At 39.4% G+C, this 71,689-nt stretch overlaps 3 protein-coding genes, 1 non-coding gene and 1 pseudogene across 8 annotated transcripts in view; 3 read left to right on the top strand and 2 right to left on the bottom strand.

The window, feature by feature from the left end:
• LOC112749826 (ASI1-immunoprecipitated protein 2) overlaps positions 1-492 on the top strand; it is an 8,879-nt gene extending 8,387 nt beyond the window's left edge. For all 3 annotated transcript variants that reach the window (XM_025798237.3, XM_025798239.3, XM_025798240.3), the window contains one exon: positions 1-492. This exon is cut by the window's left edge and continues 1,219 nt beyond it. In XM_025798237.3, coding sequence (XP_025654022.1) covers positions 1-155 — 155 coding nt within the window. In that variant the 3' untranslated portion in view covers positions 156-492.
• A 9,575-nt stretch (positions 493-10,067) lies between these two features.
• On the top strand, positions 10,068-11,045 carry LOC112746914 (serine acetyltransferase 3, mitochondrial-like; annotated as a pseudogene).
• A 26,035-nt stretch (positions 11,046-37,080) lies between these two features.
• Positions 37,081-39,604, top strand: LOC112749825 (uncharacterized). Of its 2 annotated transcripts, none has more exons than XM_025798236.3 (5): positions 37,081-37,251; positions 37,466-37,616; positions 38,211-38,304; positions 38,979-39,059; positions 39,148-39,604. In XM_025798236.3, the coding sequence occupies exons 1-5, from the start codon at positions 37,218-37,220 to the stop codon at positions 39,283-39,285; spliced, it is 498 nt and encodes a 165-aa protein (XP_025654021.1). In that variant the 5' UTR covers positions 37,081-37,217; the 3' UTR covers positions 39,286-39,604. The 2 variants fall into 2 exon arrangements, with proteins under 2 accessions (XP_025654021.1, XP_025654020.1); XM_025798235.3 differs by having other exon boundaries at positions 37,083-37,251; positions 39,145-39,604.
• A 699-nt stretch (positions 39,605-40,303) lies between these two features.
• On the bottom strand, positions 40,304-43,913 carry LOC112749824 (pentatricopeptide repeat-containing protein At5g13270, chloroplastic-like). Of its 2 annotated transcripts, none has more exons than XM_025798232.3 (2): positions 43,639-43,913; positions 40,304-43,081 (listed from the first exon to the last, which is right to left on the bottom strand). In XM_025798232.3, the coding sequence occupies exon 2, from the start codon at positions 42,930-42,932 to the stop codon at positions 40,635-40,637; it is 2,298 nt and encodes a 765-aa protein (XP_025654017.1). In that variant the 5' UTR covers positions 42,933-43,081; positions 43,639-43,913; the 3' UTR covers positions 40,304-40,634. The 2 variants fall into 2 exon arrangements, with proteins under 2 accessions (XP_025654017.1, XP_025654018.1); XM_025798233.3 differs by having other exon boundaries at positions 40,304-43,076; positions 43,639-43,764.
• An 18,374-nt stretch (positions 43,914-62,287) lies between these two features.
• LOC112752882 (small nucleolar RNA R71) lies at positions 62,288-62,396 on the bottom strand. The gene has a single exon (XR_003177291.1). It is a non-coding gene; the product is annotated as a small nucleolar RNA R71 (small nucleolar RNA).
• Between the last annotated feature and the right edge of the window lie 9,293 nt (positions 62,397-71,689).

The raw sequence follows: 71,689 nt of genomic DNA, 5'->3' as shown, positions 1-71,689 counted from the left end.
ATGATGGTGATGCTGCATCTCTTTCACTTTCTCTATCATTTCCAACTTCCAACAAGGACCCAAAAATACCTGCTACAAAAGCAGCAGAGGTCTTACCTGATGAGCATCGTGTGAATAGTTCGTTCCTCCTTTTTGGAAGATACACAGACAAATAATCTGCTGCTATTTGCTGATATAATCATGTACATTATCCTGTTCCAGATGGCTCATCATCCTGTATTAACAAAGGAGCCATTGTCCTCAGCAAGAGTCAATAAGTTTTTTTCTTTTTAACTTTGTCAAATACATGTTTTTATGTTTAGCCTTTTGGTTTTCAGAATAAATAGTTTACGGCTGTTTGTATGTATATAGAGAGAATTGAAGCCGGTCATAATTTCAGAAATTACTACTACTACTACTACTACTACTACTACTACTAGGAGAACTTGCATATGGAGTGGCAAATAGATGGAGAACTTGAAGCCGGTCATAATTGCAGTGGCTTTGCGACAATGCTACTTGTGCTTTGTTTTCGCCTTATTTTCATACTTGTTTTTCTTGGATGAAATTTTTAAGATTTGGAGTTGAAAAAATCTTTAAGTAATCAACATTTCATTCATCCAGCAATTTCTTTAACAAATCAGTCAATTTTATAACAAAAAGAAATATACTAAAATTTCAACATTTCATTCATCCAGCAATTTCTTTAACAAATCAGTCAATTTTATAACAAAAAGAAATATACTAAAATTATTGAAAAAGAACATTCAAAATCTAACAAAAAGAAACATTCAAAGTTATTCAAAAAAAAAAAAAAATCCAGATATGTGAGAAGTTGTTGCTGGAGGTGAGAACAGTGTATTCGACGACGAAGGATGTTTCTTGCATTGTGGCAGTGAAAAATCCAGATATGCGAGTTGTTGTTGCTGGAGGTGAGAACAGTGTATTCGATGACAAAGGATGTTTCTTGCATTGTGGCAGTGAGAAGCTACAGTTGGAGGTGAGAATAGCGTATTCGACAGTGAGGGATATTTCTTGTGTTGCAGCAACGACGTTCTGGCGTTCTAGCGATGAACGGTAATGTTGGACGAGGAACAATGACGGTTACCATTTGGACCTCCGCGAACTTGTGGCTGGAGGTGAAACACCATCGTAGACATGACAACGATGGCGAGAGATGGATGGCGGCTGCAGTAGAGGGAGAGGTTGGATCCTTGAGTGGGCTTCTATTTATTTTGGGTCTGGCTTTGTTTTTGAGCTAGGGTATGAATAGTGTCTTTGTCCGGGTTCGAACTTTTCAAGAGGTCGGACTCTAGTATTTGTAGATTCGCTTGATCTTTGGGACATAGCGCTACGTCGGGTATGCCACCTTTTCGGAATAAGTCAGGTATTTGACGTGCTTTTCAAAAATTCCAAACGTTGCGTCTTTTCATAGTACTGCACACGTTATTTTTACGGTTATCTTGGGAACTGTGCACGTCATAAATGAAGGAGCGTGAAATGCTTTTTTGTCCCTAGTGTGTTATAAATACCAAAAACCATTTTTTCTTTTTTCGTTTCTTCTTCTGAATAATTTCATCTTCATTTCCTCTTCAAGGCTCTTCGTAACCCTCTTTTCTTCTTCCACATTTCTTTATCTTGAATTTCTGTTTGGGAGTTTTTGTTCGTTTGTTGGAAGTTTTAGATCATACGTGATCTTGCTGTTGTTGTGCATTGACTCCGCTTCATATTTTCTCAAGGTTGGTTTCTTTGATCTTTTGAACTTCTCTTTACGTTCTGGATGATGCGCCTTTACTTTGTTTTTTATTTCTTTCGTCAATAATTCTTTTTATGCTTGACAATTCTGTGTTATGAAAATCGATTATGAAAGTTGCTTCTTTCTTTGTTGTTGCTGTGAATCTGAGTGTGAGGTTTTTATTTTGTGTTTTCCCCAAATGATGCCATTTTTCTTACTGAAGGTGATGCCATTTCCATATTTTGGAAATGTAGTCTATTTGTTGTGTGTATGAAGGGTTGTAAGAATTGTGACGTTCTTGGTTGATGACGACCCGACATCTTTTGACTGTGTAAATGCTTATGTTATTATCCTTGTCCTGCCGACTTGTAGTGATGATATTCTTTCATTGTATTGTAGGTATAGCTTTTATGTCTCAGTCAGTTATTCACAACATGTCCTCTAAAGTTCTGTCTAACTTGACCTGGATAGATATATCCGTTCTTACTCCTATTGATAAAGAGTATGCCGAGACTTTTCGTAGGCACCATAGGTTGTGTGAAAGTCGAGAGGATGAGCGTAGGTATGAGATCTCAATTGCCGATCCTGAGAAGAGAGTTTGTTTTTCCTGACTTTGTAACTCGGAACACCATTTCATATATGTGTATGAGTGTTTTTTCACGAAATTAGGGGTTAGCCTTTCTTTTACCGACTTTGAATCCGATGTCCTTAGGGTATGTAAGGTTGCTCCTTCCCAGCTTCATCTCAATTCTTGGGATTTCTTAAAGATTTATCCACTCCTCTGCCGTGAACACGACGTCCCTCCTTCTCTTAAAATTTTCTTTTACCTTTTTGTTCTCACTAAACCTTTTAGTTCCAAGAAACATAGTTGGATCTCCTTCCGAGCTATTCAGGTGAGGAAGATCTTCGCCCTTTTTTTATGATTCTTTTCATTATTTTAAAAATTACTTCTTTAAGATCCGGTCTGTTGAGGGTGTCCGACCTTTCTTTTTGAATGAAAGGGATGAGCCTATTTTTAGCTTGTATTGGGAGGAAAACCCTGTAGTTGTTAAGTACGACTTAGATGACTTGGATGAGGTCGAGGAGAGTGTAGTCGGCTTATTCCAGGAGTACTGGGGCCGAGCTTCTTATCTAGATACCAAGAAATATTTAGAAAATTCGAGCTAAATCCGACCCGAGTTAGGTAGCATTTTTTCCATTTTGTAGATATAATTTTCTTGATTGCTTTGTTAGCTAATGTAGTCCGACTTTGATGTCGTGCAGAAAAGATGGCTCCCAAGTTGGCTGCTATGAAAACTCTTCGTTCTGCTAGAAAGAATGTTATTGCCCGAACTATCCAGTTAAAAGAAATCGGCGAATCAGGCGATATCCCTTCTCCTTCCAAATCGGATTCAGGTGCATTGGCCTCCCTCAATGTTACTCCCAATGCAACTCCTCCTCCACTCACTCCTCCTTCTAACCCTGGTAATCAAGCAATTCCCTCTGCGCCTCCTCCTCCCGAGAACTGGTTTTGAAGGTATAGAGTTCTGTGAGAAACACATCCTTCTACACAGCTTTATTAGTATGAATGATGTTTCCATAAAGAACCATCTTCAAGTACTTGTCCGAGGTGGAATTTGGACGGCTGGAGTAGCTTCTGCTATGTTGAGAGAGTTGGAGAAGACTCCCCTTCGTGCCACTCGGCGCACTCTGGCTGACCTTCAAGCTGAAGTGGCGTCCTTGAGAGAGTCCAAGAAGGAGTTGGAGGGTAAAAAGGAGGCGCTTGATTCCGACCTTGCCAGGGCTTGGGAGAAGGTGAAACAATTTGAGGCTGCCTGTGCCATGGCGGAGGGCTTGAAAAATAAAGATGAAAAAAGCTATACTAGAGTCTTCGAAAAGAAGTTAGACTTAGTGGATGAGGTTGCCAAGTCAAGGGAGAAGTATGTAGATTTGGAGGAAACCATAGCTCAGGGAATGAACGAGTTGGTAAAAAATTTGAAGGCCCTGTTCCAAGTTGTAGCTCCTGAGGTGAACCTCTCCTTAATTAGTCCTGATAATATTGTGGTGAATGAGATGATTGTTCCTGTGTCAGAAGATGAGGAGGACACTCCTATGCCTGACCCGAAGGCTCCTGAAGTCTGAGCTGAGGGAGCTTCTCAGGTGGACGATGAGCCTACTCCTTCTCAGCCAGAAATTCTCTCGACCTCCTCCGGACAACCCAAAGACGTGAACATGACCTCCAGCGAACTCATCCCCCCTTCTTAGTTTTTTAGAGGTAATGACCAAATCAGTACCTGAAATATTCAAACGCTGACATTTTGGTACCTCACTATTGTTATTGACAAAATAGTCCTTAAAAGATTTTAAAATTTGACAAGCGTACCCACGAGTTCACTGGAGCACATTTCCGGCAAGCACAGTGCTGACATGGCCACTGCGTTTTGATGACATGGCAAATACCCTTCCCCACCCTAATTCTTCTCCTTCTCCTTCCCCCTCCCCAACGCACTCCCCCCTTCCCCTTCCTGAATGCATTCTCCCCCCTCCCCAACCCTAATCCTTCCCTCCCCCTCCCTAATCCTAATCCCCCATCTCCAACGCACTTCCCCCTCCTCAATCCAAAATCCCCCTTTCTGAACCCTAATCCCCTTCCTTTACCCCTTTGAATTCTAATCCCCTTCCCAACACAGTGTCTCACACTCTCAACTCTCTCTCCCCTTCGCCTTCACTACTTGTATGTGCTTGCTGCTAGCCCCCGTCCCCTTTCCCATTCTTCCGTGTATCGAAGACGAGGTCTCACTTCTGATACTGCTTCCTCTCTCGCAAGTAGCTCCCTCCCGTGGTTCCCGTCACTCTTTACACTGCCTCCTCCCTTGCCATTCGGAACCGCTTCATTCGCCATCCTGCTTCAGATTCTCTTCTCTCCTTCTCGCGAATTTGCTGGTTTTGTTCTATTTTAAAAAAATTGTTAAAATCATCTTGCATTCACCATTCCTTCTTCTTCCTTCTGCTAAATCGTGTGATTTTCTCCTTGATTAAATTGTTAACAACGTTGAGAATTGCATGAGGAAAAAGTGTTTGATTTTGGAATGTGAAATGCCAAATCACAAAATTATTCAATATATATGGTTTTAATCTGAAATGCTAAATGGAATCTGCAAATCATTTTGAAAGGTTAGCGGAAATTGATGAATTTATTAAAAGGGGTAAGGGAAGGGGATTAGGGTTCAGAAAGGGGGATTTTGGATTGAGGAGGGGGAAAGTGCGTTGGAGATGGGGGATTAGGATTAGGGAGGGGAGGGAAGGATTAGGGTTGGGGAGGGGGGAGAATGCATTCAGAAAGGGGAAGGGGGGGGGGAGTGCGTTGGGGAGGGGGAAGGAGAAGGAGAAGAATTAGGGTGGGGAAGGGTATTTGCCATGTCATCAAAATGCAGTGGCCATGTCAGCACTGTGCTTGCCGGAAATGTGCTCCGGTGAACTCGTGGGTACGCTTGTCAAATTTTAAAATCTTTTAAGGACCATTTTGTCAATAACAATAGTGAGGTACCAAAATGTCAGCGTTTGAATCTTTCGGGTACTAATTTGGTCATTACCTCTAGTTTTTTAATTTCAAAGTATTTGGATGGCCTGGCTTGTGGGTATTTATGAACAATTTGATTTTTGTAATAGTTGTAGTGGGAACGATTTTCCTTTTTATTTTTGTTGTTCTTAAAAATTTTTTCCCCACTTTTTTTGGTTTGGGGCAGTTTGGTATGGATGAATTTTTCTTTTGACATTGCTTGGCGTAGCTGTTTCTTTAGCTTTTTGTGACTAAAAACCTAAGTCACTTGATAACTTTTGATGATGTTAAGTTGCTAAAGATCTCGGTTGAAGTAAGTCGGTCCCTCATTGATCTTTTTCTTTTTTTGTAAGATTAAGATTATGTACTTCCTTTAGTTTTATTCTGACTTTAAGTAGTCGGTTTTAACAAGTTACTTTTGCGATTCGTCTTAGATCCAACTCTCTTTACTTTAAATTTCGAATGAGGTCGGACCACGATCTGCTTATAAAACTTCTTATACTAATTTGTACCTCGTTGCTTTATCTTGCCAACCATTTAGGTTGGGCATTGATTTTCACAATTTTCCGAGCTTAAATTAGTGTGTTTGAATGGAAAATTTTATGAGAAAATGAATTATCATTAATAAGAAAAATATTATTTACATAAGCTTTGTTACTAAGAGTTTTTTATTAATCCTTGGCTCTTGCTATGGTGCCTCATTAAAACCCTCTTCAGAAAAACCCTTCTCGGGAGAAAACCATGAAGTTGGAAAAAAGAGTATACCAGAGATCAAGGTGCACTTTCTAGCTGTAGTAGCGTTTTAAGTTACATGCGTGCCATGACCTTGGAAGCTCGTTCTCCTTCAAGTCGGACACTTTGTAGTAACCCTTTCCTAGGACTTCAATGATCTTATAAGGTCCTTTCTAATTTGTAGCCAGCTTTCCTTCACCTGACTTTTATGTTCCGATGTCGTTTCAGATCAATATGAGGTCGTTCATGCCAAAGCTTCTTTTGACAACCTTCTTGTTGTACCTTAACTCCATTCTTTACTTCAAGGCTTCTTCCTTTATTCAAGATTGTTCTCGGACTTCTGGAAAGAGGTCAAGTTCTTTCTTTTGAGTTTGAATGTTTCCTATCTTCTCGTAGAATCTAACCCTTGGAGATTCTTCATTTACTTCTATAGGTATAATGGCCTTTATGCCGTTAGCAAGTCGAAAAGGAGATTCCCTTGTAATTTAGTGGGGGTTGTCTGATATGCCCACAAGACTTGAGGAAGCTTGTCTGCCCATGCTCCCTTTGCGTCTTGTAGTCGGCGTTTTAACCCGGCCAACACGACTTTATTCACATCTTCTGCTTGTCCATTGGCTTGAAGGTGTTATACCGATGTAAACTGGTGCCTAATCTTGAAGTTTGCCACCAAGCTTTTGAAAGCTGAGTCGGTGAACTGAGTTCCATTATCCATGGTGATGGTGTGTGGAGCTCCAAACCAGGTGACAATGTTCTTGTAGAGGAACCTCCAATTTCTTTAAGATATGGTGGTTACCAAAAGTTCTGCCTCGATCCACTTAGTGAAATAATCAATACTCACTATGAGGTACTTTACCTATCCGGGGACCTGTGGGAATGGCCCGAGAAGGTCTAAGCCCCATTTTGCAAATGGTCACGGTAAAATGATGCTGATGAGCTCGTTGGGGGGTGCCACGTGGAAGTTAGCATACTTTTGGTAGGGCAGACACTTTTTAACGAAATTGGCTACCTCCCTTTGTAAGGTCGGCCAAAAGAAGCCACCTTGGATCACTTTTTTAGCTAGTGACCGTGCTCCTACGTGGTTTCCACACATGCCGCTGTGGACTTCCTCTAAAACTTTATTAGTCTTGGAGGTCGAGATGCATCTTAGTAGAGATGTAGATATTTCTCTTCTATAGAGAACGTTGTGAACCAAGGTGTAGTTTTCTGCTTCTCTTATGAGCCTCCTTGCTTCCCTTTCTTCTTTAGGGATGATATCGAATTTGAGATATTCGATGATGGGAGTCATCCAACCTAAACCAAGATTAGATATAGCCATTGTTTCTGAGCTATATGTCAGATTTTTGTTTTCGAAAATTGAGCTAATTATTCCCATGTTTCTTTTAAGTACTTCTTCATGTTGGGATCTTTAGCCTGATAAGTCTCATTAACTTGAGAGGTTATTACTTGAGAATCACTAAACACAATTAACTTTACTGTCCCGAGTTCTTTGGCTAGCCTCAAGCCACCAAGTAAGGCTTCGTACTCGACTTGATTTTTGGATGCTGGAAACTTGAATTTTAATAAAAGTTTTACCCAAGTTCCTTCTTTGTTCTCCAGAATAACTCCTGCTCCACTTCCAGCTTTATTGGATGATCTGTCTACATATAAATTCCAAGATGCAGGGTGGTGCACGAATCCCTACACTTCGTACAATGGTACCAGCAAGTACATTGGGTCGTCCAAGTAATACCTGAGCGAGTCAGGGTCGATCCCACGAGGATTGTGGTTTGAAGCAAGCTATGGTTATCTTGCAGGTCTTAGTCAGGCGGATAGAAGAGTTGTTGGATTGAGGTTTAATTGCATTAAAAGAAATAAAGAAAAATGTATAAAATACTTTTTAAATTCGAATGTAAACAGTGATAAGGAATTGGTTAAGGTTTGGAGATGCTTCGTCTTTCTAAATTAACTCTGGTATTACTGTCTTCTTCAAGTGTGAATGATTCCTTCAATGGCAGGCTGTATGTGATCAACGCCGTACAGCTGCAGTTGTCAATCTCCTCTAGATCTGAACACCAGGGTTAGTGCGCATCCAGTCTGATTGAGGGTGAAGCTCTTACAGTCCATTCTCCTTAATGATCCTACTCAAAGCACCACAGACGAGGTCGGATCTTCCATATCAGAGAATATTGCATCTTTGGGTTCTAGCCTCTACCACAGAGACCCTATTCTCCCCATAAATTGGCTGAACTGGTGTCTCGAGAAGTCCCTAACGAAGTCGTGGATTAGTCGTCTAAGAGATGTATAATCAAGCTGACGGTTCAATGCTTTCCTGGCTCGTATTCACACGAACCCAAGTAGACACGGGTGGTTGTCAGGCATGCGGTCTTAGTATGAAGAACGGAGCTGATTGTCACTGATAATCTCATTCATCATGTTGAAGAACAAATATACATCTTAGAATTGAATCAAACACGGATTGAAGAGAAACAATATTACTTTTATTAATTCATATAACTCAGCAGGGTTCCTCCCCTCAACCTAGGAGGTTTATAAACTCATACTGAAAGGAAAATACAATGTAAAACTCGAAATATGGTGTTAAGGTTCTAAAAGACGTAAATCTAATCCCTTAAATACTAAACAAATGACTAGTAAGGGTAAAATAGTCTTTTTAGTGCTAAAATCCACTTCTAGGGCCCATTTGGTGAGTGTTTGGGCTGAGCTTTGATGAGATCCATGTGCTTTGAGGTCTCTATGGTGTTGAACGCTGGCTAGGGGGTCCACTTTGGGCGTTTGGACGCTGGTCTCTGCTCCTTGGACGCTGGACGCCTGGAAGGGGGCAGGAGGCTGGCGTTGGACGCCAGTTTTCGGCCTTTTAATCTGAAGCAAAGTATAGACTATTATACATTGCTGAAAATTTCTATAAGTCAGCTTTCCATAGTCGTTGAGAACACTCTATTTGGACTTCTGTAGCTCCAGAAATGCTCTTCCGAGTGCAAAGAGGTCATATCTGGACACCATCTGCAGTGCTTTCTTTGTCTTTGAATCAGACTTTTGCTCTAGCTCCTCAATTTCAGCCAGAAATTACCTAAAATTGTACAAAAACATACAAACTCAAAGTAGAATAAAAAAATGTGAATTTAACACTAAAACCTATAAAAACTTAAAGGAAATTAAACAAAACGTGCTAAAAACTTTATGAAAACAATGCCAAAAAGCGTATAAAATATTCGCTCATCACAGGGCTTCCATGAGCTTCAGTGTATTCGGCCACAAAGTTGGCTAAATATTGGGATTTGATTGCTGCAAGGTTCTGAAAACCAGACCGGACCGGCCGGTTCAACCAGTTTAACCGCGAACCGACGATGCAAACGGTCCGGTCCTCCTCTAAAAACCGCAGTAGGAAGAACCGTTGAAAAACCGGTGAACCAGCCGAAAACCGGCAGGTTGGGCCGGTCCGGTGACCGGCCGGTTCTGCTAAACGATGCCGTTTTTATTGTTTTTTTTAAAAAAAATAAAAAATGTAACCCGACCCGACCCGCTCGTGGAGCACCCCACCCCCCATTCTTCCCCCGACCCCCATTCATTCATGATTCATCTCACTATCTCAGTCTCACAATGAGTGAACCCTAGCCGCCCTCTGAAGTCTGAACCCTAGCCGCCCAGTCGCCCTCCATCGTCGCCGCGGTCTCAGGTTGTCAGCGCCACCGCCGTCGCCTGGTCCTCAGTCCCAGTAGCCCTCCATCGTCGCCTGGTTCCCTACCCAGTAGCCCTCCATCTCCATCGTCTTCATATTCTCAACACCAGTAGCCCTCTCATCGTCTTCATCGTCGCGTGGTCCTCAACACTAGTAGCCCTCCATCGACCCTAGGTGAGTGACTCGTCATCTGCTCATCTTCTTTGTTCTTCGCCTCTGCTCATCTTCTTTAGTATAAGAAACATGAAGAAACATAAAGTTGATACTCTGTGAACTTCCTCTGTGAGCTTAGATTTCTGTTCTTTTTTCTGTGAACTTCGATTTCTGTTTAATTTCTGTGAACTTCCTCTGTGAACTTCCTCTGCTCATCTTCTTCGTTCTTCGTTCCTCTGCTTTAGGTTAAGAACATGGTTAATTTTCATGCTGTTAATTTTCATTGTTAATTTTCATTGTGTTGTGGCTGTTTTTAATTTCATTGTGTTGTGGGTGTTATTAATTTCAGTTATGGAAAATAGTATTAATCAAGAAGCAACTCATGGTGTCAAAAATAATTCAAGGGGTCAAAAATCTTCAGAAATAATCTCACTGATGGTGTTTGCAAGTACCAGGTGAAAACTCTTCAGACTACCCCTACTTTTGTTGAGGAAGTTCAAGAAAATGAAGCTGTGGATCTATAGCCGAAGATGAAGGAAGAGGCTGAACTTGATGTAAATGAGGAACCTATTTTGAATAGTTACTACCAATCCTCAATTCTGTCTCATGATTCATTGGAATCTACTTTGGCCAATTACCTTGCTAACAGATTAAGCAGTGCAAGCCTTCCAAGTAACACACTCTTTGATCTTTTTGTTGGGATCTTGAAATCTGACCAAGAAATCATGGATTCTGTGAAGGATGATCTCAAAACAGTTAAGGAAAGAGACCCTGCTTGCATAAGCCATGTGCATTGCTTCTTGAACTTCAAAGGCTTCTTAGCATGCCAATCTCATAGAGTTGCTCAAAAGCTATGGCTTCAAAGAGGAAAAGTCTTGGCAGTTATGATCCAGAACTGAGTTTCCGAGGTTTTCGCGGTTGGTATTCATCCCGGTGCTAAGATTGGAAGCGGGATTCTGCTTGATCATGTAACTGGATTTGTGGTTGGTGAAACTGTAGTGATTGGTAATAATGTGTCAATTTTTCATAGTGTGACTTTGGGTGGAACTGGTAAAGCTTCTGGTGATAGGTATCCAAAGATTGGTGATGCGGTTTTGATTGGTGCAGGGACTTGTATTTTGGGGAACATTAAGGTTGGTGAATGTGCTAAGATTGGTGCTGGTTCTGTGGTGATTACGGATGTTCCTCCTAGGACTACTGTTGTTAGTGATTTTGTTATGCTGCTATTTTGAATTAATTTAGGGGGTGATTATTTGTTATGCTACTGTTTTGAATTAATTTAGGAGTGATTAATGATTATTTCTAATTGTATTGTTGCTGTTTGCACCATTGCTCTTTTTACTATTTAACTTTATATTTTGATAAGATCATATGGATTTGGTTGACATTTTATATGTTTTAAATTTGGAAGATATTTAACATTTATATTAGACTATAATTATATTTTATGATGTTTATATATAATTTATTTATTTATTATTTTATTCTGAAACGGTTTTTTTGGTTGAACTACCGGTTGAACCGGTTGGACCAATAAACCAATAAACCAGTAGCTAGAGCGGTTTGATGACCGGTCCGGTTTTCCGAACCTTGGATTGCTGTCTGAGTTTCATATCTTAAATCGAACTCGGATAGCTCTATTGCCCATTGTAACATCCGACCTTCAATATCTATTTTTTGTAAGATGTGCTTCATAGGCTGATTAGTTCGAACCTTTATGGTATGAGCTTGAAAATAAGGTCAGAGCCTTTTGGAAGTGATAACAAGGGAATATGCAAACTTTTGTATCTTTTGATAGTTTAGCTTTGCCCTTGTAGAGCATTGCTGACAAAATAGATTGGTTACTATCTGTTCTCATCTTCTCGGACTAAAACTGAGGCTATAGCTCTATTTGCAATTGCTAAGTATAATACGAGCTGTTCTCTTAGAACACGTTGGGTGAGGATTGGTGGTTGACTCGGGAAATTTTTGAAGTCTTGAAAGGCTTGTTCACATTCTTGAGTCCATTCAAATCGGCTCCCTGTTCCGAGGGTTACCTGAAACTAAAGGTCGATCTCGGATGAGATCTGTTATGGTGACCGGAGCTGTCGTGTCCGACTTGTTGGATCTGGTGGTGCTGCTGATCCCTGATCGCCGGAGGGTGGTGGTACCTGCAAGAGACTCCGATGCTTAAGTTAGCATGGGATTTGAGCAGGTATTTTGTGTAGAATCAGAGTATGAATTATACTGGGTGCTCCAATGTATTTATAGTAGTGTGTAGTGGCCTCCCTTGGAGATAAGTTAGTTATCTTATCTTATCTTTTTTGGGGGTGGGTCCCCTTATCTTTAGCCAGCCGCCTTCAAGCGGGTTGTGATCTTCTGCTTTGGGCATAGTTAGGCCCTTATAGCAATTTGGCCGAGCTCTTTTGGGAAGAGATCGGTTGCGACCAACCTTTATAAGAGATTGGTCATCTCTGTCTTCATTCAGGTCGGCTCGCTTAGCTCGACCCATGGTATGAACAGTGCCCCTGCTCGAGTTCGATCTTTCCCTTGAGGTCGTGTCTTTAGACTTCGGCCCCTTTTAAGGAAGTCGTGCTCGAGCATTGAACTTTGGTTAGCCTTTGGTGTAACTTCTGGCGGGCTTGCTTTTGCTTGAATGCGAAACGTTTTTCTCTTTCTTTTTTAATTGTATCGCGCGTTGTGCTTTTTAGGGAACGTGCGATGGCTTTAAAGGCCCATTTACTTCTTGTCGTTTCCTCTTTTCTCTCGTCGTCCTTCATTTTGAAATTAAGTAAGGAAGCTTTTATTCTTACTTTCGGTTTTTTCTCCCATTTTCTTCTTTGCTCCTTTTTTGTTGACTTCTTATGTTTCCACGCTCCTCAAGCCTCCTTCCTATTCGAAAAGTGCTTTGTTGGTGCGTGTTTGCTGTCGCTTTCATCCGAGCCATTGTCGTTCTTTGCTTCTTCTTCTCTGCAGGTTGGTGTTTTTTTTCCTCTTTTATGCTTTGATAGTCGCTTTTACTGTTTACATGCTTGCAAAGTTTTGATTTTTATTGAGTTTGCCTTGAGAAACTTTGATTCTTTCTGTGAAAGATTGCATCCTTGTGCCTGATCGTCACTGTGATGTGCGCCTTTTTGTATCTCTGGTAGTTTTTGCTTCCTTAGGGCTTTTTGGTTTATCACTGTTCCTGTCTCTTTTCATCCTTACATGACCTCTTCTTATACAGAGTTTTTGTTTGAATTGTTGATAGGGAAAGGTTGTAGTTTTAGTGATGAACAAGTGGTAAAAAAAAAGGTTGTAGTTTTGATGATTTTTGTTGATGATGATGGCTTTCTTGCTGCTTGTATGGAGTGGTGTTACCAGGAAATGATTGATCTCTTTTTCTATTGAGAAGTGTTAGGGCATAGACTGTCGACTTTTCCTTTTTTCCTTATTGTTGCCTCCAAAGGGTGCCCCTGGACTTTTAGTGTGAGTCCTGGGGTCTCCCTTTTACTTCCGAATCTGATACTTGCTGTTTACTTTTATTTGTCCGAGTTGTTTCCTTATTTGCCCGAGTTATTTGGTAGTAATCCAATTTTTCTTTTTTCTTGCTGTAGGAATAATTGGCCTATGTCTTCCCACAAAAATATTGTTGAGATGTCTACTAAGATTCCTGACGGCATGTTGATGAGTCCATATTTGATGGTATATTTTGACTTAATCTAGATGGATTCTAGCATATGAACTCACACTTAAGCACCAAAATAGCATACTTTTGTGTTTTGTCCCTAATTTGATCCTAAATATGAAAACATGCAATTTTGTGCTTTAATAGAGCAATTTAATCTCACTTTTATGTCATTCGATGCCGTGATATAGTTTGTGAGTGATTTCAGGTCTTGGTGGCAAGAATGGATGGGCAAAAGTGGAAGAAAGCATGTATAAGTGAGAAAACATGAAGAAAACAAGGAAAAGCACACACAGCGAAGTGTGCGTGCGCACAAGCAAGAATTTCTGTGCATACGCACAGGTCAATTTTCAGTCGCGTGTGCGGACGCACACGTCTGTGCGTCCGCACAGGTCCCTGCACGTGATTTCATTAAAGAAACACATGCTGCGTGAATTTGGAGGCCCTTGGCTCATTTTTGGGAGGCTGAAATGCTGAAATGAAGTGCTATATAAGGGAGGAATCAACACATATGAAGGCATTAGGACTTAGATTTTATTTTTCATAGTTTCATATAGTAGGAGTAGGAGTAGGAGTAGAGTAGAATTAGCTCTCTTAGTAGGGTTTATGAATTTTTCATGTAGCATTTTAATAGCAAGCTTAACTTTGGATTTCTGATCATCTTTAATTGTAAGTACTCTTTAATTCCTCTTTAATTACATTGTCTTTACTTTCAATGTCCTTTGGTTCAAGCACTTTGTTTATAATTGCAATTTTGAGTCCTTGAAGTTTTGATTGATGAATTTAATGTTTCATGCTTTCTTTATGCTTGTTTGCTTGTTTATGTTTGGTTTTGTTGATAGTTGGTTATAGTTTATTATTTTACTTTGCAATTTCCCATGTTTTACTTTTATGCACACAAGGTGTTTGTGAAAATGCCAACTTTAGAATTTGAGTAGATTTTCCCACCTTGGCTTGTGGTTTGAGTTCCTAGGATACTAGAGTCATAATGTCCGACATTTAGTGATAATTATTGGGTAGTTATTAGTTGACTCTTGTTTTCATTGACGCTAGCTTTTTATCAACTAGTTTGGTAAGTTAGCTAGGACTTATGGATTAAGGTCAATTATGCTTGCTTGACTTACTCCTCGATGGTTGAGGTTGACTAGGCGAGATTGACTCATCATAATTACCATAGTTGTGGTTATGGCGATGATAGGATTCCTTGGATCCTCATTCCCAAGTCAAGGTCCTTTTATTGCATTTCTAGCATTTTCACTAGTTTCGACCTTACTTTCTCTTTACTTGCATCAATTCCAATTTTGATCATCTCTTAGTTCTTTTATTGCTTAGTTCTTTTAATCTTTCATCTCTTGCTTGAACCCCTTTTTTTCCTCACAACCGAAAGAGAAACACTTACAATTGTGTCCTAAGGAGAACGACCCGAGGTTGAATTACTCTCGGTTATATTTTGTATTGAATTTATTATTTGATTTGAGCATTACTTGTTGGCTAGGAACTATACTTACAATGCCAATCTTATTTTGAGATTAAATTCCTAGTCGACGGAAATGTTTACTATCACATGTCTGACTAGCTAGACTCCATAGTTTTAATGTGTGTTACTGTGGCTGACCCTGAGTATTGTGTGCGACTTAGGAGGTTTCATAAAATTTGTAGTCATAGGGATGAGGAGAAGAATTATGAGTTGGTGTCGCCTGACCCTGAGGAGAGGATTAGTTTTCCTCCCTTGACTCAGGGGGAACGGCCCTTCTTTTATGCTTATGACTACTTTTTTAGTCAATTGAATATCACCATCCCTTTTACCGCTTTCGAGACTGACCTGTTGTGATCTTGCAATGTAGCCCCTTCCCAGCTCCATCCGAACTCATGGGGTTTCATTAAAATTTTTCAATTGTTGTGCCAAGAATTGGGAGTCCAACCTACCCAAACTCTTTTCCTATATCTTTTTGTTTTGACAAAGCCTGGGGTAGCTAAGAAGAAAGCCTCTTGAATTTCTTTCCGAGCTTCTCAAGGGAAGAAAGTGTTTTCCATGTATGATGAGTCTTTTCGCGACTTCAAGAACTACTGCTTCAAAGTCCAAGCTGTTGAGGGAGCTCAGCCCTTCTTTTTAGATGAAAATAATGAACCCACCTTTCCTTTATCGTGGCAAAAGAATCCAGTAGTAACTAAGTACTCTTGGGAGAGCCTAAGCGAGTTAGAACAAGCCTTTGTGGGTGTGTTAGAGGAGAACTAGGGGGAGCCTCCTCACCTGGATACAAAGAGATTTTTGGGAGATCCTTCCCTTTTTCGAGCTGAACTGGGTAGTGACCGGCTTCTTTTTAGCTTTTTATTTTCTTTGTTTATTTGCCGATTTATCCCTTTCTTACTTGGTTTTACTGGCTTCTTTTTCAGAAATGGTGAAGTCTTCAGATTCCATGAAGGCCTTTCATAGGGCAAAGAAGGCGACAGCTGCAGAGAATCTGTCCACAAAAACTCTTGCTGAAGGGTCTTCCCAACTGCCTCCAAAGAAGCCGAACTCGGGTGCTTCTGGGCCGAGGAAGGTCATTCCGAACCCTCAGGTCCGGATGGTTCCTTCTGACCCGGTTCAACCATCTTCCGGTGCTACCTCTTCTCCTACTGCTGGTCCTCCTTCGAAAAAGCAAAAGACTGTTGGTCCTTATAACCTGGATGCCCAGGATTTTGACGCTGTGGGGTTTGTTGATGAACAGATTGCTCCTTATGGACAACTTCCAATGGATGACGTATCCATCCTTCGTCACTTGGATTTCATCACCAGCAATAGTGTTCGGATGGCCTATATGGGTGCGACTTTATCGCAAATTATTAGAGAGTCTCCCATTCGTGCCACTAAGGCTTTTATGGAAGATGCCAAGTCTGAATTTGACAGAATCAAAGGTTTGAAGGATGAGCTTGATGCTAAGGTAATTAAGCTGGAGTTGGATCTGGAGAAGGAAAAGTACCAAGCTACCAGGGCTGAGGCAGCTGCAAACTTGACTGAGGAAACGACGAAGAAACATAAGGAGAGCTACACCCGCACATATGGCGAGCTGCTGGAGATCAGGGAAAGGCTTCAATCTGTGCATGCTAATTATGCCGAGCTTCAGGGTCACATGGTGGGTTGTGTGACTGATGCCTATGAGAATTTGAAGGCCCAAGTCCGGGTTCTTGCCCCTGAGCTCGACCTGACTCTTTTTAGCCTGGATAATGTGGTAGAGGACGGCAAGATAGTGCCTGCCCCTGATGATGAAGATGAGGGTCCTCCTCCTGCGCCACCAGCCAAAGCTTCAGCCTCTTCAACTTCTTCAGCCGAGGTGGCTCCCCCTGGGTCCGATCCTCATGTGGAGATACTGAATGGCCCAGACGGGGTTGTCAATGTCGTCCCTCTTGCAACCAGACCTCCCTCTCCTAAGGATGCTACTATTGGGGAGAATTTGAACCCCTTATGATCTCTGTGTATTTGTATAGTCTGGCTTGTGGACTTTTGAACTTTAGTTTTTTGTAATCTTTTTATATGGTTGACTTTGGTGACATTTGGTTGCTTCTTAGCAATTTCATTTTGAACAGAAAACACTTTAGACTCTGAGGCTGCCTTTTTGGATGGCCCTTTGAGTCTTTAATGCTTGATTATGTTTTTACTGATATGTTCATCATCACTTTGCAACTCTTGTGGATGTTTATAGAGGTGTGGTATTTTTCCTGTCCGACCTCTTTTGCAGTGTGGGTTTTTGGCCTTTTTGGATCATGCCTTGCTTTCTATTTGGGCGAGGTAATCCTTCGGTGTCCGGGCTGACTTGTCCGATGACTTTTTAGTGTTCTTATAGAACCTTTTTAGTCATCGGCTTCCTTGTAGCCTTGTTCCTTTGTTTGAGGAGAGCTGTTCCCCTTTTGAGCCTTAAGTTGTTTCTCAACCTTCTGGCTTGTTCTTTGAGATTGTGCTTTGCGCCTTTTTTTTTTTGCTGACGTTGACCTGTAGGACTTCGTTATCCGGGTTTTTTAGTCGTATTCCAACAAATTTTTAGGTAGTGTTCCGATTAGGAACCTTTTCTTTATAGTTTGTTTGGATGACTTTTTAGCGTCGTCTTCGACTTGTGCTTTTGCTTTTTAGGTAGTGTCATTTTTTGCAAGACTTGTGCCTTTATAGCGAAGCAGCTCAGACATTTTGGAGGTGTCTTTGTCCCTTTTTAGTGATCCTTTCTTTGGTCCAACTTCTCTGTCGGGCCTTCTTAAATTATTTTTAGTAATTCATTTTTAGTCAGACCTCGTCAAGTCGCTTTTTATGGGTTACTTTTTATAACTTCTTGCATTAATCTGCTTCTATCGCTTTCACCTTGCCAACTTCTTTGTAATCGAACGATGAATTTGGTTTTCACCTTGCCGACCTCTTCGTAATCGGACGATGAATTTGATTTTCACCTTGCCGACCTCTTCGTAATCGGACAATGAATTTGGTTTTCACCTTGCCGACCTCTTCGTAATCGGACGATGAATTTTTGTGTTTTATGAGCTTAGATTAATGCGTCTTGGTAGGAAACTTTTTAGGGAATCTGAAAACTTTATTCAAATGATAATAAAAGATAGAAATATGAACAAGAGTGTATACATATGAGTGCTTACCCTTCAAGATCTCGGCCTGGCGCCTCATTAAAAAACCTTTTCAGGAAAAGGAGTGCACCTTGACCCAAGATATTTTATTATTTTCTAACTATAATACCTTCTTAGATTACAGACCTGGGTAGCTCTCGCCCCTCGAGGTCGGACACCTTGTACCTCTGTTACTCGGTATGGTCCTTTCCAGTTAGCTGCTAGCTTCCTTTCTCCTGACCGACCTGCTCTGATATCATTTCGGATTAAGATGAGATCATTGGTGGTAAAGCTTTGCTGGACTACCTTTCGATTATATCTCAGAGTCATTCGACGCTTTAGGGCTTCCTCTTTAATCCGAACTCTTTCTCGGATTTCTGGAAGTAGGTCGAGCTCTTCTCTTTGAGCCTGGGAGTTGGTATCTTCATTATAGAGGATCATTCTGGGAGATCCTTCTTCTATCTCTACGGGGATCATTGCCTCCATTCCGTAAGCAAGTCGGAATAGCGATTCCCCAGTAGTTGAGTGTGGTATTGTCTGATATGCCCATAGGACTTATGGGAGCTCTTCAGCCCAAGCTCCCTTAGCATCCTGTAACCTCCATTTCAACCCGGCCAGTATGACCTTGTTGGCGGCTTTCGTTTGTCCATTGGCTTGTGGGTGCTCTACAGAGGTGAACTGGTGCTTGATTTTTAGATCAGCTATCAGATTTTTAAAGCTTGTGTCAGTGAATTGAGTACCATTATCTGTGGTGATGGAGCATGGGACCCCAAACCTTGTGATAATGTTTATGTATAGAAATTTATGACTTCTTTGGGCTGTGGCATTAGATAATGGCTCTGCTTCAATCCACTTTGTAAAGTAGTCTATACCTACAATGAGGATCTTGACTTGTCCGGACCCTTGTGGGAAGGGTCCAAGGAGGTCGAGCCCCCACTTTGCGAATGGCCAGGGTGAAGTAACGCAGATGAGTTCCTCAGGTGGAGCTATGTGGAAGTTGGCATGCTTCTGGCATGGTGGGCATGTCTTAACAAACTCTGTTGCTTCCCTTTGCAAGGTCGGCCAGTAAAAACCAACTCGAAGTACCTTTTTGGCAAGGGCTTGTGCCCCAAGGTGATTGCCGCACATGCTACTGTGGACTTCTTCGAGAACTTCCTTTGTAGAGGAGGTTGGGACGCATTTTAGGAGAGGTGTAGAGATTCCTCTCTTATATAGGACGTCTTGTATTATGGTGTAGTACTGAGCTTCTCGTACTAGCCTCTTTGCCTCCTTTTTGTCTGCTGGGAGTGTTTCTGACTTGAGGTAGTTGATTATGAGAGTCATCCATCCTTGATCCTGTCCTGATATGGCTAGGATCTTTTCTTCCTCCAAGGTTGATGGACTTTGAAGTGTTTCTTGGATGAGACTTCTATTGTTGCCCGCTGGTTTAGTGCTGGCTAGTTTTGAGAGTGCATCAGCTCGGGCATTCTGCTCTCGGGGTATGTGTCGGACCTCATATTCCTTGAATTGTCCGAGCTGTTCTTTAGTTTTGTCAAGGTATTTTTTCATAGTGGGATCCTTAGCTTGATAGCTCCTTTCTATTTGCGAAATGACTATTCGGGAGTCGCTAAAGATGGTCAGTCTTTGAGCTCCTACTTCCCTAGCTAGCCCCAAACCAGCCAGTAGTGTTTCATATTCATCTTGATTATTTGAGGCAGGAAACTCAAATTTTAAGGAGAGCTCGATTTGAGTTCCCTGATCACTTTCTAAAATGACACCTGCGCCACTCCCGGCTTTGTTTGAGGAGCCATCTACATAAAGGCTCCACTTTGTGGGGGTGCCCGAGGTGTCAGTATATTCTGCGATGAAGTCGGCCAGGTACTGGGATTTGATAGCTGTCAGAGCTTCATATTTGATATCGAATTCGGATAACTCGACAGCCCATTGTAGGATTCTTCCTGCTAAGTCCGTTTTCTGCAAGATTCTTTTTATGGGTTAGTTGGTCCGTACTCTGATGGTGTGAGCTTGAAAGTATGGTCGGAGTCGTTGGGAAGTAAGTATGAGGGCGTAGGCAAACTTTTCTATCTAGCGATAGTTTAATTCAGCCCCTTGTAAAGCCTTACCGATGAAGTAGATGGGTTGTTGCCCATTTTCGTCTTCTCTGACTAGTGCTGATGCTATTGCCCGACTTCCTATGGCGAAGTATAGTATGAGCTCTTCACCTTCCCGAGGTCGAGTAAGGACAGGTAGTTGCCCCAGAAATTTCTTGAAATCTTGGAAGGCTTGTTCGCATTCTGGGGTCCACTCAAACCTCTTTCCCTTCCTTAACGTTGCATAGAAGGGGAGAGATCTTAAGGCTGATCCAGCTAGGAACCTAGACAGAGCCGCTAGTCTTCCATTGAGCTGCTGGACCTCTTTTACACAGGTCGGACTCTTCATGTAAAGTATGGCCTGGCACTTATCGGGGTTTGCTTTGATTCCTCTTTGGGTGAGCATAAAGCCCAGGAATTTGCCAGCTTCTACCGCAAAAGTGCACTTTGCGGGGTTAAGTCGCATGCCATGTTTTCTTATGGTGTCAAACACTTTAGTGAGGTCGGACAACAGCGATTCCTCACTTTGTGTTTTTACCAGCATGTCATCTACATAAATCTCCATTAGCTTTCCAATATGATCGGCGAAGACTTTGTTCATCAGTCTTTGGTAGGTAGCCCCTACGTTCTTAAGTTCGAAGGGCATAACTATATAGCAATAGTTTGCTTTTGGGGTTAAGAATGATGTCTTCTCTTGGTCGGGTTGATACATTGGGATTTGGTTGTATCCTGAGTAAGCGTCCATGAAGGAGAGGTATTGATAGCCTGACGAAGCGTCAACTAGTGTGTCGATGTTCGGGAGTGGGTAGGGATCCTTTGGGCAGGCTTTATTGAGGTCAGTGTAATCGGTGCATATCCGCCACTTCCCATTTGACTTTTAACCAACACCACATTGGCTAGCCATAGTAGGTATTTTACTTCCCTTATGAATCCTGCCTCCAGAAAGGCATGTACCTGCTCTTCTACAGCCTGCGACCTTTCCGGGCCGAGCTTCCTACGCTTTTGCTGTACTGCCGAGATCCTGGGTATACGGCTAACTTGTGGCACATTAGTCTGGGATTGATACCAGGCATGTCAGCGGCCTTCCATGCAAAGAGGTCGGAATTGTCTTTTAAGAGCTTTATTAGCAGCTCCTTTAAGTATTCTCTCATATTTGCTCCTATATTTGTTGCTTTGCTTGGATCGTCTCCAATTTGAACTTCTTGAGTTTCACCTTCTGGCTGAGGACGGAGTTCTTTGCGAGCTCGGATTCCTCCGAGTTCTATGGCATTGGTTTCTTTCCCTCCGAGGTCTCCTTTAAGGTTTAGACTTTGTTGTAACAACCTCGCGCGAGTTTCTGGTCTCCTTTTATGGTAGCGATCCCTTCTTGAGTGGGGAACTTTATGCATAAGTGTGAAGTGATGACCACTGCGGCGAGCTGGTTTAACGTTGTCCCACCTATTAATGCGTTGTAGGTCGAGCTCACGACGACTACAATATAGTCTATACTCAATGTCCTAGATCGAGTTCCTTTCCCAAAGGTTGTACGCAGGGAGATGTATCCTAGTGGTTGAATCGGGGTGTCTCCCAGTCTGAACAAGTTATTCGGATACGCTCTGAGCTCTTTTTCTTGTAGGCTGAGCTTGTCAAAGGCAGATTTGAACAAGATGTCCGCGGAACTCCCCTGGTCGATTAGTGTTCTGTGGAGGTTGGCGTTGGCCAGTATTATGGTAATGACCATGGGGTCATCATGCCCTAGGATGATGCCCACGGCGTCTTCTTGGGTGAAGGTGATATTGGGGAGGTCGACCGACCTGTCTCCTCCTCCAACATGGTACATGTTCCAAGGGTTACCTGAAACTGTAGGTCGATCTCGGATGAGATCTTCTGTATGGGTCGGAGATGACGTGTCCGGCTGATGGGTGGTGACCGGAGTTGTCGTGTCCGACTTGTTGGACTGACTGCACTGCTGATCCTTGATCACCGGAAGGTGGGGGGTACCTGCAAGAGACTCCGATGCTTAAGTTAGCATGCGTATTAAACAGGTTTTTTGTAGAATCAGAGTATGAGTTATACCTGGGTGCTCCAGTGTATTTATAATAGTGTGGGCTGACCTTTCTGATAAGATAAGTTAGTTATCTTATCTTATCTTATCTTATTTTGGGTGAAGTCAGCTTATCTTCAAGGGAACCGCCTTTATCTCTATAGGCTTGGATTGCCTTTGGATTTGGGTCGTGTTCCTCTATTTGGGCCCTTTATTGGGCTTTCCTGTTGATTTGGCCGATCTCTTTAAGAAGAGATCGGATAGTCGGACCTGAAGAGGTCGGTCGCCATGTCGCTAAACATCCCGGGTCGGACAGCTCGACCCAGGGTATGAACAGTGCCCCTGCTTGAGTTCGGTCTTCTGCTTTGAGGTCGAGTTTTTTGACTTCGAACTTTTTATAGCAAAGCCGAACTCGAGCACTTTTGTCGATTCCTTTCTTTGTAGAGCTTTTTGAATGTAGAACGTTTTCCTCTAAAAACGCGCGCTTTTGTATTAGCGATTCGTTCTAGGGAATGTGCGAGGGTTTAATACCTTCATTAATTGGTATTAATTGCCCCGTTTCTCTTGGCTTTATTTTGAATTTTGCTTCCTTAGAAAAACGGTTTCTCTTCTTTCTTTTTCTTTATAACTCCTTCATTCTCTCTATCTCTGTCTTTTCTTGCGTTGCGGTATCTTCCAGTGATCCAGCGATTCCTTCCTTTCTACTTCTTCCGAAACTTCTCATTTCTCTAGGTTAGTTCCATTTTGCAATTACTTTTCTCTTTCGTTGCTTTGGCTTTGGTTTTGTGGTGAAGTTTTGATTTTGCTTGGAGAAAGTTTGGATCTTTCTGTTTTTGTTGCACCTAATTGCTGTTGTATTGTGTGTTCTGGGAGTTTCTTCATCTTTCGTATGAAATTTTTCGCTTTTCCTGTTGCTTGATGCTTTTAGGGCTTTTGCATGTTATCACCGTTTCTGCTTGTGCTTTCGATGATGGTTTTTGTTTGATTCTGAAAAAGGTTGTGTCTTTGATGATTTTCTGCTTGGCCTTTTTGATGTTGACAATGCTTTTTGTTGATAGACTTTAGAAAGATAGTGGCTTAGATGACTTTTGTGTTTTTACTTCCCTTTTTCAAAACGTTTGTCTACTTGAAATCTTCTTTTCTTGTTTGGGAAATGCCGGGATGTAAGCTATAGATTTTTCCTGAAATCTTGCTTTGCCACTGCCTCCAAACGATGCCCCAGGACTTTGGTTTGAGTCTTGGGGTTTTTCTTTTCTGTCTGTATCATATTAGTCGAGTTGCTTTGCCCCTCCTCCGAGATGTTTTTTAGTGATCCAATCTTCTTTTCTTTTTGTAGGATTAGTTGGCCTCATGTCTTCTCGCAATAACGTTGTAGAGATGTCTTCCAAAGTTTCCGAGGGGATGTCCGATTGGCTGGACTCCCTTGTCCTAATGTGTGTCTCTGTTGTGGACGCTGAATTTTGTGTAGAGCTGAGGAAACGTCATAGGATTTGTGGTAATAGTGCTTGGGAGAGGGATTATGAGCTTGTAGCTCCTGACTCTGATGAGAGGGCTTGTTTTCCTACTTCGATCGAGGGGGAGCGTCCCTTCTTTTATGCCTATGAATATTTCTTCAGCCAGTTGGACGTTACTTTTCCTTTTACTACTTTCGAAACCGACTTGTTGTGGTCATGTAACATTGCTCCATCCCAGCTTCATCCAAATTCCTGGGGTTTTATCAAGATATTTTAACTGCTTTGCCAAGAGTTAGGCATAACACATTCTCAAACTCTTTTCCTCTATCTTTTTGTCTCGGCCAAGCCTGGAGGTTCTTCCAAAAAGAAAGCTTCCTGGGTTTCTTTCAGATCGGCCCAGGGGCATAAAGTTTTTGCCATGTATGATGAGTCTTTTAAAGATTTTAAGAATTATTTCTTCCGAGTCCGTGCTGTTGAGGGGGTCCGCCCCTTTTTTTCTTGATGAGAATGACGAGCCTGCTTTTCCTCTAGAGTGGCAAAAGAATGTGAGAGTGCCTCGTTATACATGGGAAATGCTTAATGAGGTTGAGCGGGCTTTTGTAGTTGTTCTTGAAGATTTGTGGGGGGAACCACCCCATCTGGATATAAAAAGATTTTTGAGTGATCCATCTTTGGTTCGAACTGCTTTGGGTACTTGTCTGACTTGTTTCTTATACTTGTTCCATGAAGGCCTACAAGAAGGCGAAGAAGGCTGCTGCTGCTCAAAACATCTCGGCCAAGGCGGTCGGAGAGGGATCTTCTCAAGTTCCAGTGAAGCCGCCCGTGCCGAGTTCTCCCGGGCCGAGGAAGGTGATCCCCACTCCTCAAGTTCGTCTGACTGATCCTCCACAGACTTCTGCCACTACTTCTGGTGCTCCTCCCAACAAGAAGCAAAAAACAATTGAGGCCTTTAACCTTGACGCCCCTGATTTTAATGCAATCGAGTTCGTAGATCAGCAAATCGGTCCCTACGGTGCCCTCCCCATGGATGATGTATCAATCCTTTGCCATCTGGATTTTATGACCCGAAACAGTGTTAAAATGGCTTATATGGGGGCTGCCCTGTACCGAACTGCTCAGAATCTTCTTCTCCATGCCACCAAAGAATTTATGGAGGAGGCTAAACAGGAGTTCGACCAGATGAAGGGCCTGAAAGAAGAGCTTGAGGTAAAGGTAGCCAAGTTGGAGAAGGATCTGGAGAACGAAAAGGCGAGTTCCCTTGCTCTGGCGGCTTCTGTGCGGTTAGCCGAGGACACGGCATTGAGACATAAGGACAGTTACGTTACATCTTATCGGGAGGTGGTGCGTCTGAGGGAGGAGCTGGAGTCTGCCCGAGTAGACTATTCCGAGCTCCAAGGTCACCTCGTCGGCAGTGTGAACGCTGCCTATGATAATTTAAAAGAGCAAGTTCAAGTTCTTGCTTCTGAGGTTGACCTTACTCTCTTTAGCTTGGACAATGTTGTGAGAGATGGTAAGATTGTCCCCGACGACCAAGATGATGATGATGTTGATCCTCCCCCTGTGCTTTCTGCCAAGATATCCGCTTCTACAATTCCTCCGGTTGAGGTTGGTCATTCTGTTTCTAATCCGGACTGTCAGATCTTGAACTGGGATGATGATACCGTGGATGCTGTGCCTCTCCAGGCTCGTCCTCCTTCACCCCAGACTGATGCTGCTAAAAAGTCTTCTAATCTTTAGCTGAGTTTTCTTTGGATATTTGCGTAGTTGGCCCGGCTTGTGGGCTTTAAAACTCTTTATTTTGTATAGTTGAGTATTTTGCTGACTGCTGGTACTCCTTTTGGTTGCTTGTTTAGCAACTTTTGTTTTAAAAAACAAGTAACTTTCGAGCTTTTGGGCTTGACCCTAAAGCTTTATAATATTGTATTCTATAGCATGCTTGTTTACACTTGTCTTGGCACCTTTCTAGGTTTTTAGAATACTGGAGCCTTGCTACTTGGCCTCTTTGAACTGCTTTGTACTTGGAGGTCGTAGATGCGTAGATCCAATTCGTATTTCGGTTTGCTTGCTTGTATTTATCCATAACCGATTTCTTTACGTCGTCCTTTTCCAAGTTATTTTTGTAGTGGACCGACTTCGTCATGTCGATCTCTTCTAAGTTATTTCGTAATCCTCTTTCTTGGACCTTTGTTAGGTCTCTTTCAGGGACTACTTTTATAACTTTTCGTAGGAGGTCGACTTCTTTATGTCGTCCTCTTTGTAAGTTATTTTTGTAATCCTCTTTCTTGGACCCTTATCAGGTCTCTTTCAGGGATTACTTCTATAACTTTTCGTAGGAGGTCGACTTCTTTACGTCATCCTCTTTCTAAGTTATTTTGGTAATCCTCTTTCTTAGACTATTGTCAGGTTTCTTTCAGGGATTACTTCTATAACTTTTCGTAGGAGGTCGACTTCTTTACGTCGTCCTCTCGAACTAGTGCTGAGGCTACTGCCTGACTTCCTACTGCAAGGTATAATACGAGTGGTTCTTCCTCTCGTGGTCGAGTTAGGATAGGTGGTCGTCCCAGGATATTTTTGAAATCCTGGAAGGCTTGCTCGCATTCCGTTGTACATTTGAACTTCTTTCCTTTCCTTAAAGTGGCATATAAGGGGAGAGATCTTATCGTTGATCCTGCTAAGAATCTGGATAAGGCTGCCAATCTCCCGTTGAGTTGTTGTACCTCTCTGACACAAGTCGGGCTCTTCATGTTGAGTATAGCCTGGCATTTGTCTGGATTTGCTTCAATTCCTCTTTGTGTGAGCATGAAACCTAAGAATTTTCCCGCTTCTACTGCAAAGGTGCATTTTGTGGGATTGAGTTGCATGTCATGCTTCCTTATAGTGTCGAACACTTAGGCCAGGTCGGACAATAATGTCTCTTCGCTTTGTGTCTTTATTAACATGTCATCCACGTAGACTTCCATGATTTTTCCGATATGATCTGAAAAGACTTTATTCATTAGCCTTTGATAAGTAGCTCCCGCATTCTTGAGACCAAAAGGCATCACAATATAGCAGTAATTTGCTTTTGGCATAAAAAACGAGGTCTTTTCTTGATCTGGTGGATACATGAAAATTTGGTTGTATCCGGAATATGCATCCATAAACGAGAGGTATCTATATCCGGAGGAAGCATCTACCAGAGCGTCGATACTTGGGAGTAGGTAAGGATCTTTTGGGTAGGCTTTGTTGAGGTCGGTGTAGTCGGTGCACATTCGCCACTTCCCATTTGATTTTTTCACCAAGACGACGTTAGCTAGCCATAATAGGTACTTGACTTCTCTTATGAATCCTGCCTCCAGTAGTGCTTGCACCTGTTCTTCCACAGCTTGGGATCGTTCTGGCCCAAGTTTTCTTCGTCTCTGCTGTAACGGCCGAGATCATGGATAAACCGCCAACTTGTGACACATTAGCTTAGGGTCTATGCCTGGCATGTCTGCGGCTTTCCATGCGAAGAGATCGACATTATCTCGTAAGAGCTGTACTAGTAACTCTTTTGTGTTTCCTTTCAGGATCGTGCCAATATTAGTTGTTTTGTCCGAGGTATCTCCGATCTGAACTTTCTCCACTTCACCTTCGGGCTGTGGACGGAGTTCTTCTCGTCTCTGAACTCCACCAAGATCAATTGTATGGAACTCTTCTCCTCTTCCTCTGAGGTTTAGACTTTCGTTATAACAGTGACGTGCCATCTTTTGATCTGCTTTTATCGTAGCTATCCCTTCTGTAGTTGGGAATTTCATGCATAGATGTGGAGTCGAGACTATTGCGCCGAGTTGATTTAGTGTTGTCCGACCTATTAGGGCATTGTAGGCTGAGCTCACGTCGACCACAATGTAGTCTATCTTGAGTATTCTGGATTGGTTCCCTTTTTCGAAGGTTGTGTGTAGTGACACGTATCTCAGTGGTTGTACTGGGGTATCTCCCAGTCCGAACAGGCTGTTCGGGTATGCTCTAAGCTCCTTTTCTTCTAAGCCGAGTTTGTCGAAGGCAGTTTTGAATAAGATATCGGCAGAACTACCTTGGTCTATTAATGTGCGGTGGAGATTGGCGTTTGCCAGTATGATGGTGATGACCATGGGATCGTCGTGTCCTGAGATGATACCGGATGCGTCTTCTTTGGTGAACGTAATTGCAGGGATGTCGGGTGCTTCCTCCTTCCCTTCGACATGATATACTTCTTTGAGGTATCTTTTGCGGGATGATTTGGAGATTCCACCTCTTGCAAATCCTCCGTGTATCATATGGACATGTCTTTCTGGCGTACGAGGTGATCGCTCAGCTTGTCCGACATCTTCATCTCTTCGTCTTTTTCTTTGTTCATCATCTCGGGTGGCTAGATACCGATTTAGTTTTCCTTCCCTTACTAACTTTTCTATGATGTTTTTTAAGTCGAAGCACTTGTTGGTGGAATGTCCTTGGACCCGATGATATTCGCAGTATTCATTCCGATTTCCTCCTCCTCTTTTGCCTTTGAGTGGTCGAGCTGGGGGTATTTTTTCTGTGTTACAGACTTCTTTGTAAATATCCACAAGAGACACCCAAAGAGGGGTGTAATTATAATACTTTTTGATTTTTTCGCCCGTTCGATCTTCCTTCTTCTTGGATTCTTTATCTTTATCTCGGTAGGTGAAACCGGATTTCGAGGCTTCTCCAAGTCGGGAATTTTCTTCCATGTTGATGTACTTCTCTGCCCGCTCTTGTACCTCATCTAGGGATGTGGGATATTTCTTTGATATAGATTGGCTGAAAGGTCCTTCTCGTAGGCCGTTGATGAGGCCCATGACGGCAGCCTCTGTTGGTAAGCTTTGTATGTCTAGGCACATTTTATTGAATCTTTCCATGTAGTTGCGAAGACTTTCCCGATCTCCTTGCTTGATACGTAGTAGACTGGGGGCGTGCTTAGCCTTGTCTTTTTGGATGGAGAATCTGGCCAGGAATTTTTTGGCCAGGTCGTCAAAGTTGGAGATGGACTTTGGAGGTAGGTTGTCGAACCATCTAATTGCTGTCTTCGTGAGAGTCGTTGGAAAAGCTCTGCAGCGAACGGCGTCTGGGGCGTCGATGAGGTACATTCTGCTTCTGAAGTTGCTGAGGTGATGGTTGGGATCTGTAGTGCCATCATACAAAGTCATATCCGGAAGCTTGAAGTCTTTAGGGATTTTAGTCTTCATGATTTCCCTAGTGAATGGATCTTGATCCTTGCGAGAGTTGTCCTCAGGGGTGGTCCGGGTAGTCTTTGCTTTGAGATCGGCTTCAAGTTGTAGAAGTTTATCTTCTAATTCTCGACGTCGCCTTACCTCTCTTTGTAGATCCTTGCCGACTTCTTGCTGGTACTGGCTTTCTTTTTCGAGTTGCTTTATGCGATCTTGAAGTGCTTCTATTACTCCCGGATGTGATGAGTTTTTGTCTTCGTTAGATTATGAAGTGTCCTTTGGTGTGGCACCCGTGTTTTTGTGCGGCGTTCTGTCCTCTAAATCTGAGTTGTGATCGTTATCCTGTTCGTCCACCATGGTGATGGAATGACTTCCAGGTTCCCCGGCAACGGCGCCAATGTTCCGAGGGTTACCTGAAACTGTAGGTCGATCTCGGACGAGATCTTCTGTATGGGTCGGAGATGACGTGTCCGGCTGATGGGTGGCGACCGGAGCTGTCGTGTCCGACTTGTTGGACTGACTGCACTGCTGATCCTTGATCACCGGAAGGTGGAGGGTACCTGCAAGAGACTCCGATGCTTAAGTTAGCATGGGTATTAAACAGGTTTTTTGTAGAATCAGAGTATGAGTTATACCTGGGTGCTCCAGTGTATTTATAATAGTGTGGGCTGACCTTTCTGATAAGATAAGTTAGTTATCTTATCTTATTTTAGGTGAAGTCAGCTTATCTTCAAGGAAACCGCCTTTATCTCTATAGGCTTGGATTACCTTTGGATTTGGGTCGTGTTCCTCTATTTGAGCCCTTTATTGGGCTTTTCTGTTGATTTGGCCGATCTCTTTAAGAAGAGATCGGATAGTCGGACCTGAAGAGGTCCGTCGCCATGTCGCTAAACATCCCGGGTCGGACAGCTCGACCCAGGGTATGAACAGTACACCTCTTTGAGGTGTCTTTTGCATGACGACTTAGAGATCCCACCTCCTGCGAATCCCCCATTTATCATATTAACATGTCTTTTCGGAGTGTGAGTTGGGCATTCGACTCGTCCGACCTCTTCATCCCTTCTTCTTTTTCTTGGCTCGTCTATTTTATTAGCTAGAAACCGATCTAGTCTCCCTTCTCTTGCAAGTTTTTCAATGACATTCTTTAGATCAAAGCAGTCGTTGGTAAAATGTCCATAGATTGAATGATATTCACAATACTCCGTCCAATTTCCTCCTCCTCTTTTATGTTTGATTGTTCAAGGGGGCGAGATCTTTTCAGTGTTGCATATCTCTCTGTGTACATCCTCAAGTGACACTCTGAGCTGAGTGTAGTTGTGGTACTTTCGAGGTTTTTCAGCAGGCTGATCCTTCTTTTTCCTAGACTCTTTATCCTTATCTCGAGGTGGGTAGGAGAATCCAGATTTTGAGGTTTCTCCTAATCGAGAATTTTCCTCCATATTGATATACTTTTCTACCCGTTCTTGTATCTCGTTCAGATATGTTGGATGTTTTTTTGGATATTGAGTGGCTAAAAGGTCCCTCTCTCAGGCCGTTGATGAGCCCATGATGGCTGCTTCTGTCAGGAGATTTTTTATGTCGAGACATGCTTTATTGAACCTTTCCATGTAGCTGCGAAGGCTTTCCCGATCCCCTTGTTTAACTCCCAGTAAGCTCGGAGCGTGTCTAGTCTTGTCCTTTTGGATGGAGAACCTAGCGAGAAACTTTTTGGCTAGGTCGTCAAAACTTGTGATTGATCTTGGAGGCAAACTGTTGAATCACTTTATTGCTATTTTTGTCAGTGTAGTCGGGAAAGCTTTGCATCGAATTGCATCTGAGGCGTCTGTGAGGTACATCCTGCTTCTGAAATTGCTGAGATGATGGCTTGGATCACAGGTACCATCATATGGGGTCATGTCAGGAGCTTTGAAGTCCTTTGGGACTTTTGTTTTCATGATCTCTTTAGTGAATGGATCTTGATCCTTACGAGAGTTATCTTCATGGTTGGAATGAGCAGTTTTGGTTTTGAGATCGGCCTCGAGCTTTGCGAGTTTGTCCTCTAGCTCTCGGCATTGTCTTGTTTCCCTCCAAAGGACTCTTTCGACTTCCTGTTGATGTTCGGCCTCCTGTTCTAGCTGTTTGAGGCGATTCTGCTGTTCACGAAGGGCATCTAAAATTTTGGTGTTTGGAGATTGCTTGTCCCCGTTGGTTTAAGGCACATCCTTTGATGTGGCATCCGTATTTTTAAGTGGGGTTCTTTCTTCTAAACCAGAGTTGTGATCGTTGTCAAGGTTGTCCGCCATGATGATAGGATGACTTCCAGGTTCCTCGGCAACGACGTCAATGTTCCGAGGGTTACCTGAAACTGAAGGTCGATCTCGGATGAGATCTGTTATGGTGGCCGGAGCTGTCGTGTCCGACTTGTTGGATCTGGTGGTGCTGCTGATCCCTGATCACCAGAGGGTGGTGGTACCTGCAAAAGACTCTAATGCTTAAGTTAGTATGGGCTTTGAGCAGGTATTTTGTGCAGAATCAGAGTATGAATTATACCTGGGTGCTCCAGTGTATTTATAGTAGTGTGGAGTGGCCTTCCTTGGAGATAAGTCAGTTATCTTATCTTATCTTTTTGGGGGTGGGTCCCTTATCTTTAGCCAGCCGCCTTCAAGCGGGCTGTGATCTTCTGCTTTGGGCCTAGTTAGGCCCTTATAGCAATTTGGCCGAGCTCTTTTGGGAAAAGATCGGTTGCGACCAACCTTTATAAGAGGTCGGTCATCTCTGTCTTCATTCAGGTCGGCTCGCCTAGCTCGACCCATGGTATGAACACTCCCTTGAGTATTGAGAACAGGGGTAGAGACTTCAAAGCTGATCCTACTAAGAATCTAAATAAAGCTGCCAACCTTCTATTTAATTGTTGGACTTCTTTGAGACAAGTCGGGATTTTCATCTCCAATATTGTCTTGCATTTGTCCGGGTTGGCTTCAATACCCCTTTGAGTGAGCATAAAGCCTAAGAACTTCCCGGCTTCCACTGCGAAAGTGCATTTTGAGGGATTTAGTCTCATCCCGTGCTTCCTGATTATGTTAAATACTTCAGTTAAGTCAGACAAGAGGTTGACGTCTTCTTAATCTTGACAAGCATGTCATCCACATATACTTCCATTAATTTTTCAAGGTGAGGTGAGAACACCTTATTCATTAATTGTTGAGCATTTTTCAATCCAAAAGGTATTACTAAGTAACAATAGTTAGCTTTTAGAGTGATAAAAGAGGTCTTCTCTTGGTCCGGCTTGTACAACAGGATTTGGTTGTAACCCGAGTATGCATCCATAAAGGACATGTACCTATATCCTGAAGTTGAGTCTACCAAGGCATCAATGCTAGGAAGATGGTACGGATCTTTAGGACAAGCTTTATTGAGGTTAGTATAATCAATACACATTCTCTATTTTCCGTTCTGTTTCTTCACCAAGACTACATTAGCTAGCCACAAAGCATATTTTACCTCCTATATGAACCTAACTTCTAATAAGGCTTGCATTTGTTCTTCTACGACTTGCGCTCTTTCAGGGCCGAGCTTCCATCACTTCTATTGAACAGGTCGTGAGCCCGAGTAGACAACGAGCTTATGACACACAAGGTCAGGGTTTATCTCGGGCATATCGAAGGCTCTCCATGCGAAGAGGTCGGAATTTTATTGTAAGAGCTTAATGAGGTATGCTTTTAATTCTTCCTCGATGTTGGCTCCTATACTTGTTGTTTTTTCTGCTTGGTCTCCGATTTGTATTTCTTTAATTTTTTCACCAGGTTGTGGTCGCAGCTCTTCTCGTGCTCGGACACCGCTGAGCTTAATAGTGTTGACTTCTTTACCCTTTATGCTTCCCTGTAAATTCAAGCTCTCATTATAGCATTTTTGTGCCAATCTTTGGTCTCCTCTTATGGTGGCAATTCCATTTAAAGTCGAGAATTTTATGCATATATGAGGGGTGAAAACAACTACAGCTAGTTGGTTCAACATTATCTGACCTATCAATGCATTGTAGGTTGATGCTATGTCGGCCACAATGTATTCTATGCTCAAAGTTCTAGACTTCAACCCTTACCAAAAGTGGCATGCAAGGAGATGAAGCTGAGGGGTTGGATGGGCGTGTCTCCTAACCCAAAAAGATTGTTGGGATAGGCTCTTAGTTCTTTCTCTTCTAACCCGAGCTTATCAAAAGCAGGCTTGAATAAAATGTTGGCTGAGCTCCCCTGATCTACCAGAGTTCTGTGGAGATTTGCATTGGCAAGTATCATTGTAATCACAATAGGATCGTCATGCTTTGGGGTTACTCCTTGAGCATCTTCTTTGGTGAATGAGATTGTGGGTAAGTCAAAAACTTCGCATTTTTCACCGACTTGGTAGACTTCTTTTAGATGTCTTTTGCGAGAAGACTTGGTTACCCTCCTCCTGCAAATCCTCCAACTGTCATATGGATGTGCCTATCAGGGGTTTGTATTGGCCGATCTCGTCAACCTCTATCTTCTTACCCTATCTTTCTTTTTCCTGGATTGTCCGACCTTTTGGCGAGGTACCTCTCTAACCGACCTTCTCTACCCAGTTTCTCTATCACATTTTTTAGATCATAGCAATTATTGGTAGAATGACCATATAGTTTATGATACTTACAATATTTCGTCTGACTTCCAGCTTTTTTGTGCTTAATAGGATGAGAAGGTGGAAGTTTTCTAGTGTGGCAGATTTTTCTGTAGAAGTCGACAAGAGAAACTTGGAGTGGGGTGTAGTTATGATATCTTCGGGACTTATCCGAGTTGTATTCCTCTTTTTTCTTCGCTTTCTTATCTTTGTCCCGAGCTGGGTAGGGAGGGTTTTGCCTTGGAACTGGCTCTCTAAGTCAGAAATTCTCCTCCATGTTAATATACTTCTCCGCCTATTCTTGTACTTCATACAAAGAGGTCGGATGTCGCTTGGATATAGATTGAGAAAACGACCCTTCTCTAAGGCCGTTAAATAACCCATTATCAGTGCTTCTGTGGGTAAATTTTGGATCTTCAAACAGGCTTTGTTGAATCGCTCCATGTAAACTCAGAGAGTTTCTCCGACTTCTTGTTTGACCCCGAGTAGACTAAGAGCATGTTTGACTTTATCTTTCTGGATTGAAAAGCGGGTGAGAAACTTTCTTACTAGGTCGTCAAAATAAGTTACCGACCTAGATGGTAGACTATCAAACCACTTCATCGCTGTTTTGGTTAGCGTAGTTGGGAAAGCTTTGCAGTGAGTTGCATCAGACGCATCAGCCAGATACATCCGACTTTTAAAATTGCTGAGGTGGTGTCTCAGGTCAATCGTTCCATTGTAAAGGTCCATGACGGGGCTTTTGAAGTTCTTAGGAAGTAGGAACCCTAGCCTGCATGATCTCTTTAATGAACAGATCTTCTTTTCCAAGACGACTTTCCTCCCAATCCACCCGATGACTCCGACTTCGAAGGTCGGCTTCTAGTTTTGAGAGCTTTTCTTCCAGCTCTCTTCATCGTCGTACCTCTTTTCGCAAATCTCTTTCCGTTTTTCTTTGTCGCTCAATCTCTTGCTCAAGTTACTCCAATTGGTCATGGTGTCTGTGTACGAGTTCCATAATCTCGGTTAGATGTGAGGTCTCTTCATTCTGTGGTGGATGTACCTCTTAATGGATTTGCCAATGTGGTGAATTTCTTGATGTACCTTCTCCGTGGGGACCACCCATTTTATCATGCCGTGGGGGATCATGAGTGCTCGGTCATCGTTATGAGGTTCTGGTTCTAACTCCGATGCCGTGTGTCCGTCCTCAAACTGATTGTCCACCATGATTGGGTATAAACTTCTAGGTCCCCGACAACGGCGCCAATGTTCTAAGGGTTACCTGGAACTGGGTTGCTTTTGGCCTGAACGTGAGGTTTAGATTCCTTTTAGGGCAACGTTCGACTTCACTAGTGCCGAGGTGTCACTATCCGAGTTCCTCGTGAGGAAGTGGGGTTGGTACTTGCAAAAGACTCTGATGTTTAAGTTAGCAAGGGTTTAAGCAGATTTTTTTTTAGTATATTGGGTTCTGAATATACTTGAGGATGTTAGTATATTTATAGTAGAGAAGATAACCACCCTTTGGAGTAGTTCCACCTTTAATGGTGGATAATCGTTCCTTTTTTCTAGGGACGTTGTTGAGAACTCCCTTCTAGATAAGTGAGAGATATCTTAAAAATTAGTTACTTATTTACCTAAGTAGAGCTAAACTTTCTTCGTCGCGTTCGACCTCATAGAGATCGGGTAGAGGGAGAGGTTGGATCCCTTGAGTGGGCTTCTATTTATTTTGGGTTTGGCTTTATTTTTGGGTCAGTGTATGAACAATGGAATTATAAGAGCACCCTCTTGAGATATATTAACTAAATTGAGTCATTTAGAAAAAAAAAAATTGTTTCTAATAGAATATTTTTGAAAAATAAAAAACAGTGATGTTACAAATATAAGCGTTTTTTGTAATTAAGTTTAATCAAGTAGGCACAAGCTTAGTAAAAAAAAACGCATGCATCCGTCACCGGTTTTCCATCACCATGCTTCTTTAGTACAAAAATTTTTGTTAAAGAACACAAATTTTTGCACAAAACAAACTTATCGATATAACATAGAAATTGTTGTACATAGCATATATCACAGAAATCTTTGCTGCGAATATATTTTGTTAATTGAGTAAGTTAATGTTCTGGACGTGTAGTCCTTTAAAATTTTTTTGTTGTGCACCAAAATTTATGTATTATGCATCAAAATTTCTATGTTGTACACTAAAAATTATGTGCTCTGTGTATTTTGTTGGTAGGGTATCAATATTTTGGGTATGTGGTTCTTCAAAATTTTCATGCTGTACACCAAAATTTCTGTGCTTTACGTATTTTGCTGATTGAGTATCAATATTTTGGACATATGGTCCTTTAAAAAATCATTTTATATACTAACATTTATGTGCTTTAATTTTCTAAATATATACAGGAGAAGAAGATGTAGATGACGGAAATAATAACGATGATGATAAAGAAGGAGGATGAAAAAAAAGAGAAAAATAAATTAAGAAACAACAATAAGAAGAAGAAGATATTGGTTGCAATAGAAACGACAACAACAACATTGAGTAAGAAGAACGCAAAAGAAGAAGAAGATAATGATAATAATAACAAAAAAAAATTATCGAATGGCTAAAAACTTGGTTTTAAAAAAAGTTTGAACGCCTAATTTTATTGAATTAAAAAAAAGAAGGAATTATATTTATTTATCCATCCTTTTGAAAATGAAATTAATTCATGTTAGGACTTAACTTGATGAATTTTTTTTTTTGATAAATTATTTTACATGTTAGAAAATGTATACAATTATAATTCATCTTGCAACCAAGTTGGGTTGGTCTAGTGGTTAGCTCACTAGTCCGCTTAAGTAAGTGTCGGGGGTTCGAATCCCGCCTTGTGCATGCAGCAACCCATTGGCCAGCGGCAAACCCTTAAATGGAGCTCAGTACCGCGACGGATTAGTCTTTGACCTGTCGGGTTGGGGGATACCGTGGGAAACCAAAAAAAAAAAAAAAAAATTATAATTCATCTTGCAACCAACAATTCCGGTTAGCAAAATAAAGAAAATATTCATTTATACCGTTGAAATTTATTATTAGGTGAGAATATTTTTAACTTTTTGTCACCGAAACTAATTGTTTGATGAGTTTTAATTATACAGAATATTTTTCATTCATGGACAATTCAGATTATTATTATTAGATATTTTTAAGTGAGACTATAAAGAATATATAAAAATATATTATATGATAATATTATATTTTACGATATCAATAGATACAAAAAAAAATTAAAAAAATTATTTGATAAATGATTCATTGTTAAAAGTGTTTGACTTTTGTAAAGATTACATCAACAGTCACTTATATTAGGTGATTAGATTAGGAAATAGGTTTTAAATTTTTTTTATCAATTCTTAATATAGTGTGATCTTTTATTTTAATTTTTTAAAAGTTTAATTTTAATGTATTGATATTATAAAATATTTTACACAGTCATATAATTATAATTATTTTTTTAGATAAAATTAATATAAAAATAATTATTTTTATTAATATAAAGTTATAAGATTAAATACATATGTAAAATAATTTTACACTACAGTATATTAAAATGAAATTTATTTTTTAAATAAAAAACATATAAAAATATTAAATAATAAAAATTATTATTTTATTAAATAAATAAAAAATAAGAGAATCCACCGTGTTTATTAACACTTCACTTCCGGCCATTTTTTTAAAAAAATGGAAAATATTCAGATAAATATAATTGTGGTGATTATTTTACAAAGACAAAAATACCGTCTTGACTCTTGTCTGCTTCAGTTGAGTCCCCCCCCCCCCCCCTCCCCCGCAAAATCTCTCTCTCTCTCTCACTCATGGCTGCTTCTTTCGCGCCATTCTTGATTTCAGGTAAACTTTTCCTTCCTAACACATTCTAATTTTTCAAACATCGTGTAATGATCTTCACTCATTTAGTCCATTAATTTTAGGGTTTTTCTTATGGTTTTACTGCTTTCTGTTTCTTGCGCTTATGTCCGATTGATTTCCATCACCAAGTTGAAAGCTTCTTTGGAGTGTAATAATTAAGATATTTTAAGAGGTTTTAGATTTAATTTGGGAATAGGTGGATCTCATGTTAAGTCACCTGAGTTGTGGTCGACAAAGAAAAATTCTTATGGTGTTGGAGTCCACCTTGGACCTAAGCTTGTAGTTCAAAGAAAATCAAACCTTGTGAGCAGGAGGAACCGCACTTCATCAATTTGTGCTGAATACCGGTATGTTCATCAATTTGACTTTATTAGGAATTCAACATCACTTTGTCTTTCAACTGTGTTTTACTTAATTTAATGGAATTTACGTAGTGGTTAATTATTTTTGGCTGTATGCATTCAATTCTATGGTAATGTGCTTATTTCTCATATAAATATCACTTGCTTGGGGCAATTTTATAGGTCTATTAAAATAATACTGATGGAATCCTTTTTATTTGTGATATGTGCACAAATTGTTTTTGTTTCTTTTCAACCTTCTCTTTGACATTAAATAATCATGTAATAATATTCAAGACCGGTTGTTCTGGTTGAACTTGTCAAAGAAAAAGATCAGAGATGAAAAATGGATATTGATGTTGAAAGTTTCTTTCCACAGTTAACTGTTCTTTCTTGTATGATTGAATTTCATGGTTTTCTATGCTATGAATTTAAAAACAATATGAGTGGCCTTTTCTGGAGCTGCATTCTCTGATGAATTAGAAAAAATAAAATAAAAATAAGGACCGGTAACTTGTGGTGATTGGGTGCATGGTATCTGAGAATATTTTGGAGGATCACGTGTAGATTTTCTTTTCATGTTCAGTTTCCCTTTTGCAGTGACAGTAGTGGAGGTGGAGGTGGGGACTTTCTTGCTGGCTTTATTCTAGGTGGTGCGATTTTTGGAACTCTGGCATATGTCTTTGCTCCCCAGGTGATTTCTTGCTTCTTTAATTTTAAAGTTTGGCTAGTTTAACTGAAAAGATGTATGATGAATGTGTTTGAGCTTGAGCTTGAGCTTGAGCTGAGCCTGAGCCTGAGCCTGATATAAGGAAGAGAAAAGGTAGAGATAGATTAATCATGCAGTAGATGACCACTTTTCATTTTCCTTTTCTTCCTTTTTGCAATGAGATGCAACCACATCAGGATGAACTAAGCAATGGACTGTTAATTATTAACTAGCCTGTTGTTTCTTTTCCTAGTGAAACATTGTGCCATGCTTTAAGGGATAAATTTACTTTTCTAAGGACTGAAAAATTAATGTATGAATTTTCTCTGCTATTTGTAATATCATGAATGATTTAGATGTGATGACTTTGAGTTCTAAAACTATGCTGCAAACTTTTCCTTCTTAGTCTTGTTTTATTGTCATGACTTAAAGTAGGTGACTTAAAGTAGGTATATGTGCACTACTTTGAATGGCTTTGAAACGTGTTTATTCCATGTCTATACTGAAGCTTTTCCATCGGGGAAAGAGATTATTCTGCATTATCTATTTTGTTGTATTGCTATTATCTCAATTATTACTGTTTTCTTGCACATATCATTGTTGGCATTTTGCAGTCTTAGTGTTAAGCCCAGATGTTGACTTCATTTTGTGTGATGCAGATCAGAAGATCTCTGCTAAATGAAGATGAATATGGGTTTCGGAAGGCCAAAAGACCAATATATTACGACGAAGGGTTAGAGGTAATTAGGGTTCCCCTGTCCTTTTGATTTAACTCTTCTGTGTCATTGGAATGTGCTGAGTTTGTTATGATTATGTTCCTGAAAGCAGAGGACCCGTATGACCTTGAACGAAAAGATAAGCCAACTAAACTCTGCTATTGACAATGTATCTTCGCGTTTGAGAGGTGGCAATAATGTGCCTGCTGCAAAGATAGAAAGTGATCCTGAAGTGGAGGCTAACATCTGAGGCGCTTCCAGTTTTATACTCTTGTCCCTGATGCTTTGTAGTAGTGGAAATATTACAACCTGAAAATCACATTCCTCGTTATCCGTGATAATTTTTCCTTTCTTTTTTGATGATGGTTCGAAGGGAAAAGACTAGGTGATGAACTCACCGTTAAGCTATCACAATCTTACTCTTGTTTTGAGGATGATTTGGTTATTGGGGAACACTTATGTAACTTGTTGCATATAGAACTCCAGTTACTACTTGCCACTAAACCTTGTTGGATATTGAAATGAATTTAAATCATCCTTTTCATCAAGACCCAAAAAAAAAAGAAAAACGTCAACAATTTACAGTATATATCGTTTGTATGGTTAGGTAAAATTTATTCAACAGTGTAGGTAGTGTAGCTACTAGGGAAAAAACATTGAAACTTGTAAGATGAGCAGCCATAGCTAGTTTCTCAAAGAATTGAGTATAAATCACCAATAATCATATCAGGAACATTCCCCCTACTTTAAATGACGGAATGGCATAAATTTGTTCACCGAAAATTACAAGTGACACAGCAGAGCATACTTGAAAAACGCTGGTATTTATTAGTTGAATGAATTCACTAACACCTCTTTAATTGGTATTTTATAAATCTTTTTCTGAGTGTCAAATCTATCCTTTGGATAATATCCATTGATTATAGCGCTCAGGTCCGAGAAATCATATACAAACGAAAGATAATGAACTCAATTTATTTCGAGCAGATTGAACTATTGAAGACCATATATTTCAACTTCCACCCAACAATCCATCAAAATTGTGTTTTGCAACTGTACGTGTGACCCATATTTAATGGATGTAATGTTACTTCGCCTACCAGTTTATGCCGTTCACAGTCACAGATACACTAATAAAGCATTTGAAAAATCTTTCCACTATAATATTTCACTTTTACTTATTTCTGCTGAAAATAAATCTTTTTTTTACTTGTGACATATATGTCAATTATTTAACTGAAAAGAATGAATGTTGACTGAGCTTGAGCTTGATAGAAGAGTGAGAAAGGTAAACAAATGAATAATGCAGTACATCCATGTTGTTTCATTGCCTATTGAAACGTTTTATACCATGATTTAACGACTAAAGAAGAAAAAGTTCTGAACTTTCTCTTTTATCTGTAATACCATGAATGGTGTGAATTCGTTCCAATAGATACATTCTCTTAATCATGGTAAAACACCGTTTACAAATTTACATGATACATTGTTTGCTTGATCTTGATTGAGTAAAATTGTATTAAATATTGTAGGTAGCTCCTGCAACAAAAAAGAAATTCCTAAATCAAAGCTAGTTTCTCTTCAAGATTTGTGCAGAAATCACCAATAATCATGGCAAGAACATTCCCCAGCCTTTATATGATGGAACCTATTGGCATCTCTCACAATTAATTCACGATCAGTTACCATGGAGACCCTTTTTGCAAATTCATGGCAATCTCTGCATGATCGAGTATTCTTGAAGACCATAATTGGGGTGTCACCTTTGATGCATATGAGACCATAAGCTATAGCTAGTCTCTCACTATGATCAAGTAACTGCTCTTTCCTTTCACTGAAGTCACAGAGTGCGTCCTCTTCATTAAGAAGACACTCCTCACCCTTTTTGACAGCAAAATCAAGCTGTTTTAATTTTGAGTATATCTCCTCTGTTTGAGGGTGGTGTCTATCACCTACCACAAAACGATGGACTTTATGCTTCACAATAATCCAGCTGCAACTTACTTCTTTTCTCAAGTTCCTTTCAGCCATCATCTTTCTAAATTTAGCTGCTTCATCCCACTTCCCAAGCAAAGCATTTAAGTTGAACATGATCACATAAGTAGCAGTGTCTAATGGATCCAGCTGAAGCACCCTTTCGGCTGCAATCATCGCAATCTCGAGATTCCTATGGCTCCAACAACCTCCTAATAAGCTTTTCCAACTCAACACATCAGGTTCAAATGGCAGACTCTTTATCATCTCAAGAGCCTCCTGCAGTAATCCAGCACGAGAGTATATATCAATCATGCAGTTGTAATGATCAATTGTTGGATCCACATTGTACTTGTCACTCATTGAATCCAAAAACTTCTTTCCCTGTCTAACTAGACCTGAATGACTACAAGATGTTAACAAACCAATGAATGTGATAGCATTTGGCCTTACACCCGACTCCTGCATCTCGTTGAAAAGCCTCAGAGCTTCAGAAGCTCTGCCATGATAAGCATGTGCACAAATTATAGCAGTCCATGCAATGTTGTCAGGTTTATCAATAGCCAAAAATGTTTGATGGGCATAGTCTATTTTGCCGCATTTTGAGTACATAGTGATCATAGCACTCTCTCCAGAGAGGCATGCAACTAGCCCCTTTTTTATTGCATCTGCATGAACTTGCGAACCGAAAATCAAATCTGAGACAGAAGAGCATGCTTGAAAGATGCTGGTATACATGAATGAATTCAATAACACTCCCTTACTTCTGAGTGTTCTAAAAATCTCAAGTGCCTTGTCAAACTTACCATTTTGGCAATATCCAGTAATTAGAGCACTCCATGAAAAATCATTTGGTTCACGTATGCTCTCAAAAGCTTGATATGCAGCTTCAAACCTGGCGCATTTAAAATAAAAATCCAGTAGTGGAGTTCCAACCGAGACCTCAGACTCCAATCCAAGTTTCACACTGTAGCTATGAATTTGCCTTCCCATGTTTAAGTCTCCTAAAGCAGCACACGCCTTAAGCACTATTGAAAAGACAAACTCATCCAGTTCTACATCTTCACTTATCATTTTTGCAAACAATAAAACAGCATCTTTGTTCCTTGCAGCTTGAGTATAGCCCAACATCAACCCAGTGCAAGCCACAGCATTTTTTCTAGCCATCTTATTGGTAGCGACTTCAGCACCATCCAACCAGCCACACTTGATGTACATGTTGGAGATAGAGGTCTCGATCAAATCATTGGCAATAACTCCAATCTTTATCAGCTGAGAATGAATCTGCTTGCCAAGACCTAACGATGAAGGATATGTGAAGGACCCTATAAGAGTACTGATGATCGATGTGGGTGGCATAATTCCGAAATCTAGCATACGCAAGAGCAATTTAATAGCTTCATCTATGCGCCCTTCCTCAACATAAGCAGACATGAGGGTGTGCCAAGAAGACATATCTCGATGAATCATTTCATCAAAGAATCTCTCTGCAGCTGCAAAACTCCTGCAATCACAATACATTTGAAGGATGCAATTGTCAATGAACTTATTGGTATTACCCGTTCTCTGAAGTCTATTGTGAAATAATTTTCCATCTGATGAAGCATTCAGTGTTCCACACATTTTAAAGAGGTATTCATATGACCGGGGATTTATCGAGATGCCTGCTGCATCCATGCTTCTGACAAAGTCATGTACTTCTTGAAGCATCCCTTGTTTGGCTAAAGAAATCAAATGCAAGTTTTCAACTTGGCCCTGTTGAACTTTAGGGGTCCTCAAGGATGAATTATTGCATTTCAAAGAGATCCACGAAGGGATTTGAACGAAACTAGCAGGTCTCGGATCCTTACTTTTAGCATTAGCTACCACTACTGTTGAAGAATTGGACATTAGCCCAGAGCACCAGCAAGTTATTGAAGACATGTACTCTATTTGCAATGGTATACCCCTTGATTGGAGCAATCTATCCTTGTACAACTTTTGTGAGATAGAACAAGAGAATCCAATCTGAAAATTAACAAGTTGGATCCCACCCAGCAACAGTTATATATGAGCAATCTGCCAAATCTGCTCTGAAAACAGAAATATAGAGACAGACAGAGTCAAGGGCTGATAAAAAGCATAGGAAGGTTCCAGATTAGATGAAGCATTACATGTTCTCAAGATAGAGAGACAATCAATCAATCAATTCCAGCTCTAAAGCATCACCAACCCTTAATTCTATTTATTAACAACTCATGAATCAAAGAAACTAAAACAAACTGCACCAAAGTCTTAGCAAGACAAAACCAATTCATGTATAAAAATTGTAATGCAGGTGATCAAGCCGGTTTCTTCACAATATTCATTGTATTTTAACAGCATTGCCAATTTCAAAAATACTTAATTTATCTTATGTAGTTGCCACAAACAATTACTGAATTATCATTGAGACATTTTATCAAGCACATGGTGTGCGTCATTTGTATATGAAGTGTGCATGAACAGGCAAAATGAACTGAACTATCAAAAATCAATTCACTAACAATTCATTGAGACGAGTGGAACAAAAATTGTAGCAAGACATAGGCAGTTCATAAATGAAAATCATAATAAAATTTCTTTAAAAAAATGAAAAAGTTGAATGTACCCAAAACCAACACAAGCTTTAATTATTGGCTGCCCATGTTTATAGGATTTGTATGCATCTGATTCGCTTTATTCATTTTTTTCCCCCTACCAAATCCAAATATATTTCCTGCTAAACTTCCTATTTAATTTAATTTAATGACAGTAGTAATATCCATACTTCAACTACCACTTTGATATGTTGACTTTTATTAACACTATATTCTTTCATATTTAACTTAGACACTTAGATTACCATTTATCTATTTATAATATACAAAAGTTATTACGTATGGCACTGTACCACACTAGAATATCATATTCTTGGTACGATCCGGTTTGCAGTTTTTTTATTAAAAAAATTAAGATACAGTTAATTTTATATAAAATTAATAAATAAAAAATATTAAATAATTTAATAAATTTAATTAAATTATTATCTAATAATTTTAATTATCAATTTCACGTTTGCTGCACCTAAATGTTTAATAAATAAAACAGGAAATGACAAAGATAACACTATAAATACTCTTTGGAGAGTTGGTAGCCAAGCCAAGCCGAAAGGGGTAGTTAGACAGTAGTTATTTCTTGATTAGTTTTTGCTGCTGGCCATGTCAATTCCTTTTACTTTTAGTCTTTTATGGCTTCTTTCATTAATTATCTAAAATTTGTAAAAACAAAAGATTAATTTTATTATTCTAAAATATGATAATCTGTCAAAATTCTTTTGTTTAGAGATTAGTTTATCCAAAATAAAATTATTAAAGATTAATTTAGAATATATTACTAAAATAGTATTTATTTAAAAACATTCGAAATAGTTGCATTCCGAAATTCCAAATAATAAGATAATATTTAAAGATTACACGAGGAAATACCCGAAGAAAAGTTGTATTCTATTTAAGGTTTATTTGATAAAGAATAAACTATTAAATCGAAAGTTTATATCGTTAATAAAAATAATTAGATATTAAATATATATTCTTAAAAAAAATTTTAAAGATTAAATTTTGATATAATTTTATATTTTTGAAAAATATTATTAAAAAAATAAAATCTTTTAATTCTTAAAATTTGATAATTTTATGTCGAATTAATTTTTAAAAAAATATTGTGAATGATCAAATTTTTTAAAAAGTAAAAAATTTAGAGAACAAATTTAGTTTTAAATTTTTTTATACATTTTTTAAATAGTTATTTAAATGTCTTTAAAAGAATTCGAATCAAATGAATAAATTTTTGTTAAATATAAAAACATTTTATCATTTATAAAAAAATAATATTTATTAATTATTTTTATCTCATTTTCAAATTATCAATGAATTTATTTGTCATTCGTATATTTAAATTTTTGTAAATAGTATAAACTTTCGGATACTATTTTGACAGTTTATTCTTTGATAAAAGTATACTTTTCAAAAGTTATATATATTTTTTAACTATTTAAAAATTATTTTTAAAGGTTATAACAATTATATTTGGTATAAAAAAATAAAAGTGACTTACAATAAACATGAGTTAGTACAATAATTATTTTGAGAAATTAATTTTATTGTTAATACAATAAACATGACTTTTATTGATTCTTTCGAGTTTTAAGATGTGTTTTTTCATTTAACAAGTACAAAATAAAATTCTTATACTTTTAAAAAGAACACATTTCTATTTAATAAATTTTGCCAAATTCATCCTAAATCATATTGTAATATTCACTTGCCAATTACTATTACTTGGAACCCACATTTATATATATATATCTTCGTTTCTTTATTTATTTATTTTTTTTTTTTTGTCAATCGTCACCTAATCTAACTTAATCAGTTTAATTTGCTTATTTGTAAACACAAAAATGAAAGTTGAAAATAAAGGAAATTATTATGGTACTTTATAAATCACATAATATGATAATTTTTATCAGATCTACTATACATTTAAGATTTATTATTATTTAAGTCCAACCAAATAGATCTAATATTAACAAAAATCATTTTCGTTAAAAGAGCGTGTAACACGCGCCAAAATCTCAAACAAAAGTTACCTCTCGCTTCGCACTTTAATATGAAAAATTGTTCACATCTCCTATTCAAAACAGCAACAAAAAAATTTAAAATTTGTCTCAAAATCTCTCAAAAATCTTTTAAATTTTCTGCGAAAACTACAAGATCCGATCCTGCACGTGTTTAAGATTATCAACAAAAAATATAGAAAAAGAACAACAAAGATTCTTTAAGTTACTAACAAAACTATTTGTTCATCATGTTCAGTTTTCTCCTTCGCATTTCTCGCATTTCTTAGTTTATTTGAGATTCATTTAGATGTAGAAATGAATTCAATGTATTTTTGTTGATGATGAAGTCTTTTTGACTAGTTTATATCTGAACTAATTTTGGTTCATTTGTGAATTAACGGAGGTTCACTTGATGCTACTGTTAAATATTGACTAAATTTGTTATTCCTTAATTTTCTCTGGTGCCATCATTAAATAATTTTGATTCATTTTTTATTTTATTTTAGGTTCATTTGGATGCAGAAATGAATTCAATGTGCTTTTGTTGATGATTGAGTTTTTTGACTACTTGTTCAAATCTGAACTAATTTTGGTTCATTTGTGAATTAATTGAGGTTCACTTGATGCTACTGTTAAGTATTGACCAAATTTTTTATGTCTTAATCTTCTCTGTTGTCATCATTAAATAATTTCGGTTCATTTCGAGGTTTATTTGGATCCAAAAAAGAATTCAATGTGTTTTTATTGATGAGTGAGTCTTTTTTACTATTTGTTCAAATCTAAACTAATTTCAGTTCATTTGTGAATTAACTGAGATTCACTTGATGCTGCTGTTAAGTATTGACCAAATTTGTTATTCCTTACAAGTAAGTATCATTAAACATAATTGATCCTCTACTTCTAAATTAATACATATTAATAAATTTCTTTCAATTGTAGGAACAAGTTGATGTTTTCAAGCATGAATATGGTCTAACCATTCTCTTGAACAAGATAAATAAATTGAGAGATAAAGTCATTGAGAAATCCGAAGGCATAAGAATCTGAAAGCTATCCGCTGCCCTCTCAAGTTCTTTCTGTAGATTATCATTTGGAGATATAGAAAGTAAATAGGTTCAATTTCCTAAATTGTAATGAATTTCTATTGACATTCTTGAACACTATTTTGTAAGAAATTGTAAAGAGACAAACACTTCTTTAACTCTTTATAAATGTTAATATATATATATATTTGAAAAAAAAATTTCTTAAATTTTTTTTGATTTATTTGTTGAAAATGTCTGAGTTGTATTGAGATCTCATTAATTTGAATCATTGAATGAATCTAGGTTCATACTGAATAAGATTGAATGTATTTATTAAATCTCAACAGTGACAAAAATTACAAATGATCCGAAATTTAGATACAAATGAATCGAAATTTATTCTAATAAACACCTAAACTGTTTACCACAACACAGCTGCAGAAACTAAATTAAAAAAAATCAAAAAGTGACTATTCAATAAAACATAATATAAATTAGAAATTAACCCTCATTTTTCATCAAGTGTCTTTAATGTAACATCTTACCACACCGAGTCTTATGCTTATGTTATAAAATAGAGGTGGCGAGGCATTACAACCTCTAAAAATAAAATTTAGTATATGTAGTAGTATGAAAAATGTTTATAACTAGGAGCCTTCGAAGAAAAGGGGTAAAACAAGATCGTTAAATTGAAAAGCACAACACTCTGATCGATAAGGTAACAAAACAGATAAAGGATAAGCTAACGCGAATATATATACAAGAGAGTGTCAAAAATACGGATATCAAAACTCAAGACTCGGTTTGCGAAGATAACCGGTCCGAACATAGAAGTATACATACATATATAAAGCAAGGAACCCAAAAGAAACCTAAAAGACAAGTTACAGAACCTATTCTCCAAAATGACCTCTAAGAGGAGTCAATACAGTATATATATATATATATATATATATAATGGAGATAATAAGTATCTAAGTAAGTACATAAAACTAAAATAGAGTCCCGAGAGCTAAGGATCTTCGCTAAAACAGAAGTCTCCAGCATGCCTCAACGAGGAGCCTCACGTCCTGCATCTGAAAAACACAAAATCTGCATGGGTGAGAACCGGAGGTTCTCAGCATGATAACAGTGCCCAAATATCTAATATATAATGTCCTGGAAAAGCCGAAGGCAATCTTAGAACTCCCAAATTCATAATTAAAGCGTATAAGCATAACTAAACTTTGAGAAACGAAAATAGGCAACTAACTAAGGATCTTCAGTCTAACTAAAACTTTCATTTCCAAATCTTTCGAACCTCCCAACCGCCATCAGTCATTTGATATCGCAAACACAATTATATCAAACAAGGAAATGCACAAATAGGAAGCAGATACGGTAGTTAGACAATTAGCAAGTAAATATGCAGTCAATTAAGCATTCCAAACAAATCACATATAATGCATATGATGTATGCCTGTCCTAGTGGCTGATGAGTCTCATCTGTCGGTTATAAAGCCAACCCGACAAGTCCTGGTAGCTAACCATTGGACTACCCCTCTGTCGTGCATCCCTAACTCGAGTTATTCTCAATCATAAGCATCAATACATTTACACAACACCCACACTGGTGTTTATCCACGGGGCGAGCTCATCTAGAACTTTCATAGTGATCGGCCACGCTTACGACATAGGGTCAGCAGAGTATCGAGTCTCCACCTGGAGCACGTAGTGGCTAGCCACTGCTTTCACCCAGGGAAACTCGTATCTCAGATAGTGGAAGTGCAACATTCACATTTCATTCAATAAGCATATATGCAATCATACTCAGCCATAATTCAATAATAACTCAACTATTTGGCTCATAATACAATCCATAACCAGCCACAATTTATTAACAATTACAGCCCTTCGCAGGGGCGGAGCTAGACTAACTATTTAGGGGGCGATGTTTAATAATTTACTAAAAATATTTTATATTACTATTTCTATTGATAAAATAAAAAAATTAAATATATAATCTCAATCAAAGTAAGACAATAATATATAAAAGTTACCACTTACAGTTTTGTATCATGAAAATGCTATTCGACGTTTTTTTCTATTTTCAAAATCATCTATAATTGAATTTGTGTCGAAAATAGCTGCTAATTCTTTTTCTATATAGATGACCAAATTGTCTGCAAGAAATTCATCAGCCAGAAGCATAGTAATAATAGAAGCATCTTCATTCTCTTGATCTTTTCTTTTAAAAAATGTATCAATGATTTTGAACTTACTCATAATTCAAATGGCCAAATAAGTTCCTATAATTAAAAATATATTTAGCAAAAAGTGTACATTACAATCTAGATCTTTATAAAATATAAAAATTATATTTCAATTCAAAATAAGATATTAAAATTCAGAACAATAATACTAATATTCTAGTATAAATAATATAACCTTGTAATTAAATAGTTAACTAATAAAAAAAACTAAATATACAAACTAACATATAATAACAAAAACTTAATTAACAAATAATAATAAATTAAGTAAATAACTAAATATATAAAAAAATATAAAAAAAATTAGACAAGACTAACAGAAAAATAATAATAGAAAAGTCAATAGTTCAATAATTTTCTTAAAATAAAAAAGAATAAAAATATAACCTTTTTTGAGAAACAGGAGTGAAGAATCACTTGTTGAATTACTATCTTTTTTCTTAATCTGCAAAAAAAAAGAGTCAAAGAGGTAAAAGATAAAAAAATTAAAGAGATAAAAAAAGAATAGAAAAAGTCAAAAGTTGTTACCTGCAAAGTGAAAGTGAAAAGTGTAGGAACAAAAAGAGGCATTGGAAAAATATGCGAACAAAGAGGAAGGGGGGCTGGGCGGCTGGCAAAGAAAGAAAGGGGTGGGAATTGAGAATTGGGAAATGGGCTATTAGGAAGGGGGCTGGGCGGCTGGCAAATAAAAAAAGGGGTGGAAATTGGGAAATGGGCTATTGGGCTATTTTTTTGTATGAATTAAGAAGGAGGGGCTAGACTTTTTTTTTAAATGAATTAAAATTTGGGGGGGGGGGGCATTGACCCCCTTTAATAGTATGTATCTCCGCCCCTGGCCCTTCGGCTCATGGCATATACAGCACTTCCACCATCATCCTCTGCATCTCATACAATTATCTTTAATCATCACTCATCATTAATTCTCCTCTTACTTCATCCACAAGCTACCACATTTCCTAGCCTATTCTTATCACTAGGCATACTATAAGGACATAGGACATAAAGGGTGAGAATGGAAGTTTAGAAGTCTGAAATCCGGCTTTAAAAACTCAAAAATCAGTTTTTGGAGAAAACGGGATCATGCGTGCGCATCGCCCATGCGCACACATGGAAAGCGGAGAAAGTAGAGTGACACGTTAGTGTCGCCCATGCGCACGCTTAGGAAGCAGAGAGATAGGGTGACGCGTGCGCGTCAACCACGCGTATGCGTGGATGCGTTTTGTGCTCCTCGCACAAAACCGGCACGATACCATCACAACTCTCTAGATTTTTTACTATGCAACTGCATCAATACAGAGACGCGTACGCGTCGGCCAGGCGCACGCGTGGAGGAGTAAAATTGTGAGTGACGCGTGCGCGTCGGCCACTCGTGCGCGTGGGAGTACGATTCACCAAAAATTTTACTTAGTTTAAAAAGCTGCAGAATTATATTTTCAAACCCCAAACTTTCGACGTGCATAACTTTTTTGTTTCAAATCGTTTTCCATATGTTCTTTGAACAGCATAAACATCTCGAATCCAATTTTATTTCTAAACAAGTTTGACACAAATCAGGGATCCGGAGACCAAGTTATGCTCCATCAAAATAGACCAAAAAACTATAATTTCATACAAACCCACAAAATTCCATTTTCAAAACAAACAAATTTCAACCCCTTTCAAAACCAACCAAAATTTACCAAAAATCAACCTCGAGCCTTCTCAACTCATACGTTAACATTTTTATTAAATTCACAATCCACCAATCCACCATTTCTAACCAATCTCAATCAAATAATTCAATTTCAAACAAAATATCATATCATATATCTTTTCTCATGCCAAGTTCCAATAATATCAATTCCATCAACCATCAATACATACAATCAATATCATCCTCACCACTAACATGGTTTCACCCACAATTCAATCTCAACCAATCATTAAGCATATATCAAAACATGCATGTCTCTCATACATCATACCATCAAAACATCCAAAATCCACTAATCACATACATAACAACACAATTCATCTCAACCAATCAACAACATCAATAGTTTAAATCCTATCTTAGGGTCTCTAGCCTAAGTTTTCACACTACATTACATTTTAGATACAAGAAATCGAAACCATACCTTGACCGATTCCCCGCTCAACCTGGAATACCTCCAAATCACTTTTTCACAAGCTCTCAAGGCTTTAACACCTCCAAGAACAGATTTTTAGCACACAAAAGCCCTTTTCCAAGCCTTCCAAGACTTCATTCAAGCCCCAACATACATATATACACTACCTAAACCACAATACCACATTCAAACATATCCACTCAATACCCAAACATCATAAACCAATAAATTTTACTAGGATTGAGAATCTTACCACATCCAAGGATCAAGGAGACAAGATTAACCCTCTCCTTCAAGCTAGTTGGATCCTATAACATCAAAAGCTCACAAATCTCAATATTTTTCACCCAATATTTCGAATTCAAGGGCTGGAAGAACATAGATGAAATCGTGGCTTACCTCTAAAATAAAGCTATGGACTTTGTAGAGTTCGACGTGGTGAATGCGTGGCCGTAAACGGTGCAGCAATCGGAGTTCCGAATCAAAAGTTATGTCACTTTGAATCACAAGTGAGGGTTTGTGATTTTTGGAAGAAGGTTCTCCCTCCTTAGCTGCCCAGCAGCGTGTTTGAGGTTTAAGAGAGGAGAGAGAGTACTGTGTAAGGGTTTTAGGTTGAGCTTGGTTGGACCCACGGGTCCGGTTTGGACTCGGTTCGGTCCGTTTGGACCAATCTTGAGCCAAATTCTTTAAAATTAATGTCGAAATTCTTGTTTTAATTTTCTCTACCATATTAAACCATAAAAATTACATTTCTAATTTTCTAGAATAAATTTTAATTTATGGGTTAATTAGTTATTAATTAACTGGGTTTTACATTCTACCCACCTAAATGGGAATTTTGCCCACAAAATTCAAATTCAGTTACCTGAGAATTGGTACGGGTAGTTCGTTCGCATCTCTGACTCAAGCTCCTAAGTGTGCTCCTCAATGCCGGCCCGACTCCATGCTACTTTGACTAATGAAACCTCTTTTCCGCGCAACCGTTTAATACTCGTGTCATCAATTCTGACCGGAGTCACCGGCAGAGTCAAATCCTCCTTTAACTGGACCAATTCAGGTTCTAACACATGGCTAACATGAGGAGTATACTTTCGAAGCTAAGACACGTGAAATACGTCGTGCAGGTTCAAAAGGTGAGGCGGTAGAGCCATCCGATATGCCACCGGTCCAATCCTCTCCAGAATCTGAAACAGACCGATGTACCGAAAATTCAGCTTCTTTGTTTTAATCGCCCTACCTACTCCTGTTGTTGGGGTAACTTTAACGAAAACATGGTCTCCTTCCTCAAATTCCAAGGGCTTCCGCCTCTGATCGGCGTAACTCTTCTGACAACTTTGCGCAGTATGTATCCTATCTCGGATTTTTTTTATTTGTTCAGTAGTTTTAGCTATCATCTCAAGCCCTAACAAGCTTTTCTCCCCAACTTCATACCAGCACAGTAGAGATTGACATTTTCTCCCATACAGAGCCTCATACGGAGCCATTTCGATGCTCGCATGGTAGCTATTATTATATGCAAACTCCACTAGCGGCATATACCGATCCCAGCTCGCCGGCTGGTCCAAAACACAAGTCCTCAACATGTCCTCTAGGGTTTGGATCATCCTCTTAGATTGACCATCTGTTTGAGGATGGTAAGCCGTGCTCAGGCTTAATCGGGTTTCGAAAGCTTTTTGAAATGCACCCCAGAATCTTGAAGTGAAACGGGGATCTCTGGCAGAAATTATAGTAGTAGGCACACCATGAAGTCTCACAACCTCCTTTATGTACAAGCGTGCTAACTCCTCGATAATATAGTTCATCCGAATGGGTAGAAAGTGAGCCAACTTCGTCATCTAGTCCACAATTACCCAGACAGCATCAAAACCGGTCCTAGTCCTCGGCAATCCTGACACAAAATCCATCGCAATACTCTCCTACTTTCATTGAGGAATCTCCAAGGGTTGCAACATTCCGGAAGGTCTCTGGTGTTCAATCTCTACCTTTTGACAAGTTAAGCACTTTGAGACATATTCCGCCATATCATTCTTCGTACCAGGCCACCAGAACATAGCCTTTAGATCGTTGTACATCTTAGTACTCCTCGGGTGAATAGAGAATCCGCTTTTGTGTGCTTCCTTTAGGATATCCTGCCGCAAAGGCCCAACATCCGGCACAATGATCCTACCCTTGAATCTCCATAACCCGTCTTGATCCCATGACGCTCTCCACTGCTTCCCTTGCTCAATAGCTGGCAACACCTTCGGTAACACATCATCGTTTGGATGAGCCTTCAGGAGCTCGGATTTAAAATCACTTGAGATTTGTAATCGACTCAAACATAGAGTTCCAAACACTTCTTGAACACCGATCTTCAGACTCTCGAATGCCTTGAGCAACTCCTCTTCTTGAAGCATCATCCAGGAAGCATACAATGACTTTCGACCTAACGCATCTGCCACAACATTCGCTTTTCCCGGATGGTAATTCAACTCAAAGTCGTAGTCCTTCAGTAACTCCATCCACCTCCTCTGTCGCATATTAAACTCTTTCTGATCAAAGAGGTATTTCAAGCTCTTATGATCAGAGAAAACTCGGAACCTAACCCCATAGAGGTAATGCCTCCACGCCTTTAGCGCAAACACAACCACAGCAAGTTCCAGGTCGTGCGTCGGGTAATTGACTTCGTGAGGTCTCAACTGCTGTGAGGCATACGCCACCACATTACGATGTTGCATCAGTACGCACCCTAGACCCTTTAGTGAGGCATCACAGTACACCTCAAATGGTTCATTCGGCTCAGGTAACACCAACACAGGCGTGGTGGTCAACTTTTGCTTCAACGCTTGAAAGCTCTCCTCACACTCAGAACTCCAAACAAATGGTGTGTCCTTGCGGGTTAACCTTGTCAATGGCAAAGCTATTTGCGAAAAGCCTTTAATGAATCTCTGGTAGTAGCCAGCTAAGCTCAGAAAACTCCTTATCTCAGTTACTGAGGCCGGTCGCTCCCACTCCATCACTCCTTCCACCTTAGCAGGATCTACGGCTATCCCCTATTTACTCACTACATGGCCAAGAAACTTCACTTCGTCCTTCCAGAATTCACATTTGGACAATTTTGCATAGAGTTTCCTTTCCTTTAGTATCTGCAACATGATCCTCAGGTGTTTCACATGTTCTTCTTCAGTCTTAGAATAAATTAGTATATCGTTAATAAAGACGACAACAAACTTATCCAAAAACGGGCGGAAGATTCTGTTCATATAATCCATAAACACTGCAAGAGCGTTTGTCAACCCAAAAGACATTACAGTGTACTCGTAATGACCATAACGAGTCCTGAAAGCGGTCTTAGGGATATTCTCATCTCTCACCCTTATCTGGTGATAACCGGATCGTAAATCAATCTTGGAGAAAACCTCGGCTCCTTGTAATTGATCCATGAGATCGTCAATCCGCGGCAGTGGGTACTTATTCTTTGTTGTGACCTTATTCAGTTGCCTGTAATCTACACCGAGACGCATACTCCCATCCTTCTTCTTTACCAGTAATACCGGTGCTCCCCACGGAGAAACACTCGGTCGAATGAAGCGTTTACTCATTAAATCCTCCAGCTGAGGCTTGAGCTTGGCCATTTCTAAAGGCGACATCCTATAAGGGGCAATCGAGATTGGTCCCGCCCCCGGTACCAACTCAATCGCAAATTCAACCTCTCGGTTAGGAGGGAATTCCTCAATATCATCTGGAAACACCTCAGGAAATTTGTGAACAACTGGAATTTGCTCTAAACTCTGTTCTTCACCCGACACGCTCGCAGCTAGCAACATAACGCCCTGACATTCCTGCCCTGAACAGTTTACTACCACGTAGTTTAAATAACAACCATTCACTACAACCGGTCCTTCCGACCCTTCAGGCATAAATACAACGATTTTGCAAAATAGTTCAACAAGACATGATTCTTAGACAACCAGTCCAACCCCAAGATAAGATCAAGACTGGTCATTGGCAAGCAAATCAAATTATGAACAAAATCACGTTGTTTAACCCTAAATAAAACTTGCGGACATCCTAACCTAGTCACCATAGCTTCATGGGTGGCATTATACACCTTAAGATCATAGCCCAAAACCACAATCTTCAATCCTAACCCCCTAGCTTTTTCAAATGCAATGAATGAATATGTTGCTCCCGAATCAAATAAAGCATTTAAAATTTGATCAGCCATTTCACATTTACCTCGGATAAATATATTGGACCCCTCGGCACCTACAGCTGATGTGGTGAACACCCAACCAGCCTGCTGTGCTCTCCCAGTACCTTGCTTCTGCTTCTTCGAACAATTTGAGGCTTTATGCCCCCCTTACCACAAGAATAGCACAAGCCCCATCCAGCCTTGCACAGGACTCCCGGATGGTAACTCCCAGACCTAGCACAAGCTTGCTCGTTCTGAGGCTGCTTCCCAAATCTTCTCCCCTGGAAGTTGTTGTTGTTGGGCCTTCTGAAATTATTCTGACCCTGAGTCTACCGTGGTGTGCAAAGCCTCCACGCTTGAATGTCTGACCCCTAGGAGCAAAGTTCCCCCCCTAATTCTGTTGAAAAGGTCCCCTATGACTTTCTTTCTCTGCAGCCGCCTTTTTCACACACTCTTCAGCAACCCTGCTCTTATTCACCAACTCTGAGAAAGTTCTGATCTCCATTGGTCCCACTGAACTTAAGATATCGCTCCGAAGCCTCCATCATACTTAATGCACTTCCATTCCTCGAAGTCTCCCGGAGCTCCTTGACACATGTGGGAAAACCTGAATAACTCCTCAAATTTGTCGGTATACTCAGATACGGACATAGCACCCTGCTTCAGCTGTAGTAACTCAAGTTCCTTGGCCGTCCTGGCAGAATTCAGAATGTACTTTTTATAAAATTCTACCTGGAAGGCATCCCAGGTGATAGGGTTATCACCCTGCTACAGGAGACACTGGACTCCCTGCCACCAATGTGATGCTTCCCCAGTGAGCAGATAGGTAGCAAATTTAACACACTGCTCTTCAGGTACCAACTGCGCTTACAGTGCTCGCTCCAATGCCTAAAACCAGGTATCGGCTTCAGTCGGATTGGTGGTTTCCTTGAACTTAGGTGGATTAACCTTTAAGAAGGTTGCCAGTGTCATCGGGCCCTGAGCTCCACTTCTGCCATTGCCATTATTGTTTATCTGTTACCCAAGAGCCTCCGCAGTGGCTGCATAGTAGCAGCGATGTTCTACAATGCCGCCATAAAGTTTACCGGGTTATTCAGGTTGGTTTCTGGTCCCCGAGTACTAGTACGACCTCTCCCACGGCCTCGACCGCGTCCATGAGGCGCCATCTGGTTCCTATACACACCAAACAATCGATATCAAGTTGATCAGTCTCAATACCGAAAGTCTAGTGGTTCAAAGTCCCAAATGTATGCTCATGAACGTTTATGCCAGTTATATCAGTTAGATATCCTAATAGCACATAAACACACATACAGAAAATGCACATAAGCATAGTCAGTCTGTCCCTCAGGCTCTATAAGAACGAACTGCTCTAATACCATAATGTAACACCCTACCACACCGAGTCTTATGCTTAAGTCATAAAATAGAGGTGGCGAGGCATTACAACCTCTAAAAATAAAATTTAGTATATATAGTAGTGTGAAAAATATTTATAACTAGCAGTCTTTGAAGAAAAGGGGTAACACAAACTCGTTAAATTAAAAAGCGCAACACTCCGATCGATAACGTAACGAAACAGATAAAGGATAAGCTAACGCGAGTATATATACAAGAGAGTGCCAAAAATACGGATATCAAAACTCAAGACTCAGTTTATGAAGATAATCGGTCCGAGCATAGAAGTATACATACATATATAAAGCAAGGAACCCAAAAGAAATCCAAAAGACAAGTTACAGAACCTGTTCTCCAAAATAACCTCTAAGAGGAGTCAATACAGTATGTATATATATATATATATATATATATATATATATATATATATATATATATATATATATATATATAATGGAGATAATAGGTATCTAAGTAAGTAAATAAAACCAAAATAGAGTTCCGAGAGCTAAGGATCTTCGCTAAAACAGAAGTCTCCAACATTCCTCAGCGAGGAGCCTCATGTCCTGCATCTGAAACCCACAAAATCTGCATCGGTGAGAACCGGAGGTTCTCAGCATGGTAATAGTGCCCAAATATCTAACATATAATGTCTTGGGAAAGCCGAAGGTAATCCTAGAACTCCCAAATTCATAATAAAAGTGTATAAGCATAACTAAACCATGAGAAACGAAAATAGGCAACTAACTAAGGCTCTTCAGTCTAACTAAAACTCCCATTTCCAAATCTTTCGAACCTCCCAACCGTCATCAGTTATTTGATATCGCAAACACAATTATATCAAACAAGGAAATGCACAAATAGGAAGCAGATACGGCAGTTAGATAATTAGCAAGTAAATATGCAATCAATTAGGTATTCCAAACAAATCATATATAATGCATATGATGTATGCCTGTCCTAGTGGCTGATGAGTCTCATCTATCGGTTATAAAGCCAACCCGACAAGTTCTGGTAGCTAATCATTGGACTGCCCCTCTGTCGTGCAACCCCAAATCAATACATGTACACAACACCCACACTGGTGTTTATCCACGGGGTGAGCTCATCCGGAACTTTTGCAGTGACCGGCCACACTTACGACATAGGGTCAGCAGAGTATCGAGTCTCCACCTGGAGCACGTGGTGGCTAGCCATTGCTTTCACCCAGGAAAACTCGTATCTCAGATAGTGGAAGTGCAACATTCACATTTCATTCAATAAGCATATATGCAATCATACTCAGCCATAATTCAATAATAACTCAGTCATTCGGCTCATAATACAATCCATAACCAGCCACAATTTATTAACAATTACAGCCCTTTAGCTCATGGCATATACAACACTTCCACCATCATCCTCCGCCTCTCATACAATTATCTTTAATCATCACTCATCATTAATTCTCCCCTTACTTCATCCACAAGCTACCACATTTCCTAGCCTTTTATTATCACTAGGCATACTATAAGGACATAGGACATAAAGGGTGAGAATGGAAGCTTAGAAGTCTAAAATCCGGCTTTAAAAACTCAAAAATAAGTTTTTGGAGAAAACGGGATCATGCGTGCGCGTCTGATGAGCGGATAATTTATACGCTTTTTGGCATTGTTTTTAGTATGTTTTTAGTAGAATCTAGTTACTTTTAGGGATGTTTTCATTAGTTTTTATGTTAAATTCACATTTCTGGACTTTACTATGAGTTTGTGTGTTTTTCTGTGATTTCAGATATTTTCTGGCTGAAATTGAGGGACTTGAGCAAAAATCAAATTCAGAGGTTGAAGAAGGACTGCTGATGCTGTTGGATTCTAACCTCCCTGCACTCAAAGTGGATTTTCTGGAGCTACAGAACTCAAAATGGCGCGCTTCCAATTGCGTTGGAAAGTAGACATCCAGGGCTTTTCAGAAATATATAATAGTCCATACTTTGGCCGAGTTTAGACGACGTAAAAAGGCGTTGAACGCCAGTTCTACGCTGCTATCTGGAGTTAAACGCCAGAAACACGTCACAAACCAGAGTTGAACACCAGAAACACGTTACAACCTGGCGTTCAACTCCAAAAAGAGCCTCTACACGTGTAACATTCAAGCTCAGCCCAAGCACACACCAAGTGGGCCCCGAAAGTGGATTTATGCATCAATTACTTACTTCTGTAAATCCTAGTAGCTAGTTTATTATAAATAGGACTTTTTACTATTGTATTAGACATCTTTGGACGCCTAGTTCTTAGATCACGAGGGCTGGCCTCTCGGCCATGCCTGGACCTTCATCACTTATGTATTTTCAACGGTAGAGTTTCTACACTCCATAGATTAAGGTGTGGAGCTCTGCTGTTCCTCATGAATTAATGCAAAGTACTACTGTTTTTCTATTCAATTCAACTTATTCTGCTTCTAAGATATTCATTCGCACTTCAACCTGAATGTGATGAACGTGACAATCATCATCATTCTCCCATGAACGCGTGCTGACAACCACTTCCGTTCCACCTTAGATTGAATGAGTATCTCTTGGATCTCCTAATCAGAATCTTCGTGGTATAAGCTAGATTGATGACGGCATTCATGAGAGTCCGGAAAGTCTAAACCTTGTCTGTGGTATTCCGAGTAGGACTCTGAGATTGAATGACTGTGACGAACTTCAAACTCGCGAGTGCTGGGCGTAGTGACAGACGCAAAAGGAGGGTGAATCCTATTCCAGTATGATCGAGAACCTCAGATGATTAGCCGTGCTGTGACAGAGCATTTGGACCATTTTCACAAGAGGATGGGATGCAGCCATTGACAAGGGTGATGCCTCCAGACGATTAGCCATGTAGTGACAGCGCATCGGACCATTTTCCAGAGAGGATAAAAAGTAGCCATTGACAACGGTGATGTCCTTACATAAAGCCAGCCATGGAAAGGAGTAGGATTAATTGGATGAAGACAGCAGGAAAGCAGAGGTTCAGAGGAACGAAAGCATCTCTATGCGCTTATCTGAAATTCTCACCAATGATTTACATAAGTATTTCTATCTTTCTTTTATTATATATTTTCGAAAACTCCATAACTATTTTATATCCTCCTGACTGAGATCTACAAGGTGACCATAGCTTGCTTCATACCAACAATCTCCGTGGGATCGACCCTTACTCACGTAAGGTTTATTACTTGGACGACCCAGTGCACTTGCTGGTTAATTGTATCGAAGTTGTGAATGAAAAATAATTTATTAAGACGTGCGTACAGAGTTTTTGGCGCCGTTGCCTGAGATCACAATTTTGTGCACCAAGTTTTTGGCGCCGTTGCCGGGGATTGTTCGAGTTTGGACAACTGACGGTTCATCTTGTTGCTCAGATTAGGTAATTTTCTTTTTGTTTTACTTTCAAAAAAATATAAAAATGTTTCCAAAAATATATTTTTCTTCAGAATTTTTAAGAATGAATTCTAGAGTTTCATGAAAAATGTTGGAGCCTGACTGGCTGTAAAGCCATGCCTAATTCTTTTAGGATAGGGGCTTCCAACCATCAGCATAGAGGCACGTTAATTGGAATGTCAGCCGTGGCATGTCTGAGTTACATACTAAAGCTTGGCTGGCTATTAAGCCATGCCTAACCCTCAGATTGGAGCTTTAGACTAAAGAGCACAAGATTCCTGGAATTCATATTAAAAATTTTGGAATCCTTATTTTTCTTTTTCAAATAATTTTCGAAAAATACAAAAAAATTAGAAAATCATAAAATTCAAAAAAAAATTTATATTTTGTGTTTCTTGTTTGAGTCTTGAGTCAGATTTTAAGTTTGGTGTCAATTGCATGCTCATCTTGCATTTTTCGAAAAAATTCATGCATTCATAGTGTTCTTCATGATCTTCAAGTTGTTCTTGGTAAATCTTCTTATTTGATCTTTGCATTTTCATGTTTTGTGTCTTTTCTTGTTTTTCATGTGTATTTTTGCATTCATAGTGTCTCAACATGAAAGATTTCTAAGTTTGGTGTCTTGCATGTTTTCTTTGCATATAAAATTTTCAAAAATAAGTTCTTGATGTTCATCATGATCTTCAAAGTGTTCTTGGTGTTCATCTTGACATTCATAGTGTTCTTGCATGCATTCATTGTTTTGATCCATAACTTTCATGCATTGAGTCATTTTTCATGTTTTTCTCTCTCTCATCATTAAAAATTCAAAAATCAAAAAATTATCTTCCCCTTATTCTTCTCATAAATTCGAAAATTTGAGTTGACTTTTTCAAAACTTTTTAAAAATTTAGTTGTATCTTATGAGTCAAATCAAATTTTCAATTTAAAAATCTTATCTTTTTCAAAATCTTTTTCAAAAATCAAATCTTTCTCATTTTTCTTAGTTATTTTCGAAAATTTTAAAAATATTTTTCAAAAATCTTTTTCTTATCTTTATTACATAATTTTCGAAAATAACATCATCAATTAATGTTTTGATTCAAAAATTTCAAGTTTGTTACTTACTTGTTAAGAAAGATTCAAACTTTAAGTTCTAGAATCATATTTTATGATTTCTTGTGAATCAAGTCATTAATTGTGATTTTAAAAATCAAATCTTTTTCAAAACTAATTCCAATCATATCTTTTCAAAAATATCTTTTTATCTTATCTTTTTTTAAAACACATCTTTTTCAAAAATTTGATTTTTAAAATATCTTTTCTAACTTCCTATCTTCTTATCTTCTCAAAATTGATTTTCAAATTTGTTTCAACTAATTAACCAACTTTTTGTTTGTTTCTTATCTTTTTCAAAACTACCTAACTAACTCTCTCTCTCTCTCTCTCTCTAATTTTCGAGAATATCTTCCCTCTTTTTCAAAAATTCTTTTTAATTAACTAATTATTTTAATTTTTGAAAATTACTAACCTTTTTCAAAAACAATTTTCGAAAATCACTAACTCTTTTTCAAAAATAATTTTCAAAAATTTTCTCTCTCTCTCATCTCCTTCTATTTATTTATTTATTTACTAACATCTCTTCCTCACTCACCAAAAATCCGAACTCTCTCTCTCTCTCTCTCTGAGTTCAGATTTTCTCTTCTTCTTTTCTTCTACTCACATAAGGGAACCTCTATACTTGGGTAAAAAGGATCCCTATTATTATTATTTTTCTGTTCCCTCTTTTTCATATGAGCAGGAGCAAGGACAAGAACATTCTTGTTGAAGCAGATCCAGAACCTGAAAGGACTCTGAAGAGGAAACTAAAAGAAGCTAAATTACAACAAGCCAGCAAGCACCTTTCAGAAATTTTCGAACAAGAAGAGGACATAGCAGCCGAAAATAATAATAATGTAAGGAGGATGCTGGGTGACTTTACTGCACCTAATTCCAATTTATATGGAGGAAGCATCTCCATCCCTACCATTGGAGCAAACAATTTTGAGCTGAAACCTCAGCTAGTTTCTCTGATGCAGCAAAACTGCAAGTTTCATGGACTTCCATCTGAAGATCCTTTTCAGTTCTTAACTGAATTCTTGCAGATCTGTGATACTGTTAAGACTAATGGAGTAGATCCTGAAGTCTACAGGCTCGTGCTTTTCCCTTTTGCTGTAAGAGACAGAGCTAGAATATGTTTGGACTCTCAACCTAAGGATAGCCTGAACTCTTGGGATAAGCTGGTCAAGGCTTTCTTAGCCAAGTTCTTTCCTCCTCAAAAGCTGAGTAAGCTTAGAGTGGATGTTCAAACCTTCAAACAGAAAAGAAGGTGAATCCCTCTATGAAGCTTGGGAGAGATACAAAGAACTGACCAAAAAGTGTCCTTCTGACATGCTTTCAGAATGGATCATCCTGATATATTCTATGATGGTCTATCTGAATTGGCTAAGATGTCATTGGATACTTCTGCAGGTGGATCCATTCACCTAAAGAAAACGCCTGCAGAAGCTTAAGAACTCATTGACATGGTTGCCAACAACCAGTTCATGTACACTTCTGAGAGGAATCCTGTGAGTAATGGGACGCCTCAGAAGAAGGGAGTTCTTGAAATTGATACTCTGAATGCCATATTGGCTCAGAATAAAATATTGACTCAGCAAGTCAATATGATTTCTCAGAGTCTGAATGAAATGCAAGCTGCATCCAACAGTACTCAGGAGGCATCTTCTGAAGAAGAAGCTTATAATCCTGAAAACCCTACAATAGCAGAGGTGAATTACATGGGTGAACCTTATGGAAACACCTATAACCCCTCATGGAGAAACCACCCAAATCTCTCATGGAAGGATCAACAAAGGCCTCAACAAGGCTTTAATAATGGTGGAAGATATAGGTTTAACAATAGTAAACCTTTTCCATCATCCACTCAGCAACAGACAGAGAACTCTGAACAAAATACATCTAATTTAGCAAACTTAGTCTCTGATCTATCTAAGGCCACTATAAGTTTCATGAATGAAACAAGGTCCTCCATTAGAAATTTGGAGGCACAAGTGGGCCAGCTGAGTAAAAGAGTTACTGAAATCCCTTCTAGTACTCTCCCAAGCAATACAGAAGAAAATCCAAAAGGAGAGTGCAAGGCCATTGAAATAACCATCATGGCCGAAACCACAAAAGAGGATGAGGACGTGAATCCCAAGGAGGAAGACCTCCTAGGACGTCCAGTGATCAATAAGGAGTTTTCCTCTGAGGAACCAAAGGAATCTGAGGCTCATCTAGAGACCATAGAGATTCCATTAAACCTCCTTATGCCATTCATGAGCTCTGATGAGTATTCCTCTTTTGAAGAGAATGAGGATGTTACTGAGGAGCAAGTTGCCAAGTACCTTGGTGCAATCATGAAGCTGAATGCCAAATTATTTGGTATTGAGACTTGGAAAGATGAACCTCCCTTGTTCACCAATGAACTGAGTGATCTGGATCAACTGACATTGCCTCAGAAGAAACAGGATCCTGGAAAGTTCGTAATACCTTGTACCATAGGCAACATCATCTTTGAAAAGGCTCTGTGTGACCTTGGTTCAGGGATAAACCTCATGCCCCTCTCTGTAATAGAGAAACTGGGAATCTTTGGGGTGCAAGCTACTAAAATCTCATTAGAGATGGCAGACAATTCAAGAAAACAGGCTTATGGACAAGTAGAGGACGTGTTAGTAAAGGTTGAAGGCCTTTACATCCCTGCTGATTTCATAGTTCTAGATATTGGGAAGGATGAGGATGAATTCATCATCCTTGGAAGGCCCTTCCTAGCCACAGCAAGAGCTGTGATTGATGTTGACAGAGGTGAACTAGTCCTTCAATTGAATGAGGACTCCTTTGTGTTTAACACTCGAGGTCATCCTTCTGTAAACATGGAGAGGAAGCATAAAAAGCTTCTCTCAAAACAGAGTCAACCAGAGTCTCCACAGTCAAGCTCTAAGTTTGGTGTTGGGAGGCCACAACCAAACTCTAAGTTTGGTGTTGGGAAGTCTCAACAATGCTCTGAACATCTGTGAGGCTCCATGAGAGCCCACTGTCAAGCTATTGACATTAAAGAAGCGCTTGTTGGGAGGCAACCTAATTTTTATTTATCTAATTTTATTTTTCCTATTCTTTCATGTTTTATTAGGTTCATGATCATGTGGAGTCACAAAATAAATATAAAAATTGAAAATGGAATAAAAAACAGCAGAAGAAAAATCACACCCTGGAGGAGGATCTCACTGGCGTTTAAACGCCAGTAAGAAGCATCTGGCTGGCGTTCAACACCAGAACAGAGCATGGTTCTGGCGCTGAACGCCCAAAATGGGCAGCATCTGGGCGTTTGAACGCCAGAATTGCACCCTGGAGAAGAGCTGGCGCTGAACGCCCAGAACAAGCATGCGGTTCTGGCGTTCAACGCCAGAAATGGGCAACAAATGGGTGTTCAACGCCCAGAACAAGCACCAATCTGGCACTGAACGCCCAGAGTTATGTGCAAGGGCATTTTGCATGCCTAATTTGGTGCAAGGTTGTAAATCCTTGAACACCTCAGGATCTGTGGACCCCACAGGATCACCTCAGAATCTGTGGACCCCACAGGATCCCCACCTACCTCCACTCACTTCTTCTCACCCCTCTTTCACACAATCCCATAAACACTCTTCCCCAAAACTCTTCACCAATCACCTCAATCTCTCTTCCCTATCACCACTTCACCACTCACATCCATCCACTCTTCCCCATAAACTCCATCTACCTTCAAAATTCAAAATCAATTTCCCACCCAAAACCCACCCTTATGGCCGAACCTTACCCCCCCTCCCTTCCCTATATATAACCCTCCATTCTTCCTCATTTTCACACAACACAACCCTCTCTTCTCTTCTTGGCCGAATACACCCCTTCCCCCTCTCCTCCATATTTTCTTCTTCTTCTTCATCTATTCTTTCTTCTCTTGCTCGAGGGGGAGCAATATTCTAAGTTTGGTGTAGTAAAAGCATAAGCTTTTTGTTTTTCCATTACCATTGATGGCACCCAAGACCGGAGAATCCTCTAGAAAAGGGAAAGGGAAGACAAAAGCTTCCACCTCCGAGTCATGGGAGATGGAAAGATTCATCTCCAAAGCTCATCAAGACCACTTCTATGATGTTGTGGCCAAGAAGAAGGTGATCCCCGAGGTCCCTTTCAAGCTCAAGAAGAATGAGTATCCGGAGATCCGACATGAAATCCAAAGAAGAGGTTGGGAAGTTCTAACAAATCCCATCCAACAAGTCGGCATCCTAATGGTTCAAGAGTTCTATGCCAATGCATGGATCACTAGGAACCATGATCAAAGTAAGAACCCAAACCCAAAGAATTATATTACAATGGTTGGGGGGAAATACTTAGATTTTAGTCCGGAAAATGTGAGGTTGGCGTTCAACTTGCCTATGATGCAAGGAGATGCATGCCCCTACACTAGAAGGGTCAATTTTAATCAAAGGTTGGACCAAGTCCTCATGGACATATGTGTGGAAGGAGCTCAATAGAAGATTGACTCCAAAGGCAAGCCGGTTCAATTAAGAAGACTAGACCTCAAGCCTATGGCTAGAGGATGGTTGGAGTTCATCCAACGCTCCATCATCCCCACTAGCAACCGATCTGAAGTTACTGTGGATCGGGCCATCATGATTCATAGCATCATGATTGGAGAGGAAGTAGAAGTTCATGAAGTCATCTCCCTTGAATTCTACAAAATAGCCGAAAAGCCCTCTCCTGGGGCAAGGCTAGCTTTCCCTCATCTTATTTGCCATCTATGTTACTCAGCTGGAGCTTTCATAGAAAGAGACATTCCCATTGAGGAAGAGAAGCCCATCACTAAGAAAAGGATGGAGCAATCAAGAGAGCCCATTCATGGATCTCAAGAGACGCATGAAGCTCATCACCATGAGATCCCGGAGATGCCTCAAATGCATTTTCCTCCACAAAACTATTGGGAGAAAATCAACACCTCCCTAGGAGAATTAAGTTCCAACATGGGACAATTAAGGGTGGAACATCAAGAGCACTCCATCATCCTTCATGAAATAAGAGAAGATCAAAAAGCAATGAGGGAGGAGCAACAAAGACAAGGAAGAGACATAGAAGAGCTCAAGGACATCTTTGGTTCCTCAAGAAGGAAACGCCACCATCACTAAGGTGGACTCATTCCTTGTTCTTACATTCTCTGTTTTTTGTTTTCTATGTTAAGTGCTTATCTAAGTTTGTGTCTTATTACATGATCATTAGTAATTAGTAACTATGTCTTAAAGTTATGAATGTCCTATAAATCCATCACCTCTCTTAAATGAAAAAATGTTTTAATTCAAAAGAACAAGAAGTACATGAGTTTCGGATTTATCCTTGAACTTAGTTTAATTATATTGATGTGGTGACAATACTTTTTGTTTTCTGAATGAATGCTTGAACAGTGCATATGTCTTTTGAAGTTGTTGTTTAAGAATGTTAAATATGTTGGCTCTTGAAAGAATGATGACAAGGAGACATGTTATTTGATAATCTGAAAAATCATAAAAATGATTCTTGAAGCAAGAAAAAGCAGCAAAGAACAAAGCTTGCAGAAAAAAAATAACGAAAAAAAAAAAGAAGAGAAAAAGCAAGCAGAAAAAGCCAAAAGCTCTTAAAACCAAGAGGCAAGAGCAAAAAGCCAGTAACCCTTAAAACCAAAAGGCAAGGGTAATAAAAAGGATACCAAGGCTTTGAGCATCAGTGGATAGGAGGGCCTAAAGGAATAAAATCCTGGCCTAAGCGGCTAAACCAAGCTGTCCCTAACCATGTGCTTGTGGCGTGAAGGTGTCAAGTGAAAACTTGAGATTGAGCGGTTAAAGTTAAGGTCCAAAGCAAAAGAAGAGTGTGCTTAAGAACCCTGGACACCTCTAATTGGGGACTTTAGCAAAGCTGAGTCACAATCTGAAAAGGTTCACCCAGTTATGTGTCTGTGGCATTTATGTATCCGGTGGTAATACGGAAAAACAAAGTGCTTAGGGCCACGGCCAAGACTCATAAAATAGCTGTGTTCAAGAATCATCATACTGAACTAGGAGAATCAATAACACTATCTGAACTCTGAGTTCCTATAGATGCCAATCATTCTGAACTTCAATGGATAAAGTGAGATGCCAAAACTATTCAAGAGGCAAAAAGCTACAAGTCCCGCTCATTTAATTGGAGCTATGTTTCATTGATAGTTTGGAATTTATAGTATATTCTCTTCTTTTTATCCTATTTGATTTTCAGTTGCTTGGGGACAAGCAACAATTTAAGTTTGGTGTTGTGATGAGCGGATAATTTATACGCTTTTTGGCATTATTTTTAGTATGTTTTTAGTAGAATCTAGTTACTTTTAGGGATGTTTTCATTAGTTTTTATGTTAAATTCACATTTCTGGACTTTACTATGATTTTGTGTATTTTTCTATGATTTCAGGTATTTTCTGGCTGAAATTGAGGGACTTGAGCAAAAATCAGATTCAGAGGTTGAAGAAGGACTGCTGATGCTGTTGGATTCTGACCTCCCTGCACTCAAAGTGGATTTTCTGGAGCTACAGAACTCAAAATGGCGCGCTTCCAATTGCGTTGGAAAGTAGACATCCCGGGCTTTCTAGCAATATGTAATAGTCCATACTTTGGCCGAGTTAGACAATGTAAAAGGGCATTGAACGCCAGTTCTACGCTGCTGTCTGGAGTTAAACGCCAGAAACACGTCACAAACCAGAGTTGAACGCCAGAAACACGTTACAACCTGGCGTTCAACTCCAGAAAGAGCCTCTGCACGTGTAACATTCAAGCTCAGCCCAAGCACACACCAAGTGGGCCCCGAAAGTGGATTTATGCATCAATTACTTACTTTTGTAAACCCTAGTAGCTAGTAAATAGGACTTTTTACTATTGTATTAGACATCTTTGGACGCCTAGTTCTTAGATCATGGGGGCTGGCCTCTCGGCCATGCCTGGACCTTCATCACTTATGTATTTTCAACAGTAGAGTTTCTATACTCCATAGATTAAGGTGTGGAGCTCTGCTGTTCCTCATGAATTAATGCAAAGTACTACTGTTTTTCTATTCAATTCAACTTATTCCGCTTCTAAGATATTCATTCGCACTTCAACCTGAATATGATGAACGTGACAATCATCATCATTCTCCCACGAACGCGTGCCTGACAACCACTTCCGTTCTACCTTAGATTAAATGAGTATCTCTTGGATCTCCTAATCAGAATCTTCGTGGTATAAGCTAGATTGATGGCGGCATTCATGAGAGTCCGGAAAGTCTAAACCTTATCTGTGGTATTCCGAGTAGGACTCTGGGATTGAATGACTGTGACAAACTTCAAACTCGCGAGTGCTGGGCGTAGTGACAGACGCAAAAGGAGGGTGAATCCTATTCCAGTATGATCGAGAACCTCAGATGATTAGCCGTGCTGTGACAGAGCATTTGGACCATTTTCACAAGAGGATGGGATGCAGCCATTGACAAGGGTGATGCCTCCAGACGATTAGCTATGCAGTGACAGCGCATCGGACCACTTTCCAGAGAGGATAAAAAGTAGCCATTGACAATGGTGATGTCCTTACATAAAGCCAGCCATGGAAAGGAGTAGGATTGATTGGATGAAGACATCAGGAAAGCAGAAGTTCAGAGGAATGAAAGCATCTCTATGCGCTTATCTGAAATTCTCACCAATGATTTACATAAGTATTTCTATCTTTCTTTTATTATATATTTTCGAAAACTCCATAACTATTTTATATCCGCCTGACTGAGATCTACAAGGTGACCATAGTTTGCTTCATACCAACAATCTCCGTGGGATCGACCCTTACTCACATAAGGTTTATTACTTGGACAACCCAGTGCACTTGCTGGTTAGTTGTATCGAAGTTGTGAATGAAAAACAATTTATTAAGACGTGCGTACAGAGTTTTTGGTGCCGTTGCCTGAGATCACAATTTCGTGCACCAGCGTCGGCCATGCGCACACGTGGAAAGCGGAGAAAGTAGAGTGACGCATGAGCGTCGCCTATGCGCACGCGCGGGAAGCAGAGAGGCAGAGTGATGCGTGCGCGTCAGCCACGCGTACGCGTGGATGCGTTTTGTGCTCCTTGCACAAAATCGGCACGGTACCATCATAACTCTCTAGATCAATACAGTGACGCGTACGCGTCGGCCAGGCGCACGCGTTGGGGAGCAAAATTGTGAGTGATGCGTGCGCGTGGGAGTACGATTCACCAAAAATTTTACTAAGTTTGAAGAGATTTACATTTTCAAACCCCAAACTTCCGACGGGAATAACTTTTTCGTTTCAAATCGTTTTCCAACCGTTCTTTGAACAGCATAAACCTCTTGGACCCAACTTCATTTCTAAATAAGTTTGACAAAAATCGGGAATCCGGAGTCCAAGTTATGCTCCGTCAAAGTAGACTAAAAAACTACAATTTCATACAAACCCACAAAATTCCATTTTCAAAATAAACCAATTTCAACCCCTTTCAAAACCAACCAAAACTTACCAAAAATCAACCTCAAGCCTCTTCAACTCATATGTTAACATTTTTATTAAATTCACAATGCACCAATCCACCATTTTTAACCAATCTCAATCAAATAATTCAATTTCAAACAAAATATCATATCATATATCTTTCCTTGTTCCAAGTTCCAACAATACCAATTCCATCAACCATCAATACATACAATCAATATCATCCTTACCACCAATATAGTTTCACCCACAATTCAATCTCAACCAATCACTAAGCATATATCAAAACATGCATGTCTCTCATACATCATACCATCAAAACATCCAAAATCCACTAATCATATACATAACAACACAATTCATCTCAACCAATCAACAACATCAATAGTTCAAATCCTATCTTAGGGTCTCTAGCCTAAGTTTTCATACCACATTACATTTTAGATACAGAAAACCGAAACCATACCTTGACCGATTCCCCGCTCAACCCGGAACACCTCCAAATCACTTTTTCACAAGCTCTCAAGGCTTCAACACCTCCAAGAACAGATTTTTAGCACACAAAAGCCCCCTTTTTCAAGCCTTTCAAGACTTCATTCAAGCCCCAACATACATATATACACTACCTAAACCATAATACCACATTCAAACATACCCACTCAATACCCAAACATCATAAACCAATAAATTCTACTAGAGTTGAGAATCTTACCACATTCAAGGGTCAAGGAGACAAGATTAAGCCTCTCTTTCAAGCTAGTTGGATCCTATAACATCAAAAGCTCACAAATCTAAACATTTTTCACGCAATATTTCGAATTCAAGGGCTGGAAGAACAGAGATGAAATCGTGGTTTACCTCTAAAACAAAGTAATGAGTTTTATAGAGTTCGGCGCGGTGAATGCGTGGCCATAAACGGTGCGGCAATCGGAGTTTCGTATCAAAAGTTATGTCACTTTGAATCACAAGTGAGGCTTTGTGATTTTTGGAAGAAGGTTCTCCCTCCTTAGCTGCCCAGCAGCGTGTTTGAGGTTTAAGAGAGGAGAGAGAGTACTGTTTAAGGGTTTTAGGCTGAGCTTGGTTGGGCCTACGAGTCCGGTTTGGACCTAGTTCGGTCCGTTCGGCCCAATCTTGTGCCAAATTCTTTAAAATTAGTGTCGAAATTCTCGTTTTAATTTTCTCTACCATATTAAACCATAAAAATCACATTTCTAATTTTCTAGAATAAATTTTAATTTATGGGTTAATTAGTTATTAATTAACTGGATTTTACATTGAAAGTCATCCCAATCTTTAAGACAACTTATTCATCAACAACACACCTAGATTGCAAATGAATCAAAATATGATTATAATAATACTATTGTGTAATAACAAATAAACTGAAAATTATATATTGTATAAATTCAGAAATTCCTACATTTTATCCAAATTCAAATTCATAAACAACACAAATTTTAGAAAAGAAGAATAAAATTATTCATAAACGAAGTAAGGAGGAATTTCACTAATTCAAATCGATGTAATTTAATTACCTTGTCTTTTCTTATTTTTTTTTGCAATTGCTTTATGAAGGTAAGGCAATTATCTTATCCAAACAAAAAATGTTATAAATAAAAGAAATATGATTATTCTATCCATGAAAAATTGAAACAAAAATAAATATAATTATATAATTCAAAATATTATCTTTTATTTTTTTTTTCAAAGTTAGGAGTAAAACTCGAACCCAAGACCTTTAAGTAAGGATGGAGAGTGTAACACTCTAATTACCGTAAGTCTTACCTCATGCCATAAAGTAAAGGATAATTAAAGGTCACGATAATTCTAAGGCTTATACAATAATATGTATAGAAAGAAATAGTAATTCTAGAAGACCGATGAAGAAATAAACTCAAAAATAGAGTTACAAAAGCGCGAAATGTTCACCCGACGCTAAAAGCGATAAGGAACAAGATATATGTAGATATATAAGTATAATAGTCATAAAGTACTAGCCACAGCCTGCGGAGTTTAAGCCGACTAGTTACATACAGACATAACAGAGTTTTGAGTTAAAACAGCTTATACAACTTGTCTCTCATAGTCAAGCCTCTAAGGCAACAAAGTAATAAAGGTACAAAAGATAGAGAGAACTATAACAAAAT

Source organism: Arachis hypogaea, chromosome 15, assembly GCF_003086295.3.
Source record: "Arachis hypogaea cultivar Tifrunner chromosome 15, arahy.Tifrunner.gnm2.J5K5, whole genome shotgun sequence".
NCBI classification, from domain to species: Eukaryota; Viridiplantae; Streptophyta; class Magnoliopsida; order Fabales; family Fabaceae; genus Arachis; species Arachis hypogaea.
This window is presented reverse-complemented; position numbering and strand designations above follow the sequence as displayed.

Bases quoted from the DNA above. Each gene is read 5' to 3' on its own strand.
- LOC112749825 (XM_025798235.3), top strand. From the start codon at position 37,218: ATGGCTGCTTCTTTCGCGCCATTCTTGATTTCAG. The intron at 37,617-38,210 runs GTATGTTCATCA...TCCCTTTTGCAG, and splicing joins TCAATTTGTGCTGAATACCG to TGACAGTAGTGGAGGTGGAG. The intron at 38,305-38,978 runs GTGATTTCTTGC...TGTGTGATGCAG, and splicing joins CATATGTCTTTGCTCCCCAG to ATCAGAAGATCTCTGCTAAA.
- LOC112749824 (XM_025798232.3), bottom strand. From the start codon at position 42,932: ATGTCTTCAATAACTTGCTGGTGCTCTGGGCTAATGTCCAATTCTTCA.